Source organism: Lygodium microphyllum, chromosome 26 (assembly GCF_053477565.2).
Source record: "Lygodium microphyllum isolate KBCC chromosome 26, Lygodium_microphyllum_v1.1.10, whole genome shotgun sequence".
Classification (NCBI taxonomy): Eukaryota; Viridiplantae; Streptophyta; class Polypodiopsida; order Schizaeales; family Lygodiaceae; genus Lygodium; species Lygodium microphyllum.
The window spans coordinates 13,018,883-13,090,971 of NC_141160.1; the positions used below are offsets into that span (position 1 = coordinate 13,018,883).

Here is a 72,089-nt window from a genome sequence, read left to right on the forward strand (position 1 = left end):
CAGTATGGATAGCATGAGTATCATTATGAGTAGCAGCCACATTGCTACGACCATCCACATGGACAGCATGATCATTATGGTCATGAGCATAGACATCCATCTGTTGTATATGAGCAGCATGCTTATGTACGTGAGCAACAAACATCAATGGAAGCAAATGCATATGCTCAACCAAATTGTCCCTCTGATGCACAGCAGGGCTATTATCACCATATGCAGTATGGACAGCATGAATATCATTATGAGAAGCAGCCACATTGGTATGACCATCCATATGGACAGCATGAGCATTATGGTCATGAGCATGGACAACCATCTGTTGTACATGAGGAGCAAGATGACTATGAGCAGCATGTCAGAAGTATTACTGAACTGACCGATGGTGATGAGCAGGTGTGTAAATTGCTATCTAAGGCTAAACGCATTAGACACCTTACTAGTGATATGATACGGGAATTGCATGCTGCGGGCTTATGCTATCAATGTGCTAAGCCAATATCTTGTAATCATCAAGCCACATGTAGGGCAAAGACTGCCAAAATACTCTTGGTATTAGAGTATTATGATGCAAAGGATGGAGAAGATCTTATTGAAGACCATTTTGGTATGGGTCCACAACAAAAACTTCAGTTCAAGAAAGAAGATCATGGGTAGCATGTGGATTTGGATGATCATGACCCCATGCGGGAGCCCCTTCAATCCACAGACCTGCAGTTTAAATGCTTGGACATCACTAAGAATACAGGGTCCATGAATATGCAGCACTTAGGGGCTGATGCAGTCTATGCAATGGTGACTTCAGCCTCATATGCTTCAGTCATACAGAGCATGGTGATGCATGAGAGGCTTATGGAGGAGCTAGCGAATACCACCATGCTTATCATGCTTCCAGCTGTACTTGACTTTGACCTTATGGAAGCTGATCCAATACATGGCAGCGATAACACTTTCCCTTTTGATCCGGGTGGCTACAAGCTGACCTTGACCCTCTGCATAGACTAGTACTACTCTTGAATATTAGGGAATCTTTTACTGGGTCTATGCCAAGAATCCCCCCCCCCCCCAACTATCTTTTGCCACTTGTAATGCTGTACAGAGTAGTACTCTGCAACCCATTACTTGGCTATACCAATAAGTCCGATCTTTGCTTCATTTTGAGTGGGGATGGATTATAATGGAGGGGTAATACTTAGGTCAAGTTGACCTAAGTATAAAAGGTGTAAGGGACAGTGCATAGGTACCATTGGATAAATATACATCTGTCCTTTCACCTTCTTCACCTTCTCCATGTCCTTCCATGGCTGCCAGCCATTTCTCTCTCCTCTTCTTGTCTTTCTCTCTCTTCAGCTAGTCTTTCTGTCTCTTCTTCTTTCATCTTTTTCCTCTTTCTCTCTCCTCTCTGCAGTCTCTCCCTTCTCTCCTTCTCTCTCCTAGGTCTCCTTCATTACATCCACTGTTGCAGTAGCTTCCACTTCGTACTTCCTTCCATCTAATCGCTTCTTCTTTGTCGCTTCCACATTCTCCCTTCAGCTTCTCTATCGCAGCAACGTCCGCCCTTCCGAGCTCCCTCCTTCTGTTCCTCACCACCCTCATTGTCCTTTTATATCGTCGATCTTGATTCAGTGTACAAAAGCATTGTGCTTTTCTTTCTAGAAAAGCTTGCGATTAGTCATATTGCCTATTCAAGCGTTTTAAGCTTTTTCACTTTTTTGGCTTATCAATGTCGTCATAACTTACGTAATCTTGTTTAAATGTTGCCATGTCTAGTTCCACAGTTTATGCTATTGACAAGCGTCTTGAACGGCCTGTTGTGCCTCATCCAGAAATGCACTAGCATTGATCAAAAACATAATAATCCTTTAGTTCTTCATACATCATATGTCTATCTTCTATACAAGCCTCTTGTGGGCAAGCCTCTTTTGGGCACACATCCAACCTCTACGAGCATTCATGTTAAGCATCATTTGCTATTCTCAACACCCCCCCTCAAATGATGAGTTCCTACACCTGCTGGCATTGGCCCCCCTACATGCGGACATGGACCAGGAGACTAGCTCTTTGGCAGCCTTAATGAGGTCAAGCTTGAAACTTTACATTTTTGGTAGGATTTGTTACATCCAATATGGGAAGCAAATCCACTAACGGAAAACAAGATCCATGATGGAAAATTTTTACAAAACATTTTGTTTGTAGCATCAGAAAGTATCTTCTTCTTCATGCATCTTTGGCATTCTTTGAATTTTTTCTTTGTCTTCGTGCTCTTTTCCTTGGTTATACTCTTTGTCCCTTTTGTTGGTGCATGGTACTTGACATTTTTCTCCAGTCTTCTTGTTAACATGTCATGTTGGCATGCTGTCTTTCAAGTCCTCAATCTGTGAAGCCTAGTCTACCTTTATGGTGATAGGCCTTGCCCTAGTCCAATCCACTCTATTTTGTGAGATAGTTGCATCTTTCAATGTTTCATCCTTATCAATATGGGTCACATTCCTTATGTCAAATGCAATCGTATATCCATCCATACTATTATCTTGAAAACTAAGAGCTTCTGTGTCTCCTTCTACCCACACTAATGATTGTGCATCCCCAAGTCCTCTCTCTTGAGCCCTCTTTTTCCCAACATCATTGAGCATAGCTGGATTGATATCACATACAAAGACTCATGTATCATCCTTTGCCTCTACATCAGAAGATTGGGCAGGTATGCCCATATGTTCATGAGAATGTATTGCTTCTAGAACACGAAATGCAACATCACATATGCCACTAGCCACATCCAGATTGCTACATACCGAGAACTGGCGATAGTTTTGACACTAATCTATCTTTCCAAAGATGATGCAGCCCCGTACTCATGATATCATTCAGAAGGTCATTGTTGGAAGCCATACTTTTGCCAACATCACCAACGAGCCTTTCTTTCTCCTCCTTTGGCACTTCTCTGAACCCAAAGCTAGCTGTGTGAGCCTGTGATGATTCAGTGCGCTTAGTATCACTCTCCTTCTGCAACAGTGCGCTAGAGCCAAGAGTAGCTGCTAGGTAATGGAAGGATCTCTTGTTTTTTATGAATGCACCCACAAGCTTGAGCTTTTCCTATAGTATCTTGCCGCCACCATCGTCATCACGCATCACTGCATCTTGCTCAACACGTAAAGTTTTATGCCAGTAACGGACCTCCTAAAGGGCTGGGTTGCCGAGGAGCTTGTCCAAGAAGGGAAGCCTGACTTGGAGCGTCTATTAGGGTGGTTTACAATTTGTGTAGAAGGCCAGCACGTATATCTGCAGATCGACAAGCAAAAGCGCACTCAGATCGCAGACAGACCCCTATTCCCTGAAAAATCTGGGACGATCATAGTGCCGAATATGGCACTAACCCTAGATAATAATGATAGTGGGAATGATGGTGGGAGGAAGAAGATGAGCATCATCTCTCCCTTCTCTCTTTTCAGTCTATGTCAGAGACAAAAGTAGATCCCTAGACCAAGCTGTCCTCCTTGCTCAGCTCCTCCAATGAGAACCTCAAACCAAGTTTCTTGAGTAGCACCTCCTTCCTTGAGCTCCTTCAAATTGTACAAGAGAATGGATGTGTGGATGGATTGAAGAAAATGAGATGGAAATAGGATGTGGACTTGTACAAGGAGAAGAGTGAAAAAGGGACAAATTGTAGAGCTTGCAAAGAAGAAGAAATCGCACTACTAGCTTAGCTCAGCCATGGCTCTGATACCATGTTAAGAAACATGGATCTAGAGCTATGCTAGCTATGGAAAACAGAGGTTATAAACATAAAACATGATTGAGATAAATAATTATAACTCAAGTGAATTAGGTTCCAAGATAGATTAACTTGGACTCATAAACACAATCTTGAGTGCCATTGAATGATTGTACTATTGCATTGAAATGAGTGTCAACAAGTACATGCCTTTATAGCTTTTTTGATAGTACCACTCTCCTTAGTGTGCATATGGGATTTTGGACATCTCTTCATAGAGCATACATCATATGTCTATCTTCCATACAAGCCTCTTGTGGGCAAGCCTCTTTTGGGCACACATCCAGCCTCTATGGGCATTCATGTTAAGCATCATTTGCTATTCTCAACAAAACATTTGGATACCAACACTTTCATTGATGTAAGCTACCCATGAAACTGAACTAGTTAAGACCAATTCCAAATATCTACATAAGTTTCAAAGTTAGTTCTTACATTTTCTCCTACTATTGTGGTGAGACGAACACTATTACTTGCCACTTGACTAGTCATGCTTTGCTTGACCAAAAGCTTTGTTAGACAACTTTCCTTACCAAGTACTTTGAACTTTTCATGCAAAAGGCCATGGAAGTGGATCAAAACAATTAGCAAAGAGGCAACAGAGAAAGAATAACATGTCGAATTCACCTAATTTTAGGTGCTTGTTTGCTACCTATTTTTGTCTATTTGCCTCTTGTCTTGGGCCTACTTGTGGCTGGCCAAGTTTTTGATATTGTAAAGGTATGGATATAGAGCAAGAGAAGGAGATAAGTAGCTTGAATATACCATAAGTGCTAGGCTAAGTTGTAGAGGTTGTGGGCTCCATGAACACATTGAAATCTAGTGCCTTTTGCTATCCGCATGTGCTGCTCTACTATACTTCAATCCCTCACTTTCTCCTCCCTATCTCTTCTTTTGAATGTTTCTTAGCTTTTTTCCATCAAATACTCTTAAGATTCACTAATTAATATGAGTTAACCGTGCATTTCAATCATTCTAATATTTCATTAAATCATTCCTTTGTTCTATGATAATGATTTGTGTCCTAATGGTCTTGTACTTACTAATACAATATCCAAACTTAAAGAAGAAAATTTTCTATTCCAAATTTGCAAACACAAGTTGTTGAGCTAAGTGTACAACAATTGGGACATTGGATGAGATTTTATTGCTTTAGAAGCTATAACTCACTTCAGTGACAATCTTTGACCTTGTCTTCTCAAGAGTCCACTCTAACTAACCATGCATCCTTCTCTCTATCCCAAGAAAGTAAGGAGGACTAGAGCAAACTCACCTACCTTACCTTATTGTGTTTGATGTCTCAAAGGCTTGAGAATAGTTCCATGACCCAAGCAACATGATCCAATGCCAAAGCTCCTCTATATCCAGCACCACACATATCAATGAGTTGAGAAACTAATAGAGAAGAGAAGAAAAGCAAGAACACAATGTAGGGATCTACCTTCTCTCACTCCCTTTCTCAACACACTTCTCACACCACTCTCTCACTAACTCTCAACAATGAAGGCAAGGTGATAGAATAGAAGAAGAGAATAGAAAGCTTTAAAATTTGCACTAACAAAGCTTCTTCGGCATGGATTCACCAAAAGGGTAAATACTCAGGAGGTTCACTATGTATATCATTTATATAATGTGCGTTCATGGCTTATTTATAAATATCATAATCTGTAAATTTTTCTTAAATAAAACACAATCCTTTTTTATTCAAGATGTGAGTAACCAATATATGACACCCTTCCTTATGTAAAAATAAAAATAAAAATGGGGTTTTAGAAACCCCTTATTTTGAACTCACATTATATATACATATGTTTATGAGTGACCCCCCCAAGGGTAAATACAACTGAGACCTCTCACCCTTATATAGACTATGATTAGGATTAGCATTAGGTCACTTCTCACCCTTATATAGACTATGAACAATCTTTTGTAAAAATCTTGCAAGCCAACTTGTGCTTTCCCTAATGTGTGTATCTAAGTTATGTGTGCAGTGATTTGTGCTTGTATAAGTGCAATTGGATGGGTCAAGAACTCCAAGTGAGCCTAAAGTATTGTCCCACACTTGAGGACCCAATTGGCAAAGAGTTATTGTGTGGTCCAAAGCTCAAGGTGATAGGTCATCCAAGTAAGCATGGATATCTTGCCTTTGATGTGCCGTGAGACAATGTGGTGAGGAAAGGCAAGGGGGTTAGAGATGGAGCTAGCCATCCAAAGCCACTTAAGGACCGCTATTACAGTGAAATGTGAGGACACCTAACTAATCATGGAGCTTTTCCTTTATTTTCTTTTCTTCCCCCTTTCTCTTTTTTTGGGGTTTTATATTTTCTTTATTTTTTGTAAATGATATAAAGGATTCACTCCTTAGGGGTGGCTACAAGGTGAGTAAAAGACACCCTTTGCTCAAGAGATATGGCTTAAGAAAGGTTTGAAGTTGAATGGAAAACTTTGGGTAGAATTGATGTGTATATTGGGCAAACGTGTTATCCACCATATCCTCAACAAGGCTACGTAATAGGATGAAAATATTATAGCTCAATTATGAAGCCTTGCTATGGCAATTTAGTCAATATCTATGTTGATGTCAAAGAACAAAGGTGGAAGTCCCTCCTCATAGGGAGTTGATGGCTGCTATAAGAGCTTGATAATGAGATGGAGATAATTGAAAGTAATTATGAATCTTAGAGGAAACTATTAAAAGATGGCTGCAGATCTCACAATTGGAAGTGATAGATTTTACTCTCATGCAAAGCATTCACATTGGGAATTTTGGGATCTTATATCTGCTACGTTTCTCAGCATCATAGTCTCTTCCATTCCTTTTTGGATAGGGGAAATAGAGCACATCTTCCCTCCTATAATTGCAGTAGCAAAAGGCCAAATAGGTCAGCTCATCTACTTTGAGGATAGGAAATCTCCATTTTGGTTGGAGCTTCCACACCTCTTATAGTTTCCTAGTGAGGTAATCTCTTAGTTTTTTTCATTGGGGACCTTACAAGCTACCTTTAGGGCCGACCTATCTTGTTTCTCCAATCATTTCTTGGCTATGTCCTCTCCCAATTTGATGATCTTCTAGACTATGCTGAGAAGCAAGGGCCTCTTGAAGTTGGCTTCTTGGTAAATGTTGAAATAAGAAATCATGGTGTCATCCTTCATGTGCTTCCCATGATAGCTCCTAATGGGCTCATCTAGATATTCTCTTTGTGCTTCTACTCCCTACAAGTCAATTGGATACTTTGCCACCTTTTGTGTGGAAGCCCAAAGGATGTGGAGCACTCTTCAGCTTCATGTGCCATGTCAGGTGTTGTTGTGGTTCTTAAGATTTTGTTGCAAATACCTCCTCTAGTTCATCAAATTTTGAGGGTCCATATTCAAAAAGAGGTGCCATGACCTCAAGAGGAAATACTACAATGGGGTCTTTAGCCAATGACTCATGCTACATGTCATCTAGCTCAATGGATTCTGGGTATGCTAGTCCTACATCTCTTAATTCCTAATCATCATAGCCCATGTCATGCAATTGATCAATTATAGTTGGGCTACATCATCTATGATTCTACAGGACATAGTGCAAATGGCTTGTTGATAGAGTCCTTTCTCTAGTATAATGATTGTGCATGTTTATAGGTTTTTGCATGAGGCTTGAACTGGCATTCCTTATGAAGAAAATGTGTTAAGTCCATAAGTAGTTGCTATAGATTTTTCTCATAAGCTTTATTAGGTCTCACCTCAACTTGATTGATTGCAATAGTCATACTCATCCCAATTGTCTCTTGTAGTCTCATGAAGGCTACCTTCATCGTTGCTTAAGTTTAATGAGTTTTTGCCAACTCCCTTGTAAGAGCTATTGTCCTTTCCTTTTGCTTCCCTAGTTGGACCATGAGATTTGCAATTTGGGCACAGTTAATCTCTTTCTTTTTTATCATATCCTCAATTTCTTGCAACTTATCTCCCATCCCCTCCATCTCCTTATTTTTCTTTGCAATTTCGGTCTCTAGATCATGTAGTTGTTGGGCTAAGTGACTAAAAAATTACGGTAGAGTTATTCTCTCTTCCTCGTTCTTATTTTGCATTTCTATCCTCTCACTCATTGCTCACTCCTTATTAATTTTTAACTCGTCACACAAGATTTCTAATGTATTAAGACCCCTTAGACTTATAAGTGTCCTTCTTTTGAATTCTTTTGGACTAGTTGAAGTCTCCATAAATTGTTGCTTTTCTGTACTCAAGGTGACTATAATATCTTCATTTGTTTGCTCCTTTTCAAATCATTGATCATGGCATGGCATGGTTTGTAGAGTGTTTATGAGCATTTGAAAATCTCTTAGACCAATCATTGATTGTTCTTTTATGGCCTTCCCCTTTCCCTTCTTAAAGGCTTTTTTGCTCCTAAGAATTTCTTTATCAACTTTCTATGAATTTTAGGCTTCCTTTCTTCTCATTGAATCTCTATGAATTTTAGTCTTCCTTTCTTCTCATGTCTTCTTCGGATGATTCCCTTATGGTTGTGACCATGTCCTTCTTCTCCTTTTGGAGAGCTTCCTTCATGTGTTGTGCACCCTTTAGAGACTTTGAATGGATGTGCATAACTCTTTTTGGTATTTTCATTTCTCTCTTTCTAGGTCATCTTCTTAAGTGACTACTTGGTGCCTGGCTCCTCTTCCTCTCATGCTCTTTTATCCTTCATTTGTGCCGCCTTTTCTACTATTAGGGTCACTTGCAATGACTCCAACATTCCTAAGGCTATAGTGATGACCTTAGTTGGAGCATCACCACAGTTGAATATGTAGAACTTGGCCTCAATAGTGATGAGATTCTCTTCACAAATTTTGCAACGAGTCTCTACAAATTTTGCAAATAATGAAGAATAGCAAACTTCCTAGCTTGCAAGTGTAACAAGTAAATGACTAGGTAAGATGTCATAGAAGCACACAAAAAAAATCAAAAGAAAATAGGAAAAGATTATATGCGAAGAAAATCCTAAGACAACTAGACCAAGGTGAAGAAGAGGCTAGGGTGGACAGCCCCACCAATTGTAAAAGTTGTGGTTATATTCCAAAAGTTCACTAAGAAAGAAAACACAATATCAAGGGTTGTAGTAATTTTAGATTTTCTTTCAATTGGAGATGAAAAACCTCAATACTTGCACACATCTTTTTTCTGCTCAAGGATGATGAGAGCATTGATAGAAGTTAATTTATTTTTTCCTTTTAGCCCATGGAAGAAACTTTGGCATGAGTCTTACATGCCATGAAAGATAGAAAGACTTCAAAAATTTTAAACTTTAGAATATCATAAGAAAGCGGAGAGTATATTACTTAAGTGATTAAAGGGCCACTTTACATAAGCTTTAAGGGTGTTCTTTTCATGCTTTAGAGAAGGGGGCTCATTGGACATGAAGAGAGAGAATCATGGTAAAATCTAGCACCCTTAAGGCTATCCATGATTGTAAGGAACAAGGGAAGATAAAAAGTATAACAATGCTTTTGAGTTTGCAAGGCAAGAGAAATGCTGAAACACAAGCTAATTTTGTGTTTAAAACACATGGAGAGAACTTGTATAAGTGATGCATAGATCTATGAGAGGCAACAAACCTTGACATATTTTGGAACTACCTAAGTGACGATTCACTACTAAGTCCTCTCTAGGATAGGGCATCATTGTTGTAAACAACTTTTACTTACAATTTAATGATCATAGAAAGCTTGTTTGAAGAAGAATCATAGACTATTTGATATTTACATGTATGTATGTTGTCACAAAGGTTTGTGCACGGAATTGAAGTAATTTTGTGAGCCAAATTCATTGTAGAAAATGGTATATTGAAAGTCTTGGGGTTGTTCTACTTTACAAGTATTCGAAGGTTAGATTTTTGTACATAGAAGCATTATTTCTTATTTACATGCATCCTCTTTGATGATTATTGATTCCAAATTTTTTTATGTTGTAACCATGATAAAAAATGGTATGCATAGGCAATGTACATATCTAGATTATGAACCTTGAAAGCTCTTATTTCTTTGGATCATACACCCTGAATCTTTGAAATATACCTACACCTCCCTTCTCTTTACCTTGAAGATACTTCCCCTTTTGCTAGACTTTTTGTTTAGGGACTCTATGTACTCTGACACTATGCACTTTGTCCTACAACAACAAAGATGTGGGGGAGGGCAAGAGGAAAATCAACAACACTACCTTACCAACTTATTTTTACATGTGCAGCTATAGGAGGTTTCTTTTTAATCATTTTGGTAATTTATTTTATCATTTATTGTGCTTTTCATGTAATTTATTTAAAACTTTAAAGAAGAATCTACATGAATAAACAAAAACTTACTTTGGTTTTCCATTGATATATTTGTGTTTAGTTTCTTTCTAAGCACTTGTATTCACTGCCCAAGTCTACATTGTCATGGGATTTTTGAGATAGAGCCTGAAAGTAGGATGTGCTTTGTCTTGTGGAAGAGTTCATGCTTTTTCTACAGAATGATAAGTGGCAGACTTCTTAGTCATAGTGGACTTCTCTAACTTTCTCATTGTCCTAATAATAATAGTTAGTTAGCAGAGTCTTGGAAGTTAATGGCCATGTGGCTTTGAGTAGTGGTTAGTAGTAATTTAACTAACTTGTTTTATGGGGTATGTGGTGGACAATGAAGCGTGAGATCAAGAAGACAATTTAACATAGATTTAGGGACACCAATAGGACTAATTGGGTGGCTATTTTCTAATAGGGCCACCACAAAGTTGAAGCTAATGGCATGCTAACTAGGAGAGGATACAAGGAAAAGGTGGGGGAAAGAGCTTAAAAAAGTAAGTGGGCTAGAGGCTCATGCATTGGACAGGAGGGAGGAGAGTATTGGGACTATTTTGAATAGGGAAAAATAGGGAAAGATATGGCAACAATATATTCTTGAAGATATTCATCTCTTACAAGGTCTTTGAGGCAATCTCTCACTTGATGCTTGGTCCTGAACATTGGTAGAGCCTTCCTTGATCGTCAAAGAGGAGTTTTGATGAGTTTATGCTCTTCATGTGGACTATTTTGGGCTATGAATAATAGTCAATAATAGGGCAACAAGCTAAAAATGGACATTTGATGCTCAAATAGGAGTCCTCTTGAGTTTTACCACATAGGATAGACAACAAAAATGCTCCCATGGTCGAAAGCCTTCACCAGTTGAGATTGATGGGATTAGCAAGATATAGGAGGTATGCTCCAATGTATCAAAACTTAGGAGATTTTTGGGTGCATGCATCTTCTATTTGATATGGATTTCATGTACATGGTAGAAAGTCTTTATCAGTTATTAAGTAAGGGGCAAAAGTTTCATTAGGGAATGCAACATACAAAGTCCACTCAAAAGCTAAAGAAGTTGAATTCTACACCAACTTTGAAGAAGGTAGATTATTCGAATGGAAGGACTATCATCCTCACTGTTGATATGAGCCCTATTGGTATCGGATTTTCTTACTAAAAATGATGAAATTATATCAAGGACTAATTGTACAACTATTTTATATGAACTAAATATAATATTGCAAGGAGGATTTTCTTGCTAAAAATGATGCAATTATAACAAGGACTAATTGTACAACTATTTTATATGCAAGCACATGTGTAAAAATGTTTATACTGCTATCATGAATGTTAGAATAGTAATAAATTCAACAAGTACAACAAGTACACTATTTGGGAATGTTTTTATCACAATAAATTCAGTAGCAAAGAAGAAGCTTTTAGCCATAGAAAAAGTAGGTATAGCAAGAATAAAATATCATAGGTGTTATGTTTTAGCTAGAAAGGTGTTTCTAGAAGAGGAATATGAAGGGAAATGGCTGAGAAGAATATGCCAATATCTTAGCACTATTTCAAAGAGGGAATAATGGTTGGGAGAGGATTTCAAGAGGATTAAGAGAAAGGCATATGGTTTCTTTTTTATGGATGGATATTAATGGAAGCATACTAAGAAGAGGAGGAGAGCTCCACTACAATTTCTTGAAGTTCAAGCCACATAGGTACATGTTATGTGGAAGTTCCATGAAAGCTTGTGGGATGGTCATAGAGGTGTGTGGGGCACCTTTGAGAAAATTAAAGAAAGACATTGGTGGTAGGAGATGTATGGAGATATTTCTCACTTTGTGGAATCTTGTGCTACCTATCAAATGTATTCATTATCACTAAGGCATCAAGATGGGCAGCAACCACCTTATCTATTGTCTCTTCAATTTAAATGGGCAGTGTATCTAGGTACTATGCCTATAGGTTTATGGAAAATATGTGGTACCTCCGTGCTTGCTAGTGAAGACTTGATGGATCAAGTTAAAGGGTAAGCACTTAGGACAAAGACTACTCAGGTAATGTGTACATATCTCTTGGAAGAGACCTTTTCTTAGTATGGGTGTGTTAGCAAAATTCCAATAAATAAGGGTGAATTGGATGTAGATGAAGCATGGAAGTTCTTCTCTTCCTTGGGGATAAAGCTAGCTCTTACTTTAGCTTATAATATGGAAGGCAATGGCAAAAGTGAACGTGGACATCCACCTATTAATAAGGCCTTAGCCAAGTCATGTGGAGGAAAGATGAAAAAGTGGCCATGGTTGCTCCCATATGCTTTGTGGGATGAAAGAACAACTCATAATTCTATCACAAGATATATGCTAGCTAAATTGATATAGGTCAAAAGCCCATCATGCCAATAGAAAAGATGGCTGTTATACAGAGTGTGATACCTTGAGAAGAGGGGTTGAATAGGTAGGAGTTGTTTGGTTTACGAATAAGGTAGTTGGAAAGAAGGCCATGAGACATAAGGACATTAGTGGAGAAGTTAAAGGCACTGAGGTTTCACAACAAGAAATGGTATGATAAGAGACATAGACTCTGACCAAGATCCATACGTAAAGGTGATTGGGTGTATATTTATAATAGCAGCTTGGAAAATCAACATAGTCCTAGTCTTAGAAAATGTTTAAGTGCGGTGGTTTAGTCTATACGTGGTATGACATGCATTTGACAATACTAATATCCACTTGCTGAAGTCGATAAAACAACATTGCACATTCTTAGCTGATAAATGGATTGATCTCTTTAAGCGAAGGGAGTCTACAACATATGAATTCAATGAGCTGGATACATGTATTCACCTTGATAGTGTGGAAAAAGAGGAAGAGGATGACATGGATATGGATGAGAAAGACTCAGAATCTACTAAACACTAATACTTTGGCATATGCCAAAGGATGTGTAGGTTCACAAACCTAAGCAAACAAAATGGTTGTAAGAGATTATAATGGAAATGCAAGGTAGATTTGAACATATTGAATTTTTTCTAAATTAAAATCAAATTAATGGTAATTGATGTATCCGAACTGGGATTTGGTACTTGGAGAAGGCCCCTACAAAGTTTGGTTGTCATCTAGGTTCATATGCAAAAGTTGCACGGTTGGAAAGGGCCATGTCTGTTGGGATTGCATGCTATAAAGAACAAATGTAGGATGTGCAAAAAGTTTTAGGAAATGATACCTTCAGAATTTGTTCAAAAAAGGTTTATATTGTGAGTGGGACTACATATTTTTTTAAAAAAAGCTTGGCAATTGGAGTTATGGTTTTGAAGATTCAAGTAAGTTTCTGCATGGCGGTCCTATAGAATAGTTTTCCATAATCAAGGAGAGATTGAGTTTGATGGATGTAATCTATTGTATGCAACACATGCTTCAATAGAGTTTCATAAGGCTAACATGTGGCTACCCTGAACATGGAAAAGGATCAAGATATGTAGAAAGAGAAATGCAGAAGAGGTCTATCCATTAGTGCACTTGGTAAAAGATCAGTAGATTGACAGAGATAAGGAAGAGGAAGTCACAAACCTTGAACATGTAGTTGAAGATAAGTTAACATATAAACTTGGGATGCTAGGTGGATTTCTAGGGATTGGAATGTTACATGTGCTATCATTGTTAGGGATGGATGTTGATGGATACATACACGATGGGATGCATGTGCTCTTGACGCCTTACGATCCACATGGAAGTAGTTGGACTCGCAACATAAAGATGACATGTGTTTGGGTTTTTGATCCCAATGGGCTACTTGTGTTTGGGCTTTTGATCCCGATGGGCTACGTGTCTGGCACCTTCAGAGGATGTGCAGGTTTGGAGGGGGTTGGATGTCATGATATTTTTGGCATAAAGTGTGAAAGTGGGATATGCTTGGTCTTGTGAAAGAGTTTGTGCTTTGTTTATAGAATGGTAAGCGGCAGACTTCTTAGTTGGTCATTTTCTCTAACTTGCACATTTCTCTCATTATAGGAGTTAGTCAAGTGGAGTCTTGGGAGTTAGTGATCATGTAGCTTTGAGTAGTGATTAGTAGTCACTTAAGTTACTTGTTTTGTGGGCTATGTGGTGGAGAATGAAGCATGAGATTAAGAAGACCACCTAGCGAAAATTTAGGGGTGCCAATGGAACTATTTGGGTATCTACTGTCCAATGTGGCCATATAAAGGTGAAGGCGATGGCATGCTAACAAGGAGACCACATAAGGGAAAGGTGGGGGAAAGAGCCAAAAAAAGTAAGTGGGCTGGAGGATTGTGCATTGGAGAGGAGGAAGGAGAGTATTGGGACTATTTTGAATAGAGAAAAATAGGGGAAGATAGGGCAGCAAGTTGTCCTTGAAGTTATTCATATCTTATAAGGTCTTTGAGGCAAATTTTCACTGATTCTTAACCCCGAACATGAGGGGAGTCTTCCTTAATAATCAAAAAGGAGTTTTGATGGGTTTATGATCTTCATGTGGACTATTTTGGGCTATGAATAACAATCAAGAATAGGGAAAAAAGCTGAAAATTGTGATTTGATGCTCAAATAGGGCTTCTCTTGAGTTTTGCTACTTGATTCTTGATCTCTACCTCTGGTATACATATAGACAACAAAGATAGAGTTTCTCTTGGATTTGGGGTAGCATCTATACCATGTTTTTTTATTGCAATAAAATTGTAATTACAAGATTAAAGTGCTTCTAAAGGCTCGTAGAGGGTATTTATAGGGATGCATGCATTTTGATTTATGTATGTTGTCTATGGCATTTATTTGCACATCAAGAACGCCCAATCTAAAAGTAGAAAAGAGTGTCTATATTGTTAGGTCACATTTCTATCTAGTAATATAATCAAATTGTAGACTAGATGAATATATAGATGCATGCCCTTTGATGCAAAATTTAGCATGGACATAGACGTGTTTATAAGTTTTTTAATGGTGTAAAAAACATCTCTATACTTGCATGCACACACACACACACACACATGCACACGCACACGCACCCACACCCACCCCCACGCACGCACACGCACACACACACACAAGAGAGAGAGAGAGAGAGAGAGAGAGAGAGAGAGAGAGAGAGAGAGAGAGAGAGAGAGAGAGAGAGAGAGAGAGAGAGAGAGAGAGAGAGAGAGAGAGAGAGAGAGAGAGAGAGAGAGAGAGAGAGAGAGAGAGAGAGAGAGAGAGAGAGGAGTTGCAATGAAAGTAGAGGGCACATCTTCCATTCAAGCCTCTACAAGTAAGTTAAGCTTTTGATGTTTGCTATTGAATCTCTCTTTCTTATTATGTAGAAGTGTATGAACAATGCCATCACCATAAGGGTTTGTGTAAAAGGAACTTAGTAATTTCCATTTTTGTAAACATGATTGGTTCTCTTGGAGTGTGATTGTGGGAAAGTGTATAAATACATACGTTACTATAGGTATTCTTTGTATTAACATAGTGGCATGTGATTTTACTATTATTTATAATTGGAGTGGCATTGTATCATGCTAGTGACCAATGAAGGTGCATTATCTCCATCATTCTAGTGTCATGCTAGTGAGTAATGAATATGCATTATCTCCATCATTCCATCCATTGCATGGAACAAATTTGTAATCTAGGGAGATGACTCCCTCATGAGTGCAGCATACAGCGTCCGTTCAGCGCATTAGTGGTATCAGAGCAGAGTTGAGATCAAGAGCTTCCAATCGCTACCCATCTTGTGTGAAGGTGGAGCTCCTGGAACGATCGGGCTCTATGGTCAATCTCGTCGCGAACCGTGGATACAGGTAGACTTTGGCGATCAAGAACCCCTGTTTCCGTCATTGGATCGCAAAGGACCGGGCTACAGAGACGGAGGACCACTCCTACATCTCCTTCATCAAGTCCTGGATAAACAGTGAGAAATCCTCCATAGCCAATAAGCTTAAAAGCTTTTCTTTTTAATAAGCTTAATAATAAAGCTTATAAGCTTTAAGAAGCTTAAAAGCTACGAATCAACCCGCGAGGTATTTGAGGACGTCGCGATTTTTCCGCGACGTCAGCAAAACGGCCCCCGCCCCCCTACGATTTACGATTTTTCTTAGGCTAAGCTAAAAAGCTTAGTTACCTAAGTTATGGAGAGCTTCAACTTCTATATTGGTGGTAGAAATGTAAGCTTGTTTAATATTAGAATTTTTTTGTTTTGGTTGGAACATAGTATTTCAAATCTTTTTTGGTTTTTTTCTTTCAGATGGAAAAAATAATGGAGAAAAATTATATGTTATTGAGTACTTTGTAACAAGTCAGAATTTGTGTACAAAATGATGTATAAGAAATTAACAATGAATAGATCATGGGATTTTATTTTTTAATTTTTTATATGTATGTATATTAGATTCTCTAACATTCTATATTTTTAATTGTTTTGTGATTTTTTAAAAATCTTTTCAAAACTCTATTCAAAAAATTTAATGGATTTTTAAAAACTAAAACTTTTAGTCCATGGCCTATAAAAACCATCCACTTGGTCTCATTTTCATTTTCTAACTCTCCAAATACTTCCTCTCTCCCAAGCACCCTTGCACTTGTCTCCTTCACCCCTTCTTCCACCATAGTAAATCGACTAAGTCACATAAGTTTGCAACTCTACAAGTTAGACTAGTCAACTGGAGTCAGAACTAACTTGTGCTCAAAACTCCTAGAAGGGATGTTCCTGCGCAGAAACTCCGAACTGCAAAGTTGTTCATTGGAAGGTACTCTACCCATACGCAGGTTTGCTGAAGCATTTTCAGCATACGAAGAAGGATAAATGGCAGATTTTCCGAAGATTGAGAAAGCCATACCCAAAAACACATAAGCCTTGTATTCCCGAACTTGAGCTATGCTCATCCTGCTAACTTGATTTTGAGTGAGAAAGGTCTTTTTAGTTTTGCAGGATGACGGAACCACATATGGATGATCTTATGGCTGAAGGCGACTTACCTGAACCCACGATGGAGCAAAAGCTGGACTTAATCATGATGCAATTGGAAGAAGAACGAAGGGCTAGGCAAGTGACAAGCTTCATACACTTTATGAAATTCTGTAACTTCTAAAGCATGCAACCTTGTAATCAACCCTTTGAATTGCATTAATTTCGGCCTTTGTATAGTTGTATGTCCAATACATTCATGCCATATTTCAATGTTTGCCTATCACTCCTTTGCCTTTAGCATACATATAAGCATTCATAGCATAAATTTTAGCATCTAAAGTGAACATGCTGCCAAATCTACTTCCTTTTGTGACCAATCTACATTTATAATCAAAGTCTTCTGCAAAATAATCTTTTGTACTGAATTAAACCTACAATCCTTATGTGCTACCATTTGGCCAATAGACAATAATTTTTTTGTGATGGATGGTACATATAATATATCTGATAAACCCTTTGTCTAACCATCATGCAAGGATAATGTAACTTTTTTTATGTATAAAATTAGGTGGCATGAATCATCACCCATTTACATATAACTTGGATTTTGTAAATCATGTATCTCTCCAAACCATTCAAGATGGCTTGTTATATAATTAGATGCAATTGAATCAATATACTATATATCATTATGTGTCTCCTTTGATATAGCAACATTCATCATATGCTACATAACAAATAGATGCTCATTTTTGTCTTCATTCTATCATGAGGACGATGGATAATTCATTGTTGCAATTTACCATTGTGGATTCCATATTTCTTAGCATAAAATTGGGTTGGAATATGACATGTTTTACCATAATAATAAGATAAAAAATACCAAAATTGCTAGAATATGTATTGTGCCATCTATCTCTTCCTCTACCCCTACCTCTAAAGTTTTCATGGCCTCTTGAAAGCTACATTTCATCGATTTGCTGATTTAACTAGTTTTGTTGATTATCACTAGTATGTCCCATATCATGGCATCTTGAAGAGGATCTACTGCATTCTCTTTCTAAATTGAGTAAAATGCTTGGACCTATTCACCACGTCTTCAAATGATTCACCCTGCATGATGTTGATCTCTTCAGTGATCATGAGAGAGACCAACTCGACAAAGCTTGAAAACCACTTTCATACATATACAGAAATGATAAATGATTTTTAGATCCTCTCATTATTAAGGCCACCGAAGGTAGATAAAACCAAATCATCATCATTAGGCATTGCAAGCTAGTAAGGCATCTATAATGCTTTTTACTTTCAAAACATACTCATTTATAAACATCTTCCCTTTCTTCAAAGTATTCAATTCTTCCTTGAGTTGAATCTTCCATGCCTTTGTATTTACTCAAAACATATTCTCAAAAATTGTCCAAGTTGCATATAAAGTTTCTACATTTTTGATATGTCCCAACATAGTATTATCAATAACTGTAGATAGCCCATACATTACCTTTTGTCTTTTGCATTCCATTCTTTTCACACCTTTTATTTTTTTTTCCGTCGCATGATTACTTAGCTTTGGCTCCTTTTCTTTACCTAAAATGAGCTTGTATAGGCCTTTTTCAATAAGAAAGTTCGTTACATGAAACTTCCACGATGGGTAATTGTTCTTGTTTAGCTTCTCAATGATGGGGTTTCCACTATCCTCTATAATTTTTACAAAATTGATATAAAATGACAAGCAAGTCTTCTATAATCTTTTACAACAATTGTATAGCAATATAGTAAGCATCCTCTTTCATTAACTACTCAATAGTTAATGTAATTTGCAACTTGTTTGTTGATAAAACTTGTGTTTGCTTCCTCAAAGATACCTCTAAACTTATAGATTCAAAATTTGTAACCTGTGTATCCATTTTCGGTTAACACGATCAAAATTGCAGTATATCCCAAAATTGTTGTTTGTAATCTTGTAGATCTAAAATGGGGCCCAAAATGACCTTATATGGCTAAAAAAAAGTGATAAATCCTAAAGGGTTGAATTGCAAAATATACAACGCTCTCCTCGCATACCAAACCTCACAACAATATGAGATGCCTTGCTTCTGGTGCATTCACAAGCACTCTTAAAGAGAAAGAGTGGAAGAATGGGAGAGCTTCTTACCAATTTCTTGCTTGCTTAAATCCTTGCTTCTTTTACTTCACTTCACCTTTTAAAACCAACCTTTCTCAGTGGCATTACTATGATAATATATCATGAATCTCATGGTGGGGGACTTGCTTAAGCTGCTATGCTAAATGCACACCATATACATAAGAGGAAGCTTGCTCAATAATAAAAGAAGAGAGATGGAGGCCAAAAAATTTTCTTGCTAGTTTCTTCTTTTCTTTGACACACAATGCAACGTACAAAAAGTATAGATAAGATATAACATAATGAAAAGTGGCCTACTAAGTCAAACCGTGCATAACTTACTATATTTACTAGCGCTATAACAATGCCAACTATAGATAGGTGCAACGAACCATATATAATAAGTGATAAGTTAGTGGCCATGTAAGGATTATCATGGCCACTGATGTGCTAAGTGTAGATGTACAAATCCATCCAGCTAGGTGATCCATAATCGATATCCATACATGTTGAGCTTGCCATCTCAATACATCCATGCCATCCTCCCCTCAAAGAAAACCAACAAGGATGAGAAGTCCCCCTTGCACAAGTCTCAAGACATTGGGCCATACAGGTCCTTGTCATGATGGATAATAAGGTTCATGTGAAAGATATTGAAAGGGATTTGGACAAGGAGTCTTAATCAAAAGGGTATGAGAAACACAAGAGTGAGGGCAGTAGAGACAACATGAAGATGGGGATTATCATGGCAAGAGCCAATGAGAGGGATAGTGATAGGCATAGAGATAGGGATAGTGATACACATAGGGATAGAGACACAAAAAAGGACATGGATAGACATAGTGGTAGAGACAAGGATCAAGATAGATATAGGTAGGGTAAATGGCCCCTAAATGGATCTTGTGGGCCCTTTAAGTGTGGATTACACAAAATTTTTTAAGAAAGATTTTACAACTCACACTTGCAAGAGGTGGATTGTATTTGAGTGTTAAATGTGAAGAAGCACTTGACAATGATGCATCCATTCTATGTGATTCAATGAGGGGACTACACAAGCTAACATTAGTAGAGGCTCAAGACTCTCATCTATGCTCTTGTGCCAAAGAGGGGGATGCAAGCCAGCTTTTAAATCTCCATTTAGGAACTTGGGATTGCGAAGGGAGCTTTGCAAAAATTCTTGTCAAGATGCATGACCCTCATATTTGTAAGTTATATAGTTAGTGTTTTAGTTCTAAGAGTATTCTCTCATGTTATGCCTCTTGTAATTATGACCTTTGCTTGGACCTATATTTGACAGGTATCTCTCTTCAGAACTAGGTGAAATTGGAACCATACTCTTTTTTTGTGTCTTGTTTAGCTCAAAAAGTAGCCAGAGTTATAAGCTCTAGGACAAAAATAGTGAAAAATATTGCAAAGAGGTTAGGTGGCTATATTGTATCCTCTCCAAAGTTGTAGAACGAGGTGGTTTTTACTTTTTGTTTGCCATGTTGTAATGTCCCCATTACTTAGTTTATTTTAATGTGCATATACATTCCAAAGAAAATTGATTTATGTTGCACATTTTTAAAAAGTAACTCTAATTATGAAACTAACTCTCATTATGAAGATAATTGTTATTATTATGAGGTATTATATGCTAGTTCATGGAAGGAAGACTTGGGAGGCCCTCCCAAGACTAGCTTATTAAGACTACGTTTGTAGTATAGAACAATAAAAAGAACTAGCCTAGTGGATAGTCGCTTGGGAGTTAAGTGCACTTGGGTGACGACACAGCCACGATGGGTGACCTCTCGGGAAGATTTTCCTACAAGCTAATGGGAGCTTCTCATGCGTAGCCAACGGTGCCAACGAAGCCTTTGTAGCCTGTTGCCAAGTATGCCAAGGTCTATGCCTTGGTCGCTACCCTAGTTGCCACCTTTGTCGTGAGCCTTGGAGTAATGCCGCCTGACATTGAGACGTATGGTGCTCGCCCATATATTCATTAAATTGGTATCCTTGCGCTACGAAAATGGAGTCTCTCCCTGACATCATCAATGATGTTGTCAAAAATGCTAAAAGAAAGTGTTTCCTCTTTATCATCGATGACATCATCAAAAATGCTAAAAATCAAACCTCTTCCTTTTACCCCCCTCCCCCAGGGTTACTATATAAACAGGGGTAGAGCGTCACATCAAACACACACATTCACACACACAACAACCCGTGCAAAAGTCTCTCTTCTATTGACGCGATGAAGCTCTGCTGCAATCAACTAAGCCTCTCTCTCTCTCTCTCTCTCTCTCTCTCTCTCTCTCTCTCTCCACCCCTATGCAAAAGCACTACTCGAATCCATCAACTTATTCCATGGCTCCTAAGAGACGTCGAGATGTTAAGCGAGGTCACACTTAGAGAACTCCCCAATGTGAAGAAGTAGTTACTACTGAGACACAAGTGGAAGTTAACCCCGAATCCATTCAACCCAAAGGATGGGTTATTCCACAACAAACTGAGGTTGCGGCCATAAACCATAATCATGATGGATGGATGAATGGAGATAATCAAGTTAGTACATAAGAAAAGGATCATGATTAGTTAGAACTTACTTAGACCCGTAAAAGCATGTTAGTATTATCAAATGCTTTTTAGGAAGGAACACAAAAATTGATGAAGGGAATAGATTCTATGCATCTCATTGATAATTTTATTAAAAATGTTTAATGGTTATGACTACTTTTGGATTTGTGAATAATGAGTTATGGCTCTTATGATTCCGAGCTTGCACACCCGGATGAGTTGTGGATTGTGGTGGTTCAGGACATTGGGATCCCCAACCCAATGCTCCCTAACACTCTGCGGAGTGTGGAAAAACTCACCTGCGGTTGGGGGTCCTATGCTCTTGAGGGAGATAGGTGTCTTTGATTTTTTATCACTCAAGCACTTGAGAGGGCAAAGGACCGAGTGATAAGTGCCCCTGTTATCTAGGATGGCTTCGGAGGCTTAGGGAAGCTTAGAGGGGTTCTGAGCCAATAAATTCCCTATTGACCACGAATGGGACTATGATCACATACATGCCAATTGTGAGGGATTGGAAGGTCCTATCATAGGCTGGATGGTGTCTTTCTGTGAAAAGATGGTTTTGCACCACTCTTGCGGAGTGATGGTGAAATAAAGTATCTAATTTTCAAATTGTTTGTTGTGTGCTAAAGATTGAGTTTAACGAACCCAGTTTAATGGAGTAATAAAAGGAACCTAATTTTAAAGATTGAGTTTAACAAATCTAGTTTTATATGTCTAAACAGTGTGGTGGTATGCTTTGCCTTGGGTAAGTTACTCATGAATATATGTGTGCGTCATGTGGGCTCAAAGTAAGGTATTTTTAAAATACCATTTTTATACATTTTTTACATACAGAAGGGTGTAATATAGAGAGTTTATTTACAGCTTGAATAGAAAAGGGTTATATTTTATTCAGGAGAAAAATTAATAGATAAGGATATTTATAAATAGGCATTGAATGCACGTGATGTAAAGGATATACATATAGTAACTTCCCCGAGTGCTTTGCTAATTAGAAAACTAAGCAAACCTATCGAGGAAAGTGGGAGGCTTCGATCATGACAATTGGACGCCTATGGCTAGGTGGAACCGATAAGTTGGGTAACTCTCCAACACTAGATAAAGTTGATTAACTCGTGACCCTCCCAATACCGGTAGGATTAGTTACCAAGTTTAACACCGTTTTAGGGGGACCGGAGCTGAGATTTTACCTTATGGGTAGGGGAATCGAGCCACACTCTCCCCCTTCTCTCGCTCTCTTTGAAGCAAGTGTGGTGTTAACCTCACTCCTACCTTTAATTAATTACAAAGTGATCTTTCTTAGGTGGGCCTTAGATTGTGATTAGGGGTGATTTGTCCACGCTTCCCCTGTGAAGTAGAACTGGAATTTCCATGTTCAACTAAGTCCAAGGTTTCCCATGGGGAGACGGGATGGTGATATGCATGGTTATGAATTTCAGTCGAATACTAAGAGGACTCCTCCTGTTCTATGAGGAGGCACCTCACACGTGGTATCAGAGCCTAGGTTTCAAAAGAGCCGAGGTTTCAAATGAGCTTTTAGTGTAAGGTTAAGTAGTCAATGTATAAAAGGAATTAATAAAATAATCACACTTATTTGAAGAAAACTATTATTAACTATCTTCCATAATTTAACACTAGCATACAATTTCTCATATCATGAGGCTATATTTGAGATAATGGAAATGATCTTTATTCCTTCAATTGTTTCGCAACCTCATCCTAACTCATGGTACATGAGAGATTTTTGGCCAAGGAAAATGTCACATATGGAGATATATTATGGGCATAGCATCCTTCTTCATTACAAACTATAGAGGATTCTATGGGCTAAACAACTAAGGATAGTTAAGATATATCTTTTGTTCAGTGCCTTTTGCTGAACGGTTACTAAACATTGGGGATGAGCATGTATCTGAAACCTTGTGGGTATATTGGAAAGTGTTACAAATAGTACCACCCGAGAGAGTTGTTGTAGTACCAAGAAGGCCTTCTTTTGGTACGAGATTTTTTTGTTATCTCCAAGAGCCACGACATTATGTTGTTTGCCATATGTACATGAGAACCCCCCAAATATATGAGAATATAGACCTTAATACTTTTCATGAGGAAAGGATCCATGAGATGATGTATTAGTACATCATGGTAAGATCAATACATCTTTGTAAATATTTTTCATACATATAAAGTCTCCTTGTTAATTTTGAAGAGTGTGAGTTATGAGCTTATGATGACAGCTGAACTGCTTTGACAAGTTAATGATGAAGTACACTTTATGGGAGTGATTTTTGAGATCATGTACTCCACTGCTTGTTAGTAAAACATGTTAGAATTAAGAGAAAGCGTAATGGCTATCTTAGAGAAGACTTGTCTATGGAGTTGTTTAAGCTTATAAAGGGGCTAAAACTAGAGCCCAAACTTGGGGATGGGATGACCCTTACTTTTACTTAGACTCAACTCTATACGAAGACATGAAAGTCCATCCCAAGTTATTGAAATGGCTTAAAGAACTAAAACTAGTTTGAAGTTCTTATTTGAAGAATAGAAGGTTAATGATATTGTGACAATTAATGGGGAGACAATGACCCTACATTGTTGGGTGTATGACCAATATACAAAGGTTAATTCTTCTGATAGAATCACCCTTACCGAGAGTGTAAAGTCAACAAAATTATGAACTTTCACAGTATCCCAATCTCCCAAAATCTTATCGATTCCTAGAGACACCTCATTTTGTAACAAAGAAGTTACGGAGTTAATTAGGATTGCCAATTGGCGCGAATTGATGAAACATACAAGGAATTCCAAGAGAAGAAGTTTATTCTCAAGAAGACACGCAGAAGCGTGGATTGAGGCTTTGGACGACGATTTCCTAGCCACTAAAACTACTGCTACAAATTAGTCCATGAATGCTCGTCTTTATCTTATTGGCGAAGCTAAGCATTGGTGGAAATAATTTTACCGAGATAAAGGGGTAACATAAGCTTCCCAAACTTGGGAGGAAATCAAAGAAGCTGTGAAATGATGTTATCTTCCCCGCTTTTGAATCAATCAAGATGAATGAATTCTACAACTTATGAAAAGTAAGCCTAACCTTGAAAGGATATTATTCTAAGTTTGTGAGTCTGCGCAAATATGCACCCCCAATGACAATGTCTCAACAGATTGCAATATTCTAAGAAGGACTAAATCCACCTTTGGACACTTGCCTTGAATCGATGAGACCAACGACTCTCAAAGACGCTCTTATGCGAGAAAAACCTATGGCCAAGGAAATCACTCGAAATGGCCAAAGGAACTATCCAATAAACAAATATAGAAGGTTCTACCCAAACTGTGGTGTCAACATGGCCAATGTCAAAGGGAATGGTAGAGCTAATGCAATCACCCAAGGACCAAATGGGATAGGAATTAGACATTGCTCCCAGTGCAGAAGAATTGGATACCTAAGGCAAAATTGTCCTAGATGTCCTCAAAATTCTAGCCCAAACCAAGTTGGTGGAAGAGGTCGAGGGAACAACAACAACAACCCAAGCCATGGATATGGAAGAACAGTTTGTGCATGTGTAAATAACATGATTGGACAACCCAAGGAATGCACATTAGGTGAATAAATTGAAAGAGAATCCATTGATGTTGTCGTGGAAAGGAAAGGAGCAGACCACTAATGTTCAATAATTTAATCTCCAGCTACTTACAAGGATACGTCATTTATAATCTTAATTGATTGCGGTAGCACACATTACTTTCTTGCATAGTTAAAAGATTGCATCTAGAATCAAGGGGGACAAGGAAAATGATAGTAGAATTGGCTAGTAGGAAGGAAATCACCTCAACCAAAACTATAGGGAGACTTCAATTTGAGTTAGACAGCCATATAATTGAAACATGATTTCGAATCCTACCACTAGGATGCTACAATTGCATTTTGGGAATGGATTGGATCAAGAAGAAAAAAGCCCAAATTCTTTGTGTTGAAGAGGAAATAAACTTTCAAGACTTGGAAAGAGAAACCGTAAAGGCATATAGGAAAGCTAGATGAACTAGAGTCCAACTAGCCAAGGCAAGTCGACTCAGGAAGGGATTGAAGAAAGGTCAACCAATCTACATGATCCGGTTGAATAATGTTGAAAAGACTAATGAAGGCACTCTACCTTCCTGGATCAATGACTTTGAGGATGTCTCTCTAGAAGAACATACTCAACTTCCTCCAAATCGTGAGGTTGGTCATGAAATAAAATTGATTCATGGAGCCGAGCCAGTGTCAAAATGATCATACAAAGTGTCTATTCCTGAAGCTATTGAGCTTAAGGAACAACTGAGGAAACTGATAGAGCAAGGATTTATCCGGCCAAGTAACTCACCTTAGGGAGCACCTGACCTCTTCTAGAAAAAGAAAGAGGGAATACTTAGACTCTGCATTGACTTTAGAGGACTAAATCATGTTACGATAAAAAATAAGTACCCCATACCTAGGATAGATGAACTTTTAGATTGCCTACATGGAGCCAAGGTTTTTTCCAAGATTGATCTAAGGTTTGGATACTACCCAATTCGAATCAAGGAACAAGATGTTCCAAAGACTACCTTCTGCACTAGGTATAGTCATTATGAATTTTTAGTCATGCCATTTGGATTGACTAATGCCCTAGCTACATTCAATTGTCTAATGCAAGACATATTTCAACCATATCTAGATGATTTTGTACTAGTATTCTTTGACGATATACTAGTATACTCCAAATCAATATAGGAACATGATGAGTAAATGTGTATTTCTCACTGATATGATTGACTATCTTGGATACATTGTTTTTGTTAATGGAATCTCTGTAGACCCTACCAAAGTGAAAGATATCCTAGAGTGGCCAATATCTAAGATAGTAAAAGAAATATGAGGATTTTTGGGACTGAGAGGATGGTACCGAATCTTCATCAAGGATTATTCCCTCATTGTTGTACACTTGATAAATCTTTTGAAGAAAAATACAGTAATCATTTGGGAGCATCAAGAAAGCTTTGATAAGCTTAAAGAAGTTGTAACCACTGCACTTGTATTAAAACTCCCTGACTTCAGTCAACCATTTGAGGTGATCACTGATGTAAGTGAACTTGCGATTAGTGGGGTGCTAGTACAAAAAGGAAGACCAGTGGCCTATACTTCCAAAAAATTGAAACCCTATGAGCCCAACTATGCCACTCATGACCTTGAGTTACTCACAGTAATCCATGCCTTGAAACTATGGAGACACTATCTATTGGGAAGAGAATTCACTTTAGTGATAGATCACAAAAGTCTTAAGTGGATCTTCACCCAAGCTGACCTAAACATGAGGCAAAGAAGATGGATAGAGATACATCAAGAATTTGATTTTAAAATCAAATATCGTCTAGGGAAGGATAATGTTCTTGCAAATGCGTTAAGCCAAAAAGCCTTTCTTAATTGTGTTGTGGAAGTTTGAAGCTTAAAAACCGTATCCATACCCAATAATCCTGTACTTGAGCTTGTACGCCAAGCTATTTCTCAGGATAAGGAATATGAAGGACTCATAACTAAGGTACTTCAAGGAGAAAGCTTTGACAAAGAAATGTCTAAGATTAAGGATTATCGTGCTAGAAATGGTTGTCTATATTACCATAATTGCCTTTGTGTCCCAAAAGGAACAAAAGTGAAGACCAAGATCTTATGGGAAGCACATGATAGCCCCATTGCAGGACATCTGGGGTATACCAAGACACTCAATGCAATTCGTAAGAGCTATCACTAGCTAGGATTAAAAAGGGATGTATTAAAGTATGTAACTCAATGCTTGACTTTTAAAGAGTCAAGGTGGAAAGGATCAAGATGCCAGGAGAGTTACAACCCTTGGATATTCCACAAATGAAATGGGAATCAATAAGTATGGACTTTATTATTGGATTACCTACTGCTGCTGGTGGATATGATTCCATCATGGTAGTGGTTGATAGATTGACAAAAGTTGTATACTTGATCTCAATCAAAACAACTTATAAGTCATCTGACATTGCTCGAATCTTTATCAAAGAAGTATTTAGGTTACATGGATTGTCAAAGAGCATAATCAGTGACCGAGACTCCAGGTTCACCTCTAAGTTTTGGACTTGCCTATTCCAAGCAATTGGAACACAATTGTGCTTTAGTATTGCTTATCATCCTCAAACTAATGGCCAAACTCAGAGGGTGAACCAGACCATTGAAGATATTCTAAGGTTATATTGTGGCAAAGAATCAAAATGATGGATTGAACATTTACTTTTGGTGGATTTTGCTTATAACACTGCCTTTCAACATCAACCAAGATGTTGCCATTTCAAGCCTTGTATGGGCAAGAATGTCCTACACCTCTAAACTTCTCAGATCCCACTCTCAAGATAGAGACTTCTAAACCTATGCTTGAAGAGATGGACCAACAAATCCAATTGATCCGACATGACATCCAAGCTATTGAAGATCGATAAAAGTCCTATGCAGATCTTGAAAGATCCATAAGAACATTCAAGGAAGATGACATGGTGTTTCTAAGGGTAAGGCTTGACAAGAGCTCATTATCCTTGGGGAAATACAAAAAGCTTAGTCCAAGGTAGTGTGGACCATATGAAGTAATCAAAGTAACGGGAAGGCAAGCCTAGAAGTTTAAATTGCCACCCTATCTCAAGATTCACAATGTATTTCATGTAAGTCTACTAAAACCTTATGTACCAAACCTTGATCATATGCTTAATGATGAACAAATAGTTATGCATGCCCAAGGAATTTTGAAAATGCAACTCGAGAAGATTCTAGATACAAGAAAGAAACCTCTAGGAAGCCAAATCCTAAGAGAACACCTAGTACAATTGAAGGATTATCCTGAAGAGAATACCACTTGGGTCGATGAGGTAACCCTTATACAATAATACCCCCAATTTCTCTAGAGATGAGGACATCTCAATTTCTTTAAAGAGAGAAGAATGCAATGTTCCATTACTTCGTTTATTTTAATGTGTGTATACATTCCAAAGAAAATTGATTTATGTTGCACATTTTTAAAAATAAATCTAATTTTAAAATTGAATCTCATCATGAAGATAATTGTAATTTATAATGAGGTATTATATGGTAGTTCATGGAAGGAAGACTTAGGAGACCCTCCCAAGACTAGCTTATTAAGACTATGTTTGTAGTATAGAACAACAAAAAGAACTAGCTTAGTGGATAGTCACTTGGCAATTAAGTGCACTTGGGTGTGACGACATGGTCGGGATGGGTGACCTCTCAAGACGATTTTCCCACAAGCTAGTGGGATCTTCTCACGCGCAGCCAACGGCGCCAATGAAGCCTTTGTAGCTCATTGCCAAGTATGCCAAGGTCTATGCCTTGGTTGTAACCTTAGCTATCACCTTAGTCGTGAGCCTTAGAGTGATGCTGCCCGATGACGAGACGTGTGATGCTCACCCATATATTTTTTGAATTGGTATTCTTGTGCTACGAAAATGGAGCCCCTTCCTAACATCATCAATGACATTGTCAAAAACACTAAAAGAAAGTGTTCCCTCTTTATCATTGATGATGTCATTAAAAAATGCTAAAAAGCAAACATCTTCCTTTTACCCCCCTTGGTTACTATATAAACATGGGTAGAGAGTCACATCAAAGACACACACACACATGCGCTCTGCTGCAATCAGCCTCTCTCTCTCTCTCTCTCTCTCCATCCTTACGTAGAAGTGCTGCTCAAATCCATCAACTTCCTGCATGGCTCCTAAGAGACGTTGAGATACTGAGCGAGATCATGCTCAGAGAACACTCCAATGTAAAGAAGTAGTTGCTATTGAAACATAAGTGGAATTTAACCCCAAATCCATTCAACCGAAGGACAGGTTATGCCACAACAAACTAAGGTTGCAGCCATAAACCATAATCACGATGGATGGCCGAACGGAGATAATTAGGTTAGTACATAAGAAAATGATCACGATTAGTTAGAACTTACTTAGACTCATAAAAGCATGCTAGTATTATCAAATTCTTTTTAGGAAGGAACACATAAATTGATGAAGGGGATAGATTCTATGCATCACATTGACAACTGTGTTAAAAAAGTTAAAAATGTTTAATGGTTATGACTACTTTTGGATTTGTGAATAATGAGTTATGGCTCTTATGATTCTGAGCTTGCACAACCAGATGAGTTGTGGATTGTGGTGGTTTGGGACATTGGGATCGCAAACCCAATGCTCCCTAACACTCTGCGGAGTGTGGAAAATCTCACCTACGAGTGGGGGTCATGTGTTTTTGGTTTTTGATCACTCGAGCATGTGAGAGGGTAAAGGGCCGAGTGGTAAGTGCCCCTATTATGTAGGATGGCTCTGGAGGCTTACGGAAGCTTAGAGAGGCTCTGAGCCAGTAAAATCTCTATTGACTGCGAATGGAGTGCGATCACATCATACACAGCCCAATCCTGAGGGATTGGAAGGTCCTATCCTAGGCTGAACGGTGTCTTTCTGCAAAAAGATGGTTTTGTACCACTTTCCGAAGTGATAGTGAAATAAATTATCTGATTTCAAAATTGTTTGTTGTGTACTAAAGATTGAGTTTAACAAACCCAATTTAATGGAGTAATAAAAGGAAGCTAATTTTATATGTCCAAATAGTGTGGTAGTAGGCTTTGCTGATTAGAAAACTAAGCAAACCCATCGAGGAAAGTGGGAGGCTTCAATCCTAATGATTGGATGCCTATGGTTGGGTGGACCTAATAAGTCCAGGTAACTTTCCAAAACTAGATAGAGCTGATTAAATCGTGACCCTCTCAATATCGGTAGGATTAGTTACCAGGTTTAACACCGTTTTAGGGGATCGGAGATGAGATTTTACCTTATGGGTAGGGGGATCTAGTCACACTCTCCCATGTCTCTCACTCTCTTTGAACCAAGTGTGGTGTTAACCTCACTCCTACCTTTGATTGATTACAAAGCGGTCTTTCTTAGGTGGGCATTAGATTGCGGTCTTTCTTAGGGGTGACTTGTCCACCCTTCCCTTGTGAAGTAGAACTTAGATTTCCATGTTCTAAGGTTTCCCATGGGGAGACAGGATGGTAATTGTTTACTCCAAAGTGAAGGAAGCAAAAAATGAGGCATTAAGGGGAAAAGCACAAGGCAGAAAAAAGAAAAAGGTGGCTTCCATGGTTATGCCTTGTACTCGTGGTGGTTGCGTCTTATACTACCTCAAATAGATCAGAGTGTGTCGGAGCTTTTGACGAGATTCAGGTATAGCATGCCCTTGGCCTACACTTCTCCTTGATTCCTAGAAGTCCTTATAGGACACTTTCTAGAGCATTAAATTCCTAGAATCGTACTTAGTGACCGGTCCGATTCCCAGAATCAGACTCGGATGAGCTTGTTTTGTCCAATTGAACGTACTCGTCTGATTTTGAAAATTGAACTAGCTTCAAATTGGTGGACCACTCCCTAATCGGACACACCACCTTTGTCCAATTTTGAGAATTGGACGAGAATGAATCAAACACACTACCCCATCTAATTGGACACTCGGCCATCCGATCGTCACAATCGGACAATCCAGAATCAGGCACTCTAAAATTGAACACCTGTCATATCGGACGTTTGATTCCTAGGATCGGACTCCCAGAATTGGATGCATGAAAATCAAGCCATCAGAATCAAACCAACTTGAGCTGTCCAATTAGACATACTTGTCTGATTGTGACAATCAGAACATGCCTATCCAATTCCTAGAATCAAACACTAGTAAATTGGACATTGGTAAATCATACACAGCTTGAGAGAGAAAATTTGGAAATTTGACAAACCCCGACTAACAAGAAGCATGACCTGCGCCGGAAGAATCCACCAAATGCATCACAAGTAGTTACAGACCTAGAAATCGTGGCTGAACAATCTGGAATGGTGTCTGATGTTGTGGGCTGATTGCAAGACTCCAACTTCGAAGCCTAATGGGATAGCACAACAAAAAAACCCTAGAAGCCAGCTAGAAAAGCTAGGAACCAAACACACGACCTTATCAAGCCAACCCATAGACAAGAGCACTGGAGCTGCACACACTTTGTTTTCTCACTCACTCTAATTTCCATCATTCAAAGCACACTTGAAAAGCGCTAAAATTCTAATTTCACACAGTGCACAGAAAAGAATACACACACACGCACACACGCACAGAGTGAGGGTACGTTAAGGACTGGTTATAATTAACAAGGAACTCACCTAGACTTAAGAACTTGAAGGAACCCACCAACAAGAGAAGAGCCAAAGACATAGATGGGTGATCAAATCCCCAAAGGTAGGCCCAAGCGAAGAACATAGCCAAAAAGTTGGATGGAACAAGGACAGACACTATTGTGAAAGTGGATCTACACGGCCTTATCAACTTGATTGACAACTTGGCCAAATAGGAAGCTCTAGACATGGAAGAGGGCAACTCAAGTTATAGAAGCAATGAAGAGCTAGACCGAGGCGATTTTCCTGAGATCGTCCAACAGTTAGTGCACAAATACGATGTTCAAACCTGGCTAGAATACCGTAGTAGACCTATGGAGGACATCATAGCAAACCTCAAGGAAGAGAGGAAGTTGGCTTGTAGGGCTCTGCAAGGCTTAGCTGTGTAAAACTAGGACCAGCAAAGTAGTAGCTTGCACCAGAGTTTGGAAATGCAAGAGATCCAGAGAGTGCTAGCCCTAGCATGCAAAAATTAATTGAAGAGTGAGATAGTGCTAGACAGAGACCTCACACTGAGCAAGCTTCTGACGAAGCGAATGCTAGATAATATGAGAGCAGAGCAAAGCGCTGCAACATTAGCGCCAATCGAAAATCCATGTGGCAGTGTTGTACGGGATATGCGCGGGAGTTTGTGAAGTCGTTCACTGCAGGGATGCTTAGCAAGATGGGAGGAAAGGAAAATGAAGAATACTCAACTTAAGGCAAATACGTGGAGTAGAAGAATTGTATACATTAGTGATTGAGGTAAATTGAAAGAAGCCATGTATCGGTTAAACTTGCTTTGTATTTGGAAACAAGATACAATCTTTCAAGGTAAGAGATCCACTCCAAGGTATAAGCACAAAAATTTAGAAGTGGGTGGTATTATAGAGAAGGTATGGATAGAAGATAACACAATTGTAAGTTGACATGTGAAGAGTATGCGAGAGCAAATTGACATGCGTCGATTGGACGATCAGTACAATGATGAAGCATCCTTGTTTTAATGCTTTGGTGAAAGATATGAACTTGTTGAAGTCTTGCTCTTGATGTGGTCTTATGTCATCTTCATGTCCTTTGAAGGTAACAATCATTACTTTTTCCCAATTGACGACTACTGAAATATTATAGTCACCATACATTCAAGAAAACAGTGTTCTCTCCTTTCATGTAGCGTCTTCTCCTCAAGTTGACGACTGCAAAGCCTTCTTTTCACAGTTATAGCGAGACATAGCATAAGAAGAATTTACGTTTATCGTCATCCTTTATTACTAGATAATTGCACCTCTCAGACAATTTCACTTGATAGTGCTGCAATCAACGTATGGCGATGTCCAAACTTCTCGATCATGGTTATATGCCACTAGAGGAGTGTGCCACTGAGATAGAATATCGAGATGTGAGGTAAAGGAGATTTGGGGCATCTTAATATTGAGGCTCTCCACTGTAATGGAGGGGAAATACTTAGGTCAAGTTGAGCTAAGTATAAAAGGTGTAAGGGACATTGCATAGGCACCATTGGATAAATATATATCTGTCCTTTCACCTTCTTCACCTTCTCCCTATCCTTCCATGGCTGCCAGCCATTTCTCTCTCCTCTTCTTATCTTTCTCTCTCTTCTTCTTTCATCTTCTTCCTCTTTCTCTCTCCCCTCTGTAGTCTCTCCCTTATCTCCTTCTCTCTCCTAAGTCTCCTTCATTACAGTTGGTATCAGAGCTTAGTTTTTAGATCCTTCCTTTCTCTCTCCTTTCCCCCAAATCTGGTCTCATTTTCCAACAATAAACCCTACTTTTCAGGTACACAGGCAAAGATGGTAGTTTTCTTGGAATTAGAACATGAACTAAATATACCATCTGCATATAGCTGAAAGTCAGAGGTCCCAGCATTGATTGCAACACTGATAGGGCATTGTGACACAGCATACATGAGGGCATCTTCATCATTAGGGTTGACATCCTTGGCCAACATTAGCAGATAATGTAGAAGCGAGAATCCGAACGTTGCCCTGGTCTTTTCCTTCATTTGCGCCTTCAGAGCCGTCTTCTTCATCTTCATTTGAAGCTTCAAGTCAGTGAACTCTTTGAGAAGATCCTGCTCAGGCGCGATGGAGGTTTCAAAGCTCTGCAAGGATTGAACTGCATGGGGCACGAGTAGCCTTTTTCTTCAGCTTCATTTGAAGCTTCAAGTCAGCGAGCTCCTTGAGAAGATCCTGCTCGGGTGCAATGGAGGTTTCAAAGCTCTGCAAGGATTGAACTGCACGGGGCACGAGTATTCCGATGACATTAGAGTATTGCGATTACGTGAGAGCAGCTTGCCAGACTGTGCAAGGCTGCAGCACCTTGTGACTTTGCACCACTTTGAAAGTCCAAGAACAGCCTAGGGCTGCCCCTGTAAAGCCTCCCTACTGAGATGAGGTTAGGCCATGTCGCAAATAGAGGGCATTCTTTTCCTGTTTCTGCACAAATTGGGAAAGGATCTGCATGTGCCGTTCTTGAATGAAGGAAAGGATCTGCATGTGCCGTTCTTGAATGAAAAGACAGATGTTTAAAAGGCTCACAGAAGCGGCCTACTAGAAGAGAAGCAGGTAGACAACAGTTTTATCATGGGTTTATTTATTAGTCAAGTACAATCATGCAATACTGGCCACAAGAGGATCATAAGGATTGGCATCCGTCAACAATGAGCATATGGACAATAAAACCTTTGAAATAGTGAAGGTTGGGCTCCAGTTATCTTTGAGGATGTCAAGGCATATCTCCCCATTGTTGCTTATATTGCAGTGATTCCATCATTAGGCTCCTGATCCGTGCTCTGTTGATGATGATGGTTAAGCTCAAGCTCAACTGGAAAATTTACAAAGAGCGTCTACCGACAAAGAAGAACCTCAAGCTGAAGATCTTATTTGACGTACCATCGACGCAACTCTTGAAGCTCAAACCATCCACAAGGAATCAAAGATAAGTAAAAGAAGTTTCAAATTCCATACTTTCAATGGCATACGAGAAGAAAAAACTGTTCTAGCATTCATTAGTCAGTTTGATGACTATTTCCCTGAGGAAACCTATGCAGAAAAAGATAAAATCAAGTGTGTCACTAATCATTTAGTAGACAGAGCATCTCTTTGGTGGACTGTAGTACGCAAGAGCATAGATTGTCCTGATACTTGGAAGAATTTCAAGAAGAAGTTCATGCAAAATTTCCTTCCACCACAATTTCATGAGAAAGCTATTAAGCAATGGGATTTTCTCCAGCAACGGGATCGTGAGCCTATTCCTCAGTATACAGAGCATTTTTGGAATGCATTACTTCAGCTACGCATGCTTGAACATGTACCTGAAGCGACACACAAGCGCAAGTATATGTCTGGACTCCTTGGGCATTACTATGCTGAAGTTAACATGTTCAAGCTTGCAACCCTTGAAGACGCCATTTCACTAGCTCACGGCACTGAAGATAAGCTACGAGGTAGAGACAGACGTCCACAGCAATTCCAAGCCAATGGTAACTATGGATCTAAAAAATTCAATTCCAATTTTAGAAGATTTAATCCAAGTCGTTTCTCTTCATCATCTTTCCGCAAAAATTGGGCAAAACCACATGCATTACCATCCAATGTCAATCAAAACCCTAAGCCTATTCCATAGCCAAATCCTAATGTACCTAGACTTCCCGCAATTGCAAACAATGTAACCAAAGCCAAGCCAATAGCATGCTATAAATGCCACCAGCCTGGACATCTAGCAGCAAATTGTCATTCAAAGAAGCCACCTGCCCATATCAACTACCTTGGAGTAATAGACGAAGACGAACATGAAGATATGCCTGATTTCACTGAAGATGAGGAAGACAGTATTACACCTTCGGATACTTTACCAAGTATGCCTACTCCGCATTCTTTATTGACTATGAAATGTTTGGTGCATGGAAAGGAAAAGATTATTTTGCATGATGACGGTAGTACTCATGATTTTATTTCAGCAAAATTAGTAAAAGAATTGAAGTTACAGACTGTACCTACGCATTATCGTATCAAAGTTGCATTCTTAGGCACTAGGTATAATGGTACATAGGAAGTGCAAGATTTAGAGATTCAAATTGGTCAATACGCTGAAAGAAGAAGTTTCCTAGTTGTTCCATTACAGTCGAGTGACATTATTTTAGGTATGCCTTGGCTTCACCAGCATAACCCAGATATAGACTATTCCACACACTCAATGAATATTGATTTTCAAGGAAAATCTATTACATTATATGGTATGCATGCATCTAATGTTTTTCCACTGCTTTCGCATACTCAAGCTAAACGTGCATTACGCAAGAGTAGTAAATCTTATCTCATTTGGGTGAATGAATTGCAAGTAAAAGAAAGTCATATGCATCCTGGGCATAAAGAATTTCTTGCACATTTTAAGGACTGTTTTGCAGAATACCTACCACCTGGTTTACCTCCTTCACGTCCAGAAGACCATAAGATAGATTTGATCCCTGGCACACAACCACCTTGCAAAGCACCATATGGGCATAACCAGATAGAGCAAAAATAAATTCAGAGTCAAGTTGAGGAATTACTAAATAGAGGATTGATTCGACCTAGCAGTTCTCCATTCGGTGCACCTGTTCTGTTAGTCAAGAAAAAGAATAATATCGTATGTGCATTGACTATCGAGCTTTAAATAAGATCACTGTAAAGAATAGGTATCTCATTCCTAGAGTTGATGACCTTATGGATAAACTGCAAGGATCTGCTATATTTAGTAAAATAGACCTTAAGTCTGGTTATCATCAGGTGAGACTAGATAAGTCTGACATATTCAAGACTGCATTTAGGACACAGTTTGGTCATTACGAATTTTTAGTGATGCCATTTGGATTGACTAATGCACCTGCTACGTTTAGTAGAATGATGAACCGTATATTTTTGAAATATCAGTATTGTGTAATTGTCTTCTTTGATGATATTTTGGTGTTTAGTCAAAATGAGAAAGAACATTATGAGCATTTGTCATTGGTTTTTCAGTTATTGAAAGAAAATCAACTGTATGCAAATCTTGAAAAGAGTGAATTCTTTAAAACAGAAATTGAGTATTTAGGTCATATTGTATCATGTGATGGAATTAAAGTTGACCCTAAGAAAATAGATGCAATATTAAATTGGCATGTACCTAAAACCGTGCATGAGTTACGCTCATTCCTTGGTCTTGCTAGTTTCTATAGGAAGTTTGTACGTAATTTTTCATTACTTGCATTACCATTAACCAAACTTCTGAAGAAAGGAATTGTTTATCATTGGTCTGAAAATCAACAGAAATCCTTTGACTTACTGAAACATGCATTAACCCATGCCCCTGTTCTACAGTTGCCTGATTTTAATAGACCATTCTTTCTAGTAGTGACCGATGCTAGTGGATCAGGAATAGGAGCTGTACTTATGCAAGACAACCATCCTATAGCATATTCTAGTTGTAAGCTAAAACCCTCTGAGCTGAAATATTCCACATAAAACAAAGAACTATTAGCAGTTGTACAAGCATTAAGACAGTGGAAACACTACTTAATGGGTTCAGAATTTATGATTAAGATTGATCGACAAAGTAATAGACATTTACTTAGCCAACCCCAAATCTCTGACCGACATATCAAATGGGCCTCCTTTATTCAAAGTTTTCATGCTATCATTCAATACCAACCTGGAAAAGAAAATGTAGTGGCTGATGCATTAAGTAGAAGTCCTGCTATTCATAATATTTCTGTCATATCTTTTGATTCTTTGATTACTATGAAAGATACTTATCATCAGGATATTACTTTTCATGCTGATTGGAATAAATTAGTCCAAAATAATTTGATTCCTATTGATTCATTGTCATATAATGATGGATTTATGTTTTATGAAAAGAGACTGTGTGTTACAATTCCATTCTAATCTTTTGTTTTGAATGAAATTCATTGTCTCCCATATCAAGGTCATAGAGGTATCATATCTACAGCACAATTCTAGATCTTTTACGTGCATATACTATCTCTAAACCACAGACATGGGACACACATTTGCATTTATTACAGTTTACATATAACAATACACCACACACATCTACAAAGAAAGCACCGTTTGAAGTGATTTATGGATATAGATTATCTACATCTGTTGCATATTTGTCAAATAGAATTCAGAGTGCTGATGATATTGCTAGTATGCATAACACTATTTTTGATGAGGTTAAAGATATGATTGCCAAAGCCCAGCAATCATATACCAAACAAGCCAACAAGAAAAGACAAGCAATGAATTTCAAAGTTGATGACTATGTTTGGTTGAAAATAGAAAAATGTAGACTACAAAGTGTAGATAGACATCCAGTTGTGAAATTAGCCCCTAGATTCTATGGACCATTTAGGATCATTTATAAAATAAATGACAATGTATTCAAGTTAGAATTACTACCTCATTGGAAAATTTACAACACATTTCACATTAGTTTATTGAGACCATTTAGAGACCAATTACCTATACACCCTGTTTATGAAAACCCACCTTTATTAGAGGAAGAGACTGAAATACTTGAACCAGAAGCTATCATAGACACTGACTTTTTGACCACTAGAACTGGCCGAAGATATTCTAGATATCTAGTTAAATTTAAGAACCATCCTGTAGAGGAAGCACAATGGATGCACGCTAGAGACTTAAATGCTTTCCCCACTCTGTTAGCTCCACATTGAGCTAATAGCAATTGAGGTCAATTGCTATCCCACCTCGGGGGTATGATGCCAGGAGGCATATTTCACGGTGGATTCCGTGCCACAGTGGATTCTGTGAGGTTTTACGGTGGATTCCGTAAACTTTGATGACTGGGGCTCATACACAAAGTGGATTATTTGTGCGAGAAGTTGATGGGGACACCTGTCCTTTTCGGGCGTTTCATTAATTTAGTGTGTACATGGGTGATTCCATAGCAGGTGATTCCACAAAATGCATATTAAATTAATAAACGTTTATGAGTTTAGAGTGTGCACTCGCAATAAATTAGGGTTAGGATTTATTTCTAACCAGTTGATTTATTTATGTAGCTGAAGACTGCCAAGTATTCACTTTTGTTGGTTTAATTGTATTATTTTACTAACGATTGTGAATGCTTCAGTTGATGCATAGAGATAGCAGCAGTGGCAGAGGAAAGCATTGGAGGATAGCGAGTATTCGATTTATGGATTATATTTTGATAGGCACCACGCCTATATTTTGTCATGCCTATTTATTGAGGTATCGATTATTTATTATTATTTTGTATGTGCATGGGCGCACGGTTATGTTATTTCTATTTGGACATTGTATTGGGCGTGCCAGACTCTTTGGGCACCGTCCATTAGCTTTATTCCTATTTTTGTGTTAAAGCAAACTCAAAAGCTAAAAGCTTGCTATATTTTTGTAAATTAGGCTATTATTGAGCATGAAGATGAAATATACATAAATTACATGCTTTGTGAAGTGCTCACACAAGGCATGGGGGGAGATTGCACCCAATTGGTCTCTTGCTCTTGTCGTTCATGCTTTTTACCTTGTAACTTGTGCAAAAAGTAAAGTTCATTGTTCTTGGGGACCTTCCGGCATTCACTACGCGAGCAGCATCCGTTTTGCGCACCAATTAAACCAACAAAAGTGAATACCTAGCAGTCTTCAGCTACATAAATAAATCAACTAGTTAGAAATCAATCCTATGTTGAGATATTGAGCTCCACTCATGATATACCAGGGTGATCATTGTGCATTTATGTCATCGACTTGTTAGCTGCATATGCGGTTGGTACACCACCCATGAATAATAGCTAGATGACAACTATCCTTATCTACTCTAGTTCGTGGCTCAGTTAGTATGCCACCTTAGTTAGTTGAGTTTGGTTTGAGACCCATATATAGGGTTCTTCTATTTCTTTGTACTTGAGTTCTTTTTGGCTTACACAATTAAGAAGAGGAAAACTGTTTTCTGCCTCCACATTTGTGTGTATTCCCCCATTGTGCAAGCAAGAAAGCTACAAGTGAGACTCCTTCCTTCTCTCCCACAATCTTGACATCCTAACCTTAATTTATGGTATGCAGAACGGACATTGTATGCTCGCGTAGTGAATGCCAGAAGGTCCCCAAGAACAATGAACTCTACTTTTTGCACAAGTTACAAGGTAAAAAGCATGAATGACAAGATTAAGAGACCAATTGGGTGCAATCTCCTCCCATGCCTTGTGTGAGCGCTTCACAAAGCATGTATTTTATGTATATTTCATCTTCATGCTCAATAATAGCCCAATTTACAAATATATAGCAAGCTTTTAGCTTTTGAGTTTACTTTAACACAAAAATAGAAATAAAGCTAATGGACGGTGCCCAAAGAGTCTGGCACGCCCAATACAATGTCCAAATAGAAATAACATAACCATGCGCCCATGCGCATACAAAATAATAATAAATAATTGATGCCTCAATAAATAGGCATGACAAAATATAGGCGTGGCGCCTATCAAAATATAATTCATAAATCGAATACTCGCTATCCTCCAATGCTTTCCTCCGCCACTGCTGCTATCTCTACACATCAACCGAAGCATTCACAATCGTTAGTAAAATAATACAATTAAACTGACAAATGTGAATACTTAGCAGTCTTCAGCTACATAAATAAATCAACTGGTTAGAAATAAATCCTAACCTTAATTTATTACAAGTGCGCACTCTAAACTCATAAACGTTTATTAATTTAATATGCATTTTGCGGAATCACCCGCTATGGAATCACCCATGTACACACTAAATTAATGAAACGCCCGAAAAGAATAGGCGTCCCCATCAACTTCTCGCACAAAGAATCCACTTTGTGTATGAGCCCCGGTCATCAAAGTTTACGGAATCCACCGTAAAACCTCACGGAATCCACTGTGAAATATGCCTCCTGGCATCAATTTATCACGAGTGCGCACTCTAAACTCATAAACGTTTATTAATTTAATATGTATTTTGCGGAATCACCCACTATGGAATCACCCATATACACACTAAATTAATGAAACGCCTGAAAAGGATAGGCCTCCCCATCAACTTCTCGCACAAAGAATCCACTTTGTGTATGAGCCCCGGTCAACAAAGTTTACGGAATTCACCGTAAAACCTCACGAAATCCACAGTGGCATGGAATCCACCGTAAAATATGCCTCCTGGCATCAGAAGGAGAGAGAAAATCCCTTTAGTCAACAAGGAAGATGGGTCCAACACTTCCTCACCACACATAGAGGAAAATCTTGAAATTGCCTATGCCTATTTTAAAAATATATTCATCCAACCCTCTCAATCTCATCCGGCTAAGACAGATGCAAGGCCTGAAACAGCTAGATATCGATGCCCAGTAGTCCCAGTAGCCACAGCAAGGCTGCTGGAAGAAGACATAAAGGAGATAGAACTTAGTGGCACCATTGACTCTTTAGCAAAAGGGAAAACTCTAGGACTTGATGGCCTCCCCAATGAATTTTACCAAGAATTCAAATGTTTCCTCCTCTTCCCGCTCATAAGGGTTTGAAAGGAATCCATTTCCAAATGGTCCCTTCCAAGTTGCATCAACGAAGGGGTTGTCAGACTGATTCATAAGAAGGACTCCAAGGAGGACCTAGGAACTGGAGACCTGTCACATGCAACATGGCCATAGCCTATAAAATCATTGCCAAAACACTAGCTTGTAGACTGAGTTCCCACCTTGACCAATGGATTAGATAGGAGCAGAAAGGCTTCATTAAGGCTCGGTACATTCTGGATGCAATAATAGGGCTGTGGGAGGTCATGGATTATGCTCAATGTACTAATCAAGATATAGTCTTTCTTAATATAGACTTTGATAAAGCATATGATAAGATCGAGTGGGAATTTGTCCTTCAGTCTCTTCATGATATGGGGTTAGGGTAGAGGTTCATCAGATATGTTAGCGTACTTTTTGGAAATGCTTCAACAAGGATCTCCATTAATGGTGTGCTTACCAATCCCTTCACCCTTAGAAGATCCATCAGACAAGGTTGCCCGCTTGCTCCCCTACTATTCACCATAGCTATGGATGCACTTGGCTAGCTATTGGAATACCAACTTCACTAGGGTAATCTTCAAGGCATCCATCTACCTGACTCAAATAGGCAAATGCTTCTCAATCTGTTTGCTAACGACCTGAATGCAACCATAAAAAATGAAGAGCTCTCTCTTAAAACCTTCCGGCAATGCCTCCACAAATTCTGTTTGACCTCAGGCTCCAAAATTAATCATTCCAAGACAGGCATTTGCTCCATTCTAGCTCCCCTGCCCCAATGGCTACTGGATGAAGGATGGCAAGTCATCCAAGAAGGGAAAATATTTAGACTCCTAGGGATCCTGATGGGGTTTGGGGTCGCCTTGAAACAAAGATGGAAATGGGTAATGGACAAGCTTAGTGTCAAGCTTGATAGATGGAAGGACTTCCAAAGTGGGATGGCTGCGAGGAAGTTGGTCCTACATCACGTTATTTACTCTACATGTATCTACTTCCTAGCATGTTGGAAACCAAGTAACTCAAGTCTAAAATAGTTAGACAAACTATGTAGGAATTTTCTATGGGGAGGAAACTTTCATGGGTACAAGTTACCGAAAATAGCCTAGAATATTTATACTTTGGAAAAAAAGAAAGGTGGTTTGGGGCTTCCTGATAGAAACGTCTTGGCATCCAAACTAGTGTCCAAATGGATCATCAGGAGCCAACTCCTTCCGGAGGATGACTGGGCCATACTCTTGAATCACAATCTCCTAGAGAGGAGTTAGCTATGAGGGGATTACATTTCATACCATCCTAGCCTACAACATACTCTTCAATCAAACATGCTTCCAAATCAAAAAGCCTTCCCAACTCTTTTGCTCCATGTGGGCTTCTTGGCTTCATTATAAGATTGAGTTCTCATTCGAAATCAAAAGGAAGAAAATCCATGCATGGGCTCCTAAAGAATCAGTTTAGTTCAGCCTTACAATGGCCCCAATCACAAAGGAGCTAGCCAAACTAGCAAGTAAGCTCCAAAAGAAAGGAATTCGATTATGGAACAACCTTTGGGATACCACAAATAACACGTGGAAATTGCCACTGGCCCTTAAAACGGAGTTTCAACTTAACAATCAAGATCTAGATACAGTCATTAACAGAATTAATGTCTAGGAAACTGCTAATGTTGGTTGGATGTTTAGCAACCTGCAGGTAAAAGTGGAAGACATCTATTGGAAAGGAAGACTACAGCTTCTCCCCCTTCCACCCCTCCGTGGGACGAACACCAGTTTAGTTGGTAAGCTCAACAGAAGGTCGAACATACAGTGGTCAGAAGCACGGTGGTATTATAGATTTGAACATGCATGGTCGGTCTCCCTTCCCTCTAAACAATCAATTCTACTTTGGACTATCCTTCACCATGCGTTATGGACTAATGAAAAAGCAGCAAGTATGGGTAAAGGGAATGGACTATGCCCCACGTGTGGCCACCGGTCAGAGTCCATTCCCCACTTATTTATATCATGTCTAGCTAACCAAGAATATTTACAAGAACTACACAGGCTACTCTTCCTCCTTTACCCTTCATCGTTCTCGTGGAAAGAAATTATTCTTGGCAAATCCAACCATCTCCCCCCATTAATCTGGAATGTATTAAGAGTGGCTTATCTATGGGCTATTTGGACCTCCAAAAACGATTGTGTTTAATAGTAAGTGTTCAAAGCCTAAACCCTTATTCATCTCCTTGGTTTGGTGGTAGGTTACAGACATGAAGACAGTCATCTGCAAGGACAAAGCAAGGAAGTTGCTGCAAAGAAACAGTACAATGGGGAAAAAGGAGAGGAAGGATGTATTGCTGGCCAAAGAAAAGGAAGCTGTAGAGGTTCTCCTTTCCTTAAAGGAATCCATCCTAGATTCCCGCCCTTACCCAGTCCCGGCCCCATAGCGGTCCTTGACACATATCAATTGATCCAATGACGCATGGAAGCAAGGACAAGCACCTATTCCTCCCCACCGTCCAATGGACAATAGATCTCCACTCACCTTTTTGTCCATATGTTCCAAAAGTTGCCTATTTGTATCTTAACTAACAAACGAGTAGTTGGTGATACTTCTCTAGTTGTTACTAGCTATGTAATCGTCCTAGCATCTATCACTAAGCTCCGCTTTTTGTGAGTCTCTCCCAAAGCTCTATAATGCTTATTGCTCGCTTGTGTAAAATCCTCTTTTCATAATTCAACTCACTGTTTATTTCCAAAAAAAAAAAACATCACACGTGTCATTTGATCAAGGTAAATCCCTACACGAGTTTGAGTTAGAGGTTTTGGTATTAGTAAGCAATATTTTGGTTGGCGGCCAGTCCAGGATGTGATTAAGGGTGGGTTCACACTTGCACGGTGGACAAAAGGGTGAAAAATCCCCTTTTCCACCCATCCACAAGGATTTCCCAAGAGTTGTCTGCCATCTCATTCACATTAGTGGTGGACAATGAAAGGTGCCAGAGAGAAGACATGGCACGAAGGAGAAGTACCCGTGCTGGGCAGGCCAAAGAGAGGAGCAAAAAGCCAAAGAGAGGAGCAAAAACTTGGCCATGACGTGTCAAAAAAGGCCCTAATTTTTTTAGCCTTCCACCATGTTGAGATATCGAGCTCCACTCGTGATATGCCAGGGTGACCGTTGTGCATTTATGTCACCGACGTGTTAGTTGTAGATGCGGTTGGTACACCGCCCATGAATAATAGCTACATGATAGCTATCCTTATCTACTCTAGTTCGTGGCCCAGTTAGTATGCCACCTTAGTTATTTGAGTTTGGTTTAAACCCCATATATAGGGTTCTTCTATTTCTTTGTATGAGAGTTCTTTTGGCTTCCACAACTAAGAAGAGAAAAACAGTTTTCAGCCTCCACCCTTGTGTGTCTTCCCCCATTGTGCAAGCAAGAAAGCTACAAGTGAGACTCCTTCCTTCTCTCCCACAATCTTGACATGGTATCAGAGCCTTGTTCGTGGTAAGGAGCTCAAGAAAGCAAGCCAAGCTCGCGGTGTTCTGGTAAGAGGAGCAGTGTTGCTTTCATTTTCTGTTTTGGGAGCAGATCTCTGCAGGTAGCACAGCCGGAAATTGCAAGAGTGCATTGTCTCAGGTTGAGACGCCCTTCGCGGTGAAGCAAGAGGGCAGTATATGCTGCGGGAGGAAGCTTTAGCTCTTGGCGACCCTGTTTTTTTTATTTGAGGCCATTTCGGGGCCTGTTTTGGAGGCGGAAGTTTTCTGCACGCACTCAGGAAAAAGCCCTGTTTTATGCTGTGCAACCACTGTTCTACAAGTCAGTGAAAAGTTACTATAGAAATCGCATCGTATGCTTGTGCGCAGAGACATTGGGAGTTACAGAATCATCCCTGTTGCCTGTTGATGCAAAATCGTCACTAGGAAGTGACTGTGTGGTCAAATACCACTTTCGCCAGTTTTGTAGATTTGCCCTTGTGAGGGTGAAGCTGAGTTTTTGCAGTGACAGAATTTTTCGCAGTGTTCTGTAATGGCGTCTGATTCTCTCTCACAGATTGTCACTGAAAAGCTTGACAAGAACAACTTCCAAGCATGGAAGTTTAAAATGACGAATTTCCTTATGGGAAAAGGATATTGGGAATTTGTTGCAGGAAATGAAGAAGAACCAGTTCTTCCTGATGTTCCCAATCAACAGCAAATGCAGGCATTCAAAGCATGGCATGAGAGAGCCAGGAAAGTTATGTACTGGCTGTCTATCAGCATTTCAGACTCTATGATTGTGCATATTCAGGATGCAAGTACGCCAAAGGAGGCATGGGATACTCTGTCAAAGATGTATAGCACAAATACGCAAGCCAGGAAAATGCAGCTCAAGCAAGAGTTGCACAATGTGCAAAGAGAAAATATGAGCATCAATGACTACCACATGAAGGTGAAGAAGATTGCAGATGCACTTGCTTCCATTGGGTCACCGGTGGAAGATGATGATTTAGTTTCTGTGACCTTGAATGGTCTAGGAAAGGATTATGCACAGTTTCGGACATCCATTTCAGTTCGTGAAAGATTTCCTGATTTTGAGGAGTTGATTGCTCTTCTAATTTCTGAGGAGCAGAGAAATGGTGGTGCATCTTCTTCAGGAGGAACTTCAAAAGAAACTGTCTTCTACTCAAATGCTGGAAGAGGTAGAGGCAGAGGTAGAGGAGACCGATTTGGAGGCCGTGGTAGAAATCAGAATATGCAGCAAACTCAAGAAAACCAGTCCTATGGAGAAGGACGTGGTAACTCTAGAGGCAGGAGGAGCCAAAGAGGTCGTGGTAGATGGCAAAGAGGCCAAAATGCAAACAGTAATGTTGAATGCTATTACTGTGGTAAAATGGGTCATATGGCTAAAGACTGCTATAAAAAGCAGAATGACATCATGAATGGAAAACTGCAACAAGGGAATTATGCATCTTCTAGCAGACAAGGTGATGACAGAAATGAGCATTTGTTCATGGTGCAGCACATGAGCAATTCTATGACAAGTGCAGAAGAAAGCAATGATGTATGGTATGTTGACTCAGGTGCATCAAACCACATGACAGGTCATGCAGAATGGATGGAGGATGCAAGGAAAATGGAAAAACCAGGATTTGTGGAGACTGGTGATGATACTGCACATCCTATTGTGCAGATTGGAAAAATTCCCTTGTCTATGCAGGATGGGAAAAAGAAATACCTGTCCGATGTATTTCATGTCCCGAATATCACCAAGAATCTGGTTTCTGTTAGTCAAATGGTTGAGCAGGGCTTGTAGGTCAGATTTAATCCTCATGGATGCTTTGTTGAGGATATGAAAAATAAAGGTCGCTTGATAGCAAAAGGAAAGAAGAAGGGCAGAATGTTTATGTTGGATGCAGACATGTCTGAATTGAGTGCAGCAATGTTTTGCACATGGGACCGGTGTAGTTGCAGATATTGATATCTGGCATAAACGCATTGGTCATGTTAATGTACAGCGACTTAAATCAATGCAGGCCCAAAATATTGTTGCAGGATTACCAAAATTCAAGGTTGCAGAAATGCATAAGGTATGTGAAGCCTGTCAGTTTGGAAAACAGGCAAGAAAACCATTTCCTAGACATGTTCAAGAGAGTGAGAAGCCATTGGAATTAATCCACTCTGATGTGTGGACTACTAAAGCTGCATCTCTTGGAGGCTGTCATTATTTTGTCACTTTTATTGATGACTATAGCAGAAAAGTTTGGGTGTATTTTATGAAAAAGAAAAGTGAAGTTTTTGGGCATTTCAAAACCCTTAAAGCTATGGCTGAAAAAGAAACAGGTCTGCAAATAAAATGCCTAAGGTCAGATGGAGGGGGAGAGTACCTCTCAAATGAGTTTGCAAAGTTCTTGCAAGAGCATGGCATAAAGCAGCAATATTCATGCAGTTATACCCCACAACAAAATGGAATTGCAGAAAGGAAAAACAGGCATATTGGAGAGGTATCTCGTGCCATGCTCAATGAAAAAGACTTGCCTGATTTTTATTGGGCTGAAGCAGTTGCTACAGCAGTCTACATAATGAACAGGACTCCCACTGCAGCAATACATGGAATGACTCCAGAGGAGAGGTATACTGGTAGGAAACCAGATATTTCTCATTTGAAAATTTTTGGTTGCATTGCCTATGTACATGTGCCAGATAAGTTGAGATCCAAGTTGGATCCAAAAGCTGAGAAGTGCATCTTTATTGGTTACTCTCTGCAGCAAAAAGGGTATAGATGCTATAACCCTTCTACTCGTAAGTTTACAGTGAGCAGAGATGTTGTTTTTGATGAGATGAGTAGCTGGTATAAACTAGTAAATGTGATTAATGATGTAGATGCACAAAATGGTAATGCTGCACAGAATTCACAGCAGCAGTCACAAAATATTAGTGGACATGGAGCGTCCTCTAGCAGTGGTTCACATTCTTCGCCATGGACAGGCAGATTGAGATCAGGAGAATCTTCTCAAAGAAATGCAGATAGTGGTATGCAGGTATCACGAAAAGGAAAAGAGAAGGTTGATCAGCCCATGTTTGATGTGAATGCAGGTCACTCTTATGTGGATGGTGAATCCAGTGGCTCAGAACAGAGCATTGATGATGAGTTGGGTATACCTTCTATTGTTACACCTGGAGTAAGGAAGACCAGGGATGTTTTGAGAGCACCTGGGAGTGAACCTACTTTGCGTAGGTCTACGAGAGCTAGGTATCCTGTGGATAGGCTCAAATATGATGGATTTACAGCCATTCACTATGCATATATGGTCAAAGTGATACAAGAACCAGAACCCACTTCTTTTGAGCAAGCCATGGGAAAAGAAAAATGGGAGAAAGCCATGGATGAAGAAATGGATGCCTTGGAGGCAAATGCTACATGGAAATTGGTACCTTTACCTAAAGGTAAGAATGCAATTGGCTGTAAGTGGGTTTATAAGGTGAAGTACAATGCAGATGGTTCTGTGAACAGATACAAGGCAAGATTAGTAGTCAAGGGGTATGCACAAACATATGGCATTGACTATGAAGAAACATTCAGTCCGGTTGCAAGGATGGCAACCGTAAGAGCAGTCATTGCTATGGCTGCATCAAAGGGATGGTCTTTACATCAGATGGATGTAAAGAATGCCTTCTTGCATGGTGACTTACAAGAAGAGGTCTATATGGAGCAGCCACCAGGTTATGTGCATGCTGTTCATCCTGAGTTTGTTTGCAGGTTGAAGAAAGCCTTGTATGGCTTGAAGCAAGCACCTAGAGCATGGTCTGACAAGATAGGACAGTATCTTGTCACTGTTGGCTTTCAGATTTCCAAGGCAGATTTCTCACTTTATGTGAGAAAAACAGAGAAAGGTATTATGCTACTTGTCATTTATGTTGATAATTTGATTATGACAGGTGACAGTGATGAAGATATCCTTCATGTGAAAATGCTATTGAAGCAGAAGTTTGAGATGAAGGATTTGGGAGAGCTGCGTTATTTCTTGGGCATTGAGGTGATTAGATCACCAAGTGGGATACAGTTCTTGCAGAGGCAGTATGGATTGGACATGCTGTCCAAATATGGGATGACAGGCTGTAAGCCTATTTCAGTTCCTTTGGAGTAGAATGTGAAGCTGAGCACAGATGCAGGTGAGCTTCTGGAAGACCCTACTATGTACAGACGCATAGTAGGAAGTTTGATTTATATGACTATTACCAGGCCAGATTTGAGCTATGCTGTTGGATTGGTAAGTCAGTTTATGCAGGCTCCAAGGAAACCGCATTTGGATGCGGCTAGACGCATACTCAGGTATATGAAGTCCACATTGCAGTATGGACTATTTTATGAGACTGGGGTTCCGATACAGTTGCATGGATACACTGATGCTGATTGGGCTGGTAGCATTTCTGATAGACAATCTACCAGTGGATATGTGTTCTCTTTTGGGAGTGTTGCAGTCACTTGGAACAGCAAGAAATAGCCTACATTTGCCTTGTCGAGCACAGAGGCTGAGTACAGGGGTGCAGCAATGGCTGTATGTGAGGTAGCTTGGTTGCATAAGCTACTTTATGATATGCATCAGCCTACAGATGGGCCAGTTGTCATTTATTGTGACAACATGAGCAGTATACACTTGGCAAATAACCTAGTCTATCATGCTAGAACAAAGCACATTGAGGTGCATTATCACTATGTGCGAGAGAGGGTTTTACTAGGTCTTATTGATCTAGTTTATGTCAGCACAGAGGATCAGGTAGCTGACATATTCACGAAGGCATTGGGTGCAGAGAAGCTGCGCAAGTTCAGAGACCTGCTTGGTGTGCAGGAATTGGGATTGAGCTCGAGGGGGAGTGTTGAGATATCGAGCTCCACTCGTGATATGCCAAGGTGACCGTTGTGCATTTATGTCACCGACGTGTTAGTTGTAGATGCGGTTGGTACACTGCCCATGAATAATAGCTACATGATAGCTATCCTTATCTACTCTAGTTCGTGGCTCAGTTAGTATGCCACCTTAGTTATTTGAGTTTGGTTTAAGGCATATATATAGGGTTCTTCTATTTCTTTGTATGAGAGTTCTTTTGGCTTCCACAACTAAGAAGAGAAAAACAGTTTTCAGCCTCCACCCTTGTGTGTCTTCCCCCATTGTACAAGCAAGAAAGCTACAAGTGAGACTCCTTCCTTCTCTCCCACAATCTTGACACACCATGTGTGTGAACATACAGTTTTCCATGCTGAAATTTGATTGGTCATCTGTATTTGAGATGCCTGTTTGTCTGCTGGGTCTGAACCCACCCTAAGTCTTAGAGTCTTGCACGCCTGCCAATTAGGACCTTCGTACCAGCCCTCGACATAATTAATGGCCGTGCGGTGCCCAGTGTGTAAAAAACAGCCGGCCTAATTTAAGTAGGTGGCTGGAAGTCGCGACTCGCACCCTTTTGCGGTTTAATCTTGGCGACCCTTGAAAGTTGACGGCGTGCAGGAAGCAGAATCAGGACGGGGCAAAACCATGAGACAGGGCAGCGACATCGATGGCTGAAGAGCAGACGTATAAGCAGCGCCAACAACCAATAGCACTAATAATAACTAATAGCAGCAAGTACATTTAGGGTACGGAGTGCGGCCGCGCATGATGAGTGAAAACGCAGGTAGCTGGGAGACTGCGGCGGCGGTCAGGCTTCTGGAGGTGTACCTCCAGAAGCTGCAAGCGTCGGAGAAGGGCATGGTGCATTTCAGCGACTGGGAGGAGGTGGCGCAGGCTGTGTCGCAGGTGCAGCGCAAGACGGTAAGGCAGTGCCGCAACAAGGTGGACGCCCTCAAGAAGCGCCTCAAGCGCCCGGCAAAGGAAGGGGCCCCGGCCACCGCCGTCGACGACCTGCTCCGCGATATCTCTGCTGTCTCCACCGAGAAGGCCGCTGTCGCCCATGAAAGAAAACGAACCCGGCCGGCGTCTCCCAAGAATCCCAACCCTCGCAAGAGCAATAGTAACGCTGTAGCTACTGCAGCTAACGATTGCGGCGAGGAAGTGTACGAGGAATATGTCTCCGATACTCCAGACGACGGTGATGATTCTAACACTGACGACGACAGCGACGATGACGACGACGACGACGACGAAGACGACAGCGACGACGACGAGGAGCCCCCCTCTCCTCGCGATCGTCTCCATCCATCCGATGACTCAGCTGGCAACAATAGCCTCCCTACTCGTGCGGGACCTTCTGAAACCAAGGAGCATCCTAAAGATAAGGGTGCAATACACCCTAGCCCCTCTAAGCTCCAAAATGACTCCAAGGGCTCACACTATTACCAAGAGAGACTTTCGAATCCCAAGGGAGCACATCATTCCGAGGCCCCTGGACCTTCTAGTCCTGATGGCACACCCCATTTCAAGGCCACACCTTCTAGTCCCCAACGTGTACATGAGTTCAATGCCATACCTTCTGGTCGAAAAGGTGCATCCCAGTTGGAGGTCCAACATCGGTCTCCTTATATCACATCTAACACAACAAATGTCCCAAGACAATCGTACAAGTTTGCATCATCAAGAGCTTCAGAACAACCACATGAAGGTTCAAAGCCTCATGCTACACCACTAGCAAGGTGCATCTCAACTTGATTTGCTTTGCATAGTTGCTCTTATTGTCATTTCTCTTAGTTCAATAATTTTTGTCATGGCATGCTAACAAATAAATACTATATGAAGCAAAAAACATGGAAGCCTTAACTAGCACAATCCACAATATTTTACAATTGTGATTTTGGAAAACATTGGCAATCTATCTAAAGTGACTATGGGTAAATAGACACTCTTGATTGTTTGTTATTTAAAACGTATATACATTCCTATAAATGTAGCGTCATCCTCCTCCCTTGAAGACTCCTTGTATATGTTGATAACTAGAAGGATATGTATTTCTAAGTGTAGTACTACTTTATTCTAAATATGTCTCTCTTTACCATCTTAAGAATCTAAAAGTCCTGCATCATTTAAGAAATTAGATTATCAAATTTTTTTCAAATTGGTTTCGCTTGTGGTACTTTTAGTTCATGGTATTTCCTTTTAAATGATGGATCATGATACTAACTATAGTAGACATGCACATATACAAAGCCATAACAGCAAAAAGAGAACAAGTGGTGCCTTTGATGCCAAAGTTCAACAAGAAATAGACAAAATATGTAAGGACGTGACTACAAGCATTCGTGGCCCTAAAAGGCTACAAGTTTTAACAACTGCCGATTCCACCCAAGCATTAGCTAATGCAATATCACACCTGACTGAAGTTTATGCGGATATTCAACTGGCAAAATTGCATCTCTTTCGAGTTACACATCAAAAGGATCAAAATGAACCATAAGATCCCCTCAGAATTTGATGTCAATTCTAGAGAATATAATCATTGTGTATCCTACCAATAGCAAATGATTTCTTTGGGATAGTGTCATCTAATTCCAACAATCAATCAGGTATAAGCTTAATTTTCTTGACATCATGTAAACTATATAAGTATGCTACAAAGCAATAGTTTAATGAAAAGTAGCTAGTATGGTCACTCATTAACAATGATATTTAACAATGATGTGAAGCACGATATATATTAATTGGAATTTGCAGGCCATGTAACAGACAATAATTGTGACCTTTTGCTCTGTTTTGTAGATGAATTTTTGCCACAACATTTTGATGACATGGCAAGTTATGTTGATTAGAATAGCTGAAAGACACTTTCAATTCAGGTATATTGTTTTCCTAAAGAGGTTTATAGCAAGGGCTAGTAACACAACCATCTAGCTAGTCTATCGTTGTTAATGGAATCCTAAGCATGTGTGTTAAGTACTTTGGTCATGATAGACTTGTTGAAATGTATGTTTGTCTTTTGAGAATACACTCATCAACATACATGTACTTACTTTTTTCATGATGAAGAGACTAATCAACATCCATGCCATTACATGAGTTTTGGGGAGGTACATAAACCACTAAGGTACAAAGCTCTACCACTATATGTACTTGAGGGAGAAGTGTTTGGTTTAACCCCATGCTCTCAACATACAAATGCTTAGCAACAATGTTTCTAGGGCTTGAAGATAGATAAATGGTGACACATGGGTTAGAACTTAAGTTTTCTTGTTATTTTTGCCTTTATTTAACATATTCCTTACCCATTCTATAAATAAGCATTAAATGTTATAAACAAGATTCCTCAAATCATATCAAAATAGTGCCTACAATCAGATAAGATAATGAATATCTCTAGTTAAATAGTTGCATTAGAATATCTTTAGTTTGGGAGCAACAACCTTTCTTTATTATGCCCGAGGAGTCCACCTTATAGAACATGTAAGATACCATGTAAGGTCAAAGGAAAGGGTATTTTATTTAGTAAAATTTATAGGATTATATAGCATGTAAAGAAAGGGTATTTTCTAATACCCTTTGAACACACATTATATCAATGCTTTTTTATAGGTACACCCCCTAGGTTAGTATGATGTATTACATTAATGGCACCACTCATAAGGATCAAAGGGCTATCCTCAAAAAATGGCTTACACCATTGGAAACATAGTGTGCTACAATTTGTAATTGTTTAAGATTTTGTGAGATCTCTACATCTTCTTTATATGATCAAGAAGGATTAGTAATTATTTTATTGTTCTTCAGTATAAGTGTATTTGTATAGCTAACCTTATTCACATAAAATTTTTATGCATGATCCACATGCATACTTATTTATTATTTGGATTTATGTTATGGGATCAAAGGGAAGAGAGAGAGAGAGAGAGAAAGATTTCTACACACACACACACACACACACACACACACACACACACACACACACACACACACACACACACACACACACACACACACACACACACACACACACACACACACACACACACACACACACACACACACACACACATATATATATATATATAGAGAGAGAGAGAGAGATGAATCTCTATGAAAAAAGTGAAACATGTATGTCCTAGTGAAGGATACATATACTAACATTAGATGACTTCCCTCTCAAGTTCGGACACATTACCAAATGTTTGAGTTCTTATGTAAAGAGGACATTGGTGGCAATATTTAATTACATTTTTTCTTAGTTGTTGAGATGAAGCTTCACATATTCTTAACGCGTTTCCATCATCATTGGAAAAACTTGTGTATGTGCTCCATAAAATGTATTTTGTGATTAATTTATCTTAAATTGTAAGTATTCTAAATATCCAAGTATAGCTACTCATTTGCTAGATTTTTACTATGGATTAATTCTATTATTGTAAGCCTTACACCCATTTTATGTTGTTCTTTCTTACTTGAATTAATAATCCCATAAAACAATCATTTAACTTGTTTGATTACTGTTGCATACATATTCTCTTCTATGTATGTAGGTGTCTGATTATGAGTCCATTTGTTATCTTTAGGTTCTTCTTAACATGAGAATTATGCCCTCCTAACCTCATTAATGTTAATCATGCTTGCTATCTTAAAGACAAGGAAGATATGATCTTTATAAGTACACCACTTTGCTACAAAGTGTTAGCTATTCTTATAAGATTACCCCGATGGATGAGTTGAAATTGAAAATGATAGTAGGTGTCTTACTATGGGTCCATTTGTTACCTTACAAGAATATGTTACCTATATATACTTTCTTCTATGTGTGTAGGTGTTTGTCTATGAATCCATTTGTTACCTTTGGGTTCTTGGAAACATGAGAACTATGCCTCCTAACCTCATTAATGCTCATCATGCTCGATATCATACCAACAAGAAAGCCATGATCTTTATAATTACAGCACTTTGCTACAAGTGTTAGCTATTCTTACAAGATTACCCCCACTACAATAATATTTGTATTAAATAGTTATCTATAAATGACAGTACGTTGTTGTATAATATTTAGAAGGATCTAGATTAAGAAAATCATGATTTGATGCATATGATCTCTACCAAAGTGTGATGAAAGCCAAGTGAGCTATAACACTCTTGGTAACATGAAAACTGGCTACGAATATGTTACAACACCAAGGGCAACACTCATGTGACTATAATATAGAGAGCATATATATTTACCTAGAATTATCTGCAATGGTGTTGATGATAGGAATAAAATCTACAATAAATTGAGAAAATGAGTTAATATTTGTTATGATGAGGATGTAAAAGATAATCCATGATGGGGTACATCATATCATAGCTGAGACATCTATATATATGATTATATTATGTAAGGTATTATGTGAAAATAGCTTACATTTCATAAAGTGGGATTATTTGCCATGGTTACTAACATAATATCTTCTCCTACCATGTCCTCTCATTCTAGCTCCAACTATTTTTCTTACATATCAATGAAAAACCTACTTGGACCTTGCAATCTAAGTATGGCTATTTAGGTTGTTTATGCTCCTTGCATCTTAGTGCTATTAGAGTCTATTGTTAGAATCATCCCAAAGTTCCCAAAAACAAGCAACTATCAATGCCATTGCAAGGGTCTCAAAGAGCATCCATTTGATTAGGAAAAATGTTCTTAACACTAGTTTTGTAATTTGCCACAAAAGTGGATGCAAGCCACTTTAGTAAGATAGGTCCTATTTCACTATATTTAAAATAACATGTGTCTATGATATCAAAATTGGATGGGACTTTCCCAACATTGTAAGATAGTAGAGTAAAACATTTGGAGAAAGTTTCAAGTGGAAATTCATTTTCCAAAAAAAATGGATTTTCAAAAGTACACAAAAATTAGGCAAAACAGTATCATTCAATAATGTTATTATCACATTTCCCTATAACCATTTCTTCTTAGTCTTTCTCCTTGATGAGAAATAGAATTTTTTGTAGAGGGTCCAAATTATGACAAAAGTGACCTTCTGGCTATTGTAACAAGACTAGTATTAAAGCGCTTGTCACCTTCAAATCTAACATAGTTTCCCCAACTAGAGTTTTTCAATGTAGTACAAAGGGAGAAGAAAGAAAAAATAATAAACATAATCAAAAGTCACACTTCACCATTGAATCTTAGTAGAAACCATTATCCTTGTTTGCAACCTACTTTGTACCCTATCTCAATCCTTGATATACAATGTATTGGCATATTCTATTAAACGTCATAAACTAAAATAACAACCAACACAAAGAGTCAACCTAAATACATATAAAGATTCATGTTTCATCATACATATCTCTTGATCATGAAAGGGACAAAAAACAACATTTAATCTTCAAGAAACTTGATATGGAATTTTGGGATGCTATAAATAGATGTTGTCCTAAATATACTTATTATCAAGGAATCCAAAAAAATACACAATTGGTTACATCAAGATAATCTCCTTTTTGCCTAATTTTATAGGATTTTTTACATCATGGTACACATGAGCACAAAGAATAAGGTCCAAGGTTGTAATTTGAGTCCTAACACTTGGCAAAGCCCAATTGATTAACTATAATAGTCAAGGCTCAAATCTAGGATGTCATGTGGCTATAAGTTGAATGAAGGAAAACCATAAGAAAGACTATTTCTACAAAGACAAATGGCAAGGAGTCTTTATAAGGTTTCCTAGGAAGAGAAATTGGTCTTTGAGATAGTTTGAGCATCAAGTATTAAGTTTTAATGACATAATGAGATCTTTTGATGAATGTAAATACATGTAATGACTTATTTTAAGTGTTTCAACTCATCCAAGCCAAAAAATATAAAAAAGTATCGCATTTATAAAAAATAGTATTTTTGGTTATTTTGGAAAGATTTTTACAATTCTACCCATGTGGGCTTACTAATTAGGTCTATTACTTTGTTCAGTACTACCTAGATGACCCTATTATGAGTTAATATGACAAAGTTATGGTTGGGCAAGCACATGGTCTGCACATTAAAAAATGAATTTAGAAAAAGCACTAAAGTAAACGAGGAGAAGACTAACATATGCTTGTGGATGCATGTTTGTGATAGATATTGAGGAGATTTGGGGTTGTTCTATATGATTAACATGGCTGAAGTAAAATACAAGTGATTCTATCTCTTTATGGATGCCTTAAGCTCAAAATGACATGAGGTTCTTTTTAGGATAGATTTGAAGATATCTTTATTTACTACTATAGGTGAGTCCTAAGAATGTTTGTGTGGATGTAATCAAAGAGATATCACGAGGTTTTACTAAAGAAGGATGACTGAAGTGGTTTTGGGTTCTTTTATGCATATTCAGGCTATTTTGGTAGAGTATTTAATAGTATTTCCAAGTGTTTCCTTTGTATTTGTTGTTATAATTACTTCATGAGTGAAAGGATGATGCAGAGTTATCATCTCAGACAATGTTTGTCTAAGCTATTGTCTTAGGCGCAATGTATTTAGCTTGAAGGGATATATTTTGTACAAAGTTTCCAAGAGTAATATAGTTTTTTATCGGGTCTATTTGTCTCGTGTGTTTTATAGTATATTTGAGAGTCCTTATTCTAGTTTTCTTTCAAGTTCCATATATCTTCTCTTTTCCTTGATTCCTAGAGGATTTAGACCTAGACTTTTTCAACCCTTGACATTAGGTGAACTCGATGTGAAAGGCCTAACTTCTAGTCTACAAGATGGGAGAACACTAAGGATGAGGTTGCTGTCAAGGCAACAAATATGAAGATGCTATTATCAAGGCTCTACAAGAAGTATTTGCAGAGATAAAGAAGTTAGACAATATAAATATTTCAAGATTTCTTCGCTTATATATTGAGAAGCTAGAATTGGCTAGTGAACAAGTAGATAATATGCCAAAATATTTTATTAGGGTTGTTTCTTATCAAATTAGTAATGGCGTAGGGTCCATCTAGATAGATAATGGAAATATGTGGGTTGGTTCGAAGAGATCCCTGAAAGAGAAGTATTTCATAAAGAATGCAAACATAGTAACCAAGTAAATTTTCTTGAAGTGAGTTCATAAACCTACAAAGGACCTCTTTGCTCTCGAACTACAAAGAGAGTTTGAGACAAAGTTTGATCAATTGTAGAGCAATTAACTTTGCTTAGAGAAAACGTTCCTTTTTTTTAAACAAGCAGTGGACCCTTCACTACAACTAAAGCAAGATAAGATAGTACAGAGCAGGGCATAAAGACTAATGGAAAGATGTGCAACATGTTGTATCTAAACAAATGAAGAGATAGAGAATAAGAGAGCTATTAACCATTCCTAGGCCTAATCCCAATATTTCATGGGTGTCAGAGTTAGTGATTGTCATGCCTTTTGCTGATTCTTCAAAAGATAGTGACATGGTTAAACCTATAAACAAATATGGGATTTACAAATCAAGCTTGCTAATCTTGAAGAGTTTGGAAACGCTTCTATGTTGAAGACCATTCCTAGGGAAGATTTTATTGCCATTGCATATGATGTGACAATAGAGAGCATGATCGTAGAGCTTGCAAGTCATATAGAGATGCTTTGAGAAAGAATTTGATTTTTTGGAAGGATGGGAAGATTCATGAAAATGAAATTGATATGCCTCTTTCTACAAACTTCAGAAGGGAAGTATATTGAAGATTCTTGAAGATCTTATTGTGTGAAATGCATATGCAGCCATAGATGTCATTAGCTGCAGACTATAAATAAAGAGATCTCCAATTTTCAATGCACATATGAAAGCATAGTTATGGACCCATGCCATGTAGACTAAAAGTAATGATAAAGTGCCAAAGACAAAGTTGAATTATGTAAGTCCAAGTATTACAGAGAAGATTGAGTGGGATCTCTCTATAGATTCCTATTCTATCTATACTTATTTGGTAAAGTAGCATGACACATATGTAATAGTGGAAGATAGAAGAAAAAGAGATCACAAGAACCCAAGGATCCCAAAGAGGGTTACTAGAGAGGAAAGTAGGAAAGAGCATTCGTCTACACCTCCTACTGAACTCAGCCCAGAGTAGAACATGAAATATGTATAAAAGAAGAAAGAGCAAAAAGAAAAGAAACATGAAAGCCAAAGGAAAAATGACCAAAATATAAGCTACTCTCTCATAGAGACAACCACAGATCTTAAAAAGGTTTTGAAAGGGAACACTCAGGGAAGAAAGATCTTATCATGGAGAAGAGATCATGCTAAGAAATTAGTAATGGAAGCTTGGGACAAGCTGAGAGAAGAGAAATAAATCTTTGATTAACAAGTAATCTTGTTTAGGCTTTTCCTAAACTCTATTAGTCTCAATTAGACATGGAACCTTCAAAATGCACCTCTTCTTGTCCATGAGCTACTAGAATATCCAAGATCTTTCTGTTTCTTCTTCAAATCTTCTCCAAGAACTCCAAAATTAGTAAAGACTAATACAGAAACCTCAACTAGCATAGTTTAAACTGTATCAGGACATGCAACCAAATCTTGAACTCCAATTACCTTGTATGGTGTTGGTAACTAGATCTAGGATTGAAAATAACCTTGTCAAGAATCAAATTTAAGGATTTGATACCATTGAAATGAGCTTAGTCTAGATTGAATTAACATTACAAGAAAATCAAGAAAAAATAAACAACTAGTTATAGCCATGCCATAGTTGAATATGAATTAAGATTCCTATAGCATAATGAAGTTATAGCTAGGTTGAATCAAAGGTAGAATGAGAATCATAGATGAGAGGTTGCTACAAGAAATCCACCTCTTACTATGGTGGGTATTGAGTATTCACCCTCAATGTTGGTGGGGAAGGCAAGAAACCCTCAAGCTCCAAGAAAATGGAGAATTTTATAAATGTGCTAAAAGATCCTTACAATGGTTCACTCTTACCTTTTATACTCCAATACCAATTAGAGATGGCAAGGTTTTGTTGCTACTAGAGTCATCCATCCTTAAAGTCAGGGATCTCTTTGCCTTGCCATGTGGAGAAGTGAAAGTTTGACCTTGGACTTGGCCTAATAGTGGATGCCATCGTGCAGTTTCCTTGGTGCAGGCCATGAGGTGGATTAGAAGAGAAGACAAAAATAGAACTATAAAATAGGAAATGAACTAAAAGATCGCTATTTATATGAAACCTAGTATTAGGGTTTAAGAAGGGTTCAAACACAGTTTTACATGCGTGCCCATTTTGACCCTTCCCTTCACCTTGTCATGCACCATGCTACATGTGTACTCACTACAAATGTGTTTTTCCACTTTCTTTATTGCGTACGTGGATTTGTTTCTTGAGAGATTTAGCCAATGTGGTAGCCTTAGCATTCTTCAATGTGATGGAGTGACTAAAGCTATATCTATAAAAACCAATTGAACATTTCTTCAAGGTAGCTTTTATTGATATGACCACCTCCATGATAATTGTTCTTAAAATATATACTACAAACCCAACACTGAGACTTTTATATACTTTGGATACTCCACATTACCAAACTCATATTTCTCCACAAAATATGATCTACAAGCATATAGTATGTGCTACAAAGGTATGGAGCATCGATATTAGATTTCGAGCATCAACATATCTAAATATTAAAGAACATGTAAGTAGTAGAGTCGAAGGTATACCGTTTAGTGGGTGATATTGATTTATCTCCATGTATTGATAACTAACTTTGTAAAATCATTAACCACTGTATGAAATTCAACTTGAGATGTTGATGGTTTTAGCATTAGACATGCTAGCTTATTAAAAAATGCAAAGAGTTCTTAATACTAGGGTCTCTTTCCGAATTTGTACTATATTTGCATAAATGTTCTCACAACTCCCACTTTAACTTTGATCTTGCCATTCATATTGCTCAGGAACCTCTTTATCTTCATTCCACTCATTAATATTTTCTATGCTATGTCATAAGTTAGGCTTGTTGTTTTTTGGTCATTTTTAATATTTACCTTGTCTCTATGTACACGTAATGAATTTAATAGCTCCTTGACTTTCTCAATAAGTGCTTCACCCTAGAGAGTGGCTTCATTGTGCATACATAATTGATATGCAATATCAATAACTTAACAAATATGCACATGAGGCAATGTAAAATAGAAATATGGCTTTTCAATTCTCATCAAGACATGACCTATTTGTGGTGGTGCCTTTCTATTATAGGCTAGTGCTCCTCCCTTCCACGCAACATTATCTATAGCCTTAGATTATTTTTTTATTGTCATGCAAAATGGAAAGGCAATGATGTTGATGCCTTAGTGTCACAAGTCTTGAGATCACCACCCAAGTGGCAATTAACATTGAATTCTATGACTCCTTCCACATAGACCTTCTCACCACTTGTTTGCTTGGAAATTATATCCAAATATGGAGTAAGTTAGAAGATCCAAGAGAGAAAATTATGGATCTAATTGGGAATTTGATTGCTCACTAAACGATTGGATAAGCATGCTATCTTTTGCATAGGCCATGGTTAACATGTTGTACATATTTTCACAAAGTGAGAAACATCCTTATACATGCCCTACCACCAATATCTTTCTTTGATCTTTGCAAAAGTACCCCAAATACTTCTATGGCCAGCCCATAAACTTTCATGAAACTCTTGCATAATGTTTACTTGTGAAGCTCTGTCACCTAGAACTCGCAATGGAATACCCTATTTCTTCTTAGAATGTTTCTACAAGTACCCATCTTTTAAGAAAAACCCATAGGCTTTCATTGTGATCTTCTTAAACTCCTCATCCAACCACTCTTCTTTCTTTGTTTTTGTGCTGAGGTATTGACCAATTCTCAGCCACCTCTCTCTTGCATATTTGTCTTCTAGAAACACTTCTACACAAGATACATAGCATACAAAGTGTTCTCTCTTTGCTATCTAAGCTTCTATTACCAACTGAAGATAAGTTTTCTGGTAAGGGTGTTGATCGGATGGCTAGTGATTGGTAGTAAGTATAGGATAAGTAACTAATTTTTGCAATTCTTTTGGAGGGCCCAATGGCTATAGCCTAGAAACTCAATAAGGCTGTGTTTTCCTGATAATATTTTTCATTTTAGTATTGTAGCAACTTCCTACACTGTTGAATTCGCTCCTACAACATTTGTACTTGAAAAACCATCTCCTATATTTACTACATTTAATGTTGTTATTGCATTCATCAGAGCTGTACCTATAGTTACAATAGCTACCAATTCAGTTTCACCAATCAAAATATCATTCTTAGCAGCAGTAAGAAATTCATCTTCTTTCTCCTCATTCATCATCTTATCTTTATTCACATAGCATGCTTGAGATAACATATCTACCACACCATTGGGTTATCTCTTATTGCAATATGCTAAAATTCAAGGTTCAAAGATTTGATGTATGCAATCCATCGGAGCATATCAATATCTAGGATAGCACAACTAGTAATCATATCTAATACTGGAAAACAATCACTCTCAATGACTACATGAGCACCCATAAAATACATCTTATCACATTTAAGGGATGTCACAATTTCCCATAATTATCTTTTTATATGTGGATACCTTCTCTACCATTCGGTCAATACTTTAGCACCAAACCAAATTGTATATCTTTGCCCTTCCTCATTATCTTGCCCAATTACCAATCCAATCTTAATTGGACTCGTATAAATGGTGTCAGGCATTTTTTTGGAAGCTGAAATTCCCTAGTCAAATTGTAGTTAGGTTTGATTTTTGCTAGCTTAATTGTTTGTGTGACAGTTTGTTTTGTTGTTTGGTAATTTGATTTCTTGTGTTTGTTTAGCCTAGGATTTGCTTCTGTCATTTTGTTTGATTTGTTGAGTGTGAAACTTGATAGCCTTAGTCGAGCTTGGTATTTTTTTGAACAGGATGAAGTTGGAGTTTGCTATTAGCTATGGAACATTGAGGAGCTAGGTATGTATTCTTGTTGAGACTCTTGCACATCACAGGGATAATGGGTTCACGAGCACTTCATGTTGCACTTTTTGATGCACTGCACTCGGGGGCCATCTCCTGTTCCTATCAAATACTTCCATGCCATGGGTTGGGATTATGCACATTTTGCACCATCATTGAGCACTAGCACGGCATGAGGTCCGCTGCAACTATATGCAGTAAATCTTAGATACACGCGCACATGAGAGAGCACCTGTCATGAGCATGCACATTTCTTGCACGCACCATTTGGGATGTTCATCACAAAGCTAGGAACCTCTGGTTGAGAGTGTAAGGTGGTTGGGAGTTTTTGAGGGTCGTGAAGGATGCCATCAATTGTGAGAAGGGTTGTTCATATTTGGTTAACATCTTGAGGACCACTATTTTCTAGAGTGATTGTGAGATTTTTGGATGGGTGGAGCGGAGTATATCATATCTTCTTATGAGAGTTGAGAGGTGAGGATAAGGAATTTTAAATTAATAAGGAATTTTGTTTGCATTTTGCATGATGCACGATCACATCTAGATAGGCTAGGCACGATTCTTCAATGCATACATTATTTTGTGTGTGGCATGGATTGATTAATTGCATATCATAGATCAATTGCATGTTTTATCAAATCATGTATGGTTGTGCACAAAGTTTCTTTCCAAATCATATTTCTGCTAGGGCACATTGCATGAAAATAAAAACTCCAAGAATGGTTTCACTCCTAACATTCAGAAGGATGCAGCTGCTCAGATTGAAGTAGGAAATTTGGGCACGGGCAAAACCATTACCCTCTCATGAGGTTCAAAGGGACCGGCTCACTAGGATCGCTCTAGAGAATTGGTCTGTCAAGGGCGACTCAAAATCTAAGTTCAATCAATCTCTCATTGATGTTGTGAGCGTTTCATGGAGTTCCTAATTGATTTACTTAGTCAGTTATTGACTTGCAGATTCACAAGGGCTTAATGGAAGATTTTGCTTTAGTCTCAAAGTGTTGACTCAGTGCTCTATATGCGCACTCCAAATGACGTCTTTTCAGTCAACTTGTAGATTTATTGCGGTTTTATGAAGGAGTAGAAATCAATGATCACACAGGCGCTCAATTACGTGATGATGATGTGCTTCTTGCTCAATACTCGAAGATTCAAGCCTTCCAACTTCTCTGTTTTAAGAAGATTCCAAAGTTACGAGATCTCTCCCTCACTAATGTGGGAGCAATTGAGAAACGTAGTGACCTTACCAAGAAGCTTGCTGTGCTCTTTCCAGATAAATTGCAGGATTTGGTTTGTAATATGTTAAACCTCCTTTCCCCAAAGGAAGCTACTATTTCGGAAGTCTAATAAAGATGGTGTAATAGTTTCAGCAACCCAAAAAATTTGACAGGAGCAATGGTTCTCAAGTAAGTTCACATGGAGTTGCAAATGCTAACACATAGGTAACAAACGTTATGGGAACAGGAAGTTAGGGTCAATGCAGAAAACTTGCAAGATCGAAGACAACCAGGAGCAAGTTGCAGTTGGAGTGAGATTAAAAGATAGTGCAGAAGATAAACGGATTTCTATACAAGCCCAAAACAAAAGTGATTTTTCAACACCCTTAAGAAAAAAGCAGCCACTAATGGGAATGCTTCCTTGAGTGCCAATAAAGCTGACTCATCAATTTAGACAAAGGCAGATTCAGTGAGCATAAGCTGTGGAACTAAATTGTAATACTTGATGAGGCTACTACTGACCTATGCCATGGCTTTGATGTGAAAGAAAATGGAAGAACATAGGCTGTTCTCTCTAGCCAAATCTCAACTGTGATCCATAGTAACGGTGATTTAAATCACAATCCGGTGAATTGGTCTATGATGAACGAAACTGTTGGTTCATCAAAGGGGTCCACAATGGAGGTTATGAGGCAAAAGATCACACGGCCATCAATGTGCCTTGTAATGTTGCTCAAGTCCTATACGCGAATGGGAAGGGAGATGGAGTATGCCAAGAATTCTATGATCAGCTGTGGTGCGGAAAATGTCTAGAAGCATGAAGAATGGGAAGGGGTCTTCGGATGGTGAATGCTCATAGGAGATTAGTACAGGTGTTCCTTTACCTGCAGACTCGGAGGAAGAGGAAGCAGCTTTTATGCGGCCTCTTGGCTGGGAAGAGAACGCTGAAGGTAGTGAGCTGGCCTGCTGGAGCTTCTGCACATCCCAGACAAAAGTGGTATAGCGCAGCATACCTACAGGGTTTCTTCTTCTCTTCGACCATGAATGTGGTGAGAGAATCTCATCACGAGCTTGCAATGACGCACCCCTGATTCCATCACCTATTCTTTCTTTGTGCGAGTCCTTTTGCATACAAGAGAGAGAGAAAGAGAGAGCGTATTACACACATAACAAGTCACAAGGAACTTTGGACACGAAACTAGATAGCAAATACACACATATCTAGTAGATACACAAATTTTTCTAGATAGTACCTAGGAAATTTTTAGTTGAAACTAGGGTTTTAGTTTTACTAGATAAAAGTGAAGCTATAACTAGTGAAATCCATGCCTATATGGTAAAGTGAGAAGATTTTCTATATAACATCTAATATAGCCATGTTTAGTAGATTTAAAAATCAAGCTATAACTAGCAAAATAATTGTAGATGGCAAATGAGAACAAATTTGTGCACAACATCTAACATAGTCATGCTTATGTAATTAAGTAACACACATCACAATGGATAGGCCTAACCATAATCCATGTAGAACAATTTCAAAAAAGACATTATGGATATATGCTCATAATGGAGATTGGAAGCTATTTAATCAACATCTATCAAAGGGAAGAGTGTGCATTGAGCATGATTTTGGTATGTTGAAGAATAGATAGTGCATTTTGCATGACATGAATGTTGAGTTGTAACACATTCCTATGTACATATTAGTGGCATGTTGTGTCGTGCATAACTTCCTCATGGATACATTAGAGGATGAACTAAGAGAGGATGATATTGACCCTCATCCCAAAATGATAATGTACCAACTCATCCCGTAAGGTCAAAATGCATTGAGGGCCAAGCTCTAAGATTAGCAGTCTTTAATCAGTGGACCTTGTGTATGCAACTAGCTTTAGTTTTTTGTATGCCTCTTTCTTAGCAAAGCTAAGACTATGGCTTTGTATTTCTCCATCATGCATAGCATTTTTTTTTCTCCATCATGCATAGCATTTGTATTTCTCCATTGTACTTTGTAATCAACCCTCAATTGAAGTTCTTCTATGTCATTAACGTCAAGCAATCTACATGTCAATGTGGTTGAATCAACGTGTACATTCAATGTGTGTGTCAATGTAGTTCAACCAATGTGACATTCAATGTGTTAGTTAGTTAGATATATTTACTTAGGTGCTTAATGTATACTTCGTGAGACATACTTTATTGGGTACTTAGTGTACATACTTAGTTCCTTAGTGTACATAGTTAGATGCTCAGTTAAATACTTTAGGCTTAGTTAGATACTTATATACTTAGATACTTAGTAGTTAGTAGTTAGATGCTTAATTAGTTAGGTGGTTACTTAGTGTATATATATACTTAGATACTTAGTACTTAGATACTTAGATACTTAAATACTTAGTAGATATTATTTAGATGCTTAGTTAAATACTTAGTACTTAGATGCTTAGGTAGATACTTAGTTAGGTGGTCACTTAATGTGCATACTTAGATACTTAGATACTTAGATACTTAGAGATAGATGCTTTAGTTACTTAGATCATTAGTTACTTTGGTTCTTAGTTTCTTAGATACTTTGATACTTAGTTGGTTTGGTACTTTATTAGATAGTAGTTAGATGATTAGTTAAATACTTAGTATGGTCAGTTATGTGCATATTTAAATACTTAGATTGATGCCTAGTTACTTAGATACTTAGTTACTTAGTTACTTTGGTAGTTAGTGACTTAGATACTTAGATACTTAGTTAGATGCTTAGTTACTTTGATAGTTAGTTACTTAGATACTTAGATACTTAGTTAGATGCTTAGTTACTTTGATAGTTAGTTACTTAGATACTTAGTTAGATGCTTAGTTACTTAGATACTTTGATAGTTAGTTACTTTGGTACTTAATCAATTTGGTACTTTGTTAGATACTTTATTGGCTTGGGCTCTTAGTTAGATACTTTGATGCAATTAGAACAAGTTGTCTCTCTCAAATACCAATCTTTGTTAGCACATACTTGGTTACTTTTCTTCTTTAAATACATTAGGTACTAAGTACTTTTGGGCATTTTCAAACTAGTTCAAAAGTGACACAACTTTGTAAATGAGATGACATCTTGCATTAAGATCAAAAGAATAGAATACAAATGTAATTTCATGGGGGGGTTGTATACCTTGTATTGGCAAGGAGTTGGGCAATTTGCAATTGAGTTTCTAGCCTCTTCTCTTCTAACACAATGTGCCTAAGCTCCACTTCTTTTAGTGCTTGTGCCCAGTTGCTCATGCCTTGCTTGAGTGTTGCACCAACATTGTCCATTGACATTCTTTTCTACTTTTTGTTGCATTGGCCTCAGATTTCTCTTCCAATAGATGGGCCCACATTGCTTTCTTTAGTCTTGTTCTCATCACACTTGTGCATAGCCCTCTTTATAATGGATGCCCCTCCATTTCTATGTCCTCCTCATGTGCCTCCAAGGGTTGTTCTGGGTCTTGACTTTTAGCTACTGGCACATTGGAATCCTCCTCATCATCTAGAGATAAAATGTTGAGACGAGAGCAAAATTATTTCCACCAAAAGCACCTTGAAGCCCATTGACCTTCGGGGTGGTTGATAGCATATCACCCATTCTTTCATAAAACTCCCATCTTGATTATTTTGCACCTGATATGGCCTCTTGGCATGCTCTTTCATGTATGCCTTCTTTAAGTTATTTCACTTATTTTAGCATTGAGTATCCGTGAATTCCATTCCACAACTTGCATTCATATCTCGAGCAAATTCAACCCAATGCTTAGTCTTCAAATTCCCTCAATTCAAAGAAATCCATTTATCCTAATAATAGTCAAGAAGAGTGAAAATTTGGAAAGAATACCAAATCTCATTCTTCTTTGTACAAGCAGTTGGCCCTTCCACCGCTTGGGTTGGTGTTGGAGAGACTTTTTGCAAGGATAGAGTATTTCTTTGTGAAGAGGACTGTCCAATGAGAGAGCTTACAAGTGATGGGTTTTTGACATGTACATTTGAAGAGGGTAGAGGGTTTGGGATGTTGGAAGAGGGTTGAGGACTTGGAACATTACTTGATGGTTGTGGGGTTGACATAGCTAGAGATTGAAATGGACTAGGCATAACAGGTTGGGATTCCAACACTATTTCATCTTCTAACTCATTAAGATCCAGGGTATCATGTGGACTACACAATGATTCCAAGAAACTATGGTGTGAGTTGAAAGATGGTCGTACAACACAACTTATAGCTTGCACAAAGAAATATACATACTATATGTCACTTATGCACTTATGCCAATAGAATTCCAACACAAGTTATGCACTTATGCATAAGAATGGGTGGAATAGGAATGGGTACAGTTAGAACTGATTAGAACAATTATTAATTTAATTTAAGATTTAAAACGTAGCCAGAAGGCGCGAGAGGAGAGATGGGCGCAGATAGCTCGGGACAGGATGCGCAGCATTTGAAGAGGAAGAAGAAGGGCAAACAGGGGAAGACAGAGTGCGGGAGAATCTCTGAGGGTAGGCGACTCCATAGCTCAAGCTTCAGCTCGACAGGCCGTAGATGCGAATTTCGTTGGATCGACCGGGCAAACAAGGGAAGACAGAGTGTGGGAGGATCTTTGAGGGCAGGCGACTCCATAGCTCAAGCTTCAGCTCGACAGGCCATAGATGCAAATTACATTGGATCGACCGACAGATAGGGAAGGGATGACGACAGCAGACTAATCCGTAGATGGCAAAGGGATGATGGCAGAAGCTACTTGGGCTGCAGACGGCGAAGGGGAGAGGGTAGCAGACGATTGTAGCGACTGGACGGGACTGTAGCACCCACAATGGAAATGACAAAGCGAACAGAAATGGCATCCACCAATGGAAATGGCAAAGCGAACTAGAGGAGCTTATTGACTAACGAATTGTAATGTTGCCCAGATAGCCAATCACAGCCAAAGCAGCTTCGACTACTTCAAAGAACTTGCGTGCAATACCCAAATGCAAAGGCCTGATGTTTATGTGCGCGATGGTGGGGAGACACAGATTGTGAATCGACACAAGCTCCCGGCTTTGAGCGGTGCAGTAGGGTTTAATGTGGGGCTTCCTCAACCTTTTCTTTCCTGCCATTGGCGGCCTCTCCAGGGTCTTTATCGTGTGGCTCCCGCTCAACTTCCACAGTGTGCTGCTGCGCTTCTTCCATGAGGTCCTCGAGGAGAATGTGCATGGGAAGATCGTCATCATAACCGGGGATTAATCTGGCATCGACGAGGTATGATCAGAAACTTGTATTTTACTGAATTTATGTCATAGCTAGACAAATTTTAGCAATTTGGTGTTCTCATGACTAATCTGCCATATGGTGAAAGGAAGATAAATACAATCAATGACATTGCCAATGGGATAACATCAATTCCAATAGGGATGAAACCCATATACAACAGTAAATTGTATATAATGCAAAAGATGATTGATGATGATGAGAGTGAGAACCTGGGAGGATGGGTTCAGTTGGCATATAATGCAAAAGATTGGCAGAGAGTGGTAGATCAAGCTTTATTGCTCCATCCCAATGGATATCAAAATGATTCATCAACAGAACGTCTAGATGAAGTTTATGGAGTCTTGAAAATAGCTTTGCTCTGCGTGAACCACATCCCAAAAGATCGTCCATCGATGAGGGAGATCCTAGATGTGCTGTGCGGCTTGCTCTTAGAGAAGCGAAAGGCTCAACATATAATAAATATGGGCTCAGCAACAACAGAAGCTCAGGATAGTCCTGACTCCTATCTCTGATAGTCTGCCAGCTTTAATGGGCTCAGTAGCAGTAGAAGCTCAGCTGCTCAGGATAGTCCTGTCTCTGATAATCTGCCAGCTTTAATGTAATGGTCTTGACTCTTGAAGACGCACTCGTCTCCGATTCCATCTCCAAGCTCAGTTACAGCCCTTCAGCTGCCAGCAGTACCAAGCCAATGTCCTCTACCTGCCCATATTAACAGCAATGCTCTCTATTATTAATAAGAGCACACCACCTAGTTAGTCACAGTATGAATTACTTATCTCTCAAAAGGGACAACACTAGCTGGGAGTACGTTAGTATTCAGATTTTCTCACTCTCAATGTTCAAAATTACTTATCTCTGAAAAGGGACAACACTAGCTGGGAGTACGTTAGTATTCAATGATCATTATCTCATTATCATCATCATCACAATCTGCATGATTTGCTCTTACAATGATCATTATCTCATCATCATAATCTGCCTTGCTGAAATGATCTGCAATTTCTGATTCACAATGCCCTGCAATGTAACAGTTCTACCCTTGTGGCAAAACTCAAGAGATAAGGCATTCAAACCTATACTGATTTTCCCCAATGATTACAGCCAATCACAACCCAGGACAGCATCTATTGGCCCCATATCCAATGCCAGAAGATCACCTGCAAACTCATAATCATCAGAGAACTTGATCCTGGCATCCTGGCAACAATGTCTGCTAATCATATGTTGTCCATTTGATATCTCCACTTTCAGACCATGGTCTATCTTTGTAGCAACCAATCCCACTCTTTGCAATGTTCTGCAATTAATGAAACTGTGAGTGCTACCACAGTTTACCAATACATGAACAGATCTGCCATTAATCATTCATTTCAACCTGATTGTGTCAGCACTTTTGGCACCCATCAAGGCATGAAGTGAGATGGTATACAGTGTAGACTGGGCATCCCAATAAATCTGCTCATCATCCACAAGGACATTACCATTAGCATCACCTCTGACATGAAAAGGCATTGTAGGTTGATGCTTCAACACAGAGAGTGTTGGCTTACGGCCTTTCCTGCCACATGTAGGTTGAATATCAATATCATGCATCACACGAGTGGTTTGCTCAATAGCCCCACCCGGATCAAAGGTTAATGCAATCCCCTTTGTGGCTTCTGTGTCAGGAGATTCATCTGCATCATGAGCTCCTGTCAATTCCTCATGAGAGACATCATGGGGGTGTGCTACATCAGCCACTTCATCATCATCTGATAATTCAATTATCATGTTGAGTTTGGTTGAGTTGACATTTTTCATTTTGCACACGTCTCGGTGCTCAGGTGTCCATTTCTCTCCACACCTAAAGCATAAATTTGCCTTTTTTCTACTATCCATTATGGCTCTGGAATGTTGTTTAGCTTCTGATTTGTCAAAACCAGAACTGGGTTTGACACCTAACTTTGCATCCATGGGCCTGTATGGCTTTGCATATGGCATTTTACTCCCAGTAACCGTTGGATATCATGGAAAGGGGGCAGCTGTTGATTTCTTATCGATCTAATCAGCAAACTTTGTCTTCCTGTCAGCCTCATAAAAAGTACCATAGGAGCTACATGACAAATGCTTATACTTGCTAGCATATTTTGGCTCAAACGCCTTAGCAAGATGGGCTGCTCGCTCAATGGTTTGAGGATTATGAGCTCTCACATCAGCAGCCAGAGAGGGATTTAAGCCTTGTATAAAATGCAGCAGCTTCCCCTTCTCGAAAATGTCCTGTACAAATGAGGAAAGCCTCAGGAAATATCCTGTACCATTGACACATTTAACTAAAAAGGATGTATCTTTTGTGTGGGCTGAGCCTCAGGAAAAGTCCTTTCAGTTATGGAAGAAGATGGTTTTTGTTGCACCTGTTTTGTAATCACCAGAATGGTCTTTACCTTGTCATATTTTTGTTGATGCATCAGATATGGCAATTGGGGCAGTTCTGATGCAGGAGAAGGTGAAGGGCTGGTATAGGCCAATTTACTATGCTAGCAGGGTTTTGTCATCTGCAGAAAGGAATTATGATGTGACTGAACGGGAAGCTTTAGGCATGATCTATTATCTGAATAAATTCAGACATTATTTACTAGGGAACAGGGTCATTTTTCATGTGGACCATCAGGCTCTGTTATATTTGATTGAAAAACCTCTGCTGACAGGAAGGTTGGCCAGGTGGGTGTTGTTATTACAAGAGTTTGCTTTTATGATAGTTCATATCCCAGGGAAACAACATGCTATTGCAGATTACTTTAGTAGGTTGGAAATAGGTGAACCACCCATTGGTGTGTGGATGATGAATTGCCTGATGCATCACTTTTTGAGGTTCAGGTTGTTGAATCGGATTCTTGGTATGATCAATTGTTATCATTT

General features: G+C 38.8%; 1 protein-coding gene and 2 pseudogenes across 10 annotated transcripts; 1 reads left to right on the forward strand and 2 right to left on the reverse strand.

Moving 5' to 3' along the window:
- Nucleotides 1–2,381: 2,381 nt before the first annotated feature.
- On the reverse strand, nt 2,382–33,897 carry LOC148013000 (2-methoxy-6-polyprenyl-1,4-benzoquinol methylase, mitochondrial pseudogene; annotated as a pseudogene).
- Nucleotides 33,898–50,324: 16,427 nt separating this feature from the next.
- LOC148013001 (uncharacterized) lies at nt 50,325–54,670 on the forward strand. 10 transcript variants are annotated; one of them, XR_015688833.1, is made up of 4 exons: nt 50,325–51,507; nt 52,001–52,374; nt 52,568–52,644; nt 54,597–54,670. XR_015688833.1 is itself a non-coding variant. In XM_087667963.1 (2 exons), exons 1-2 carry the CDS (start codon nt 50,534–50,536, stop codon nt 52,569–52,571), a joined length of 978 nt encoding a protein of 325 aa, XP_087524089.1. In that variant the 5' UTR covers nt 50,326–50,533; the 3' UTR covers nt 52,572–53,713. The 10 variants fall into 10 exon arrangements, 1 of the variants encoding a protein (XP_087524089.1); XR_015688832.1 differs by lacking the exon at nt 54,597–54,670 and adding an exon at nt 52,835–53,713; XR_015688836.1 differs by lacking the exon at nt 54,597–54,670 and having other exon boundaries at nt 52,001–52,086; nt 52,192–52,374; nt 52,568–53,713.
- Nucleotides 54,671–70,151: 15,481 nt separating this feature from the next.
- On the reverse strand, nt 70,152–70,994 carry LOC148013002 (uncharacterized; annotated as a pseudogene).
- Between the last annotated feature and the right edge of the window lie 1,095 nt (nt 70,995–72,089).

Bases quoted from the DNA above. Each gene is read 5' to 3' on its own strand.
- LOC148013001 (XM_087667963.1), top strand. From the start codon at position 50,534: ATGATGAGTGAAAACGCAGGTAGCTGGGAGACTGCGGCGGCGGTCAGG.